The following is a 71,259-nucleotide window of genomic DNA, read 5'->3' on the forward strand; positions in this document are numbered from 1 at the left end:
TTATACCCAACACATACTTCACTCCTTGCAGTGACAGAATGTGCTTAAAATTGTTCTTTCCATTTGTCTGTCCCTGCTTCCAGTAAAATGATTCAACCTTGCACACCATTCAGAGCTTGAACCTTGTAGGGGTTATTTAACATGCACATGTCTGCAGAGATGAGAAACTCTTCTAGCCATAAGGCCATATTTGATGTGTGAAAAAAAATCATATGGAAAATATATTGCAAAGAACCATATTGGGAATCTTAAAGCTTAAAAAATACAGTATTTAAAGCAGCTGACTTCTATTGAAGGACAGTGCAGAAAAAGTTGGTAAAGACTCGTATCCCAGACAAATCTCCAAACAGAAGACAACTCCCTTCATAATCCCAATTTGATGTTAACCAGCCTCCTCACACTACAAGCAATGTATACCCTGAGGTCAAAGCAACCAGCTTTACCAGGTCAACACATTCAAGCTGCCCTTGTGCTGAAGAAAAGAAGGCATTGAAAGCCTCCTGGGCTCACCACAAAGAGCAGGACTGTGCCAATCCACACCATCAAGAGCGAGAGCAGAGTTTTTGCTGGCACCACTCTGTGTAACTCCCTGCTCAGTGCCTGCTGCTCCAGAGCACGGCACAGCCTCTGTGGGCAGGCTGTGGTGCTGAGGGACGGTGCTTCTTGCACAGATCCATCCCTACCCTGGGCACCTGCAGGTGTGACAGCTGCCGTGGCCTCCCCCAGGCTGCAGCTCTGGAGCAGTGGGGGCAGAAAGCAGTGGGGGCTGAGCCCTGTCCCTGCCCTGGACACAGGGAGAGGGGAGCAGAGCTCCCCCAGAGCCTGGGAGTCCCTTTCCCACAGCCTGGGTTTCCGGGAGCACTGCGGTCCCCATCCAGTGGCTCCTGCCAGCACTGCTGTTTTCTCTCTGGGCTCCTCTTGGCTTCATCCTGTGCAGCTGTGCTCTCCACATCAGAAGGGACTTTTCATAGAAAAGTGAAATTAGCAAAAATAAAGATAGTTGAATGCATTTTGTCTCACCAGAAAGACTGCTTGTGGTTAGCAAATAGACATGAAATGTTATAACATAATTTCTAACAGTACCCTATAGAGATGACTTGTCTGTTAAAATGAAATAAAACTGGCAGAAAACCACCATATTGACTTAATAAAGCATAACATTAACTGACACCAAAAAGCAACTTAGTTAAGAAGTAGAAAACTTTACAACCTCAGTTATTTGAAAAATACAGAGGTAGCCCAGCAATTAAATTGAAAGTGATCATTAGGGTAATTTGCACTATTTTGTTCACTGCGATTAAACATGATGCCATGAATGCATTGGGTTGGAATTTCTTTGACTCCGTTATTCTCCTGACTAGTCCTGATCAAAAACATATTAAAATACTAACTGCCAGTTGAAAACCATACACTGTTTGGCAATATTCACTTAGAGATATTTCTAGCTGAAGCAATTAAGGCATCAGAGTTTATAGAGCACACATCTTCCCAGCCCACAATGGTACATACATTCTTGACATATTCTGTGGCTCAGGCTGGATAACTAGAGGAACTGCCTGGGTCTAAGTGAGGCCTAGGTATTGTTAATCCCTTCTGTATTTTAACTGGGATTTTGCAAGAACATCTGTGCCCAAAAAAAGAAGAAAAACATAGTAAGATGGTAGAAGGTAGTTTCTAGTTCATACTTATGTTTATGTACTGTGTTCATGCTGGTCCTGACTGAACTCCTTGTGCCATGGGGCCCAGAAGAGCCTCACAGTCTCCACTGTTTTGCCTGTCATCAGTAGCTTTGTGGAAAATCACAGGATGCTCAAATGGCTGGTGAGGTGGGATCAGTGTGCAATCACAGAGGGGTCAACAACACTTGTTCATGCTGCGAGCAGGCCCCTGTGACAGTGCAGCTGTTACTATTTTAATTGCAGTACCACAGCCCCAATTCCTGATTGTTTGTGTAGGGAATCTAGGGTACCAGATCATCTCCTGATGACTGCCAGCAAAGGGCTGCTACAACTTCACCTTGAGGTGGTGCATGACATGGTCTCAAAGCATACCATGAGGGCCTATTGCATAACTGGATGGGCCCTGACACTATTCCTCTCTATTCTCCCCGCTGTCTGAGGTATCTCCTTTTTATGACAGCGTCTCTAATCGCACAGTTAGTCATTTGCTCACTTTTAGATGTACAGCTTCCCTAAGAGAATCAGCAACTAATCCTTTTTTTGCTTAAGACAAGCACAACCCATGTTGGGGTATCAGGGCTGCTTCCAGCTGCCTCTTTGCCAGGCTGGTGCAATACTTCAAACACCCCTGGTGTGCAACAAGAAATACAGCTACTGTAAACATTTTCTCAGTACTTAGCCACAGAAAGAGAGAAAAGTGGGAGTTTTCTGGAAATTTAAAGAGCGTCTAGTACCATGGATTACAGCAAGTATCTAAGTCTCCTAAGTGGTAAAATATAAGGAAAATAATTAGGAGAACAAAGTAATTATATGGAGTAAATATATAAGAGCAATTGATTCAGCCTTTCTCCTTGAACTCCAGAGTTGTGGTGCCATTTGTCTAAAGATAGAAGTCTTCAAATGCCAACACACAAAGTTTTAATATGCTTTTTCCCTAAGGCTAAACTAAAGAAAAATTGGCTGCACTTTCCTGGAGTTAACAGGTCACATTTATCATGCTGCCACTTATGTTCAAGAACCAGCAATTTAACTGTTCCTAACTGGCTTGGTTCAGTCCTCCTGAAACTGGAGATGGGCTGAGGTTTTTAAGCAATCTTATCTGCTGGAAGTGACTAATATTAGAATAACACAGGACTACAATCTTGGCATTCAGGAAAGCTGGTGAGATCCTATCCCCAAATTCTCCTTAAATGCTGCTGCTAAGTTCAGTAGTGTTTGTGTTATTACTATGATTTTTATATATAGATCCCAGATAAGTTAACCACAAAGGAAAAGATAATTGACAAATTCTCCACTAGTCTTCTGAGTTGTTTTTTCCCCTCCTGGGATCAAAATTTCTTTAGAAAAAGCACTATTATTCTCTCCCCGCAGCTATAAATTCCTCAGCCAGCTCCTCTGTTACCATGCAGTCTGCTGGGCATATTCCAGAATTATTTCTGAAGTTTTCTCAAACTTCCATATAAGTCAAAAAATTCCATAGTCCCGCTCCATTGCCAGCATGACAGTCGACCCTCACTGCTTGGTATAAATTCTTGAGACACTCAGTTCCGCTGATGAGGAGCAGCCAGTTAAATTAAGGACACAAAATCCACACAGTGCTTTGGGAAAGTGCTGCCACAATAATCACATCCATCTCTCCAGAAGCTGCAGTTCTGTGTTGCAAACCAACCTGCCCTGGAAACCATGGGGGCACAAAGCACCCAGCCATCACCACACAGGCTAACACTGATCACCGCCAGAGGAAGAGGTGTTGGGGGGCAGTTATAAAAAAAAAGTGGGGAAAAACTCCAATATCTGTGCAAAAATACATGAATGGTACAAAGCAAAACAATGCTTCTCCATTGGAGGCAAATAAATCACTTCCAGGCTACAAGTCAAGCATGACTTGAAGCACTTCATGAAAATAGATGCAGCATTCCCAGCATGGTGGTGTCCACAGTGAGGGCTTCCTAGCAGAGCCTGGTGTCCCAGGCATGGTGTGGCTCCCACGCCTACCCCAGGCTGGATGTGCAAGGCCAGCGTCTGCTCATGGCCTGTGCATCCCTGTTGCCTGCTAGAAGAGCAAGTTAGCCAACAACAACAGTGTCTGTCTTGTTGCCATCTCAGTAGACGCTCTAATAGAGCTAATAGGAAAAAGAAACCTCACCAGAGAAGGGAAAGGTCAGCAGGCTAATAAAATAAATGCAGCTATTGTGCGATCCCTTGGCAATTCATGAGGGAGTGTAATTTTCTCTTTTTTTCTTCTTCAGCAGCATGAGAATCTTCTAATTAATCCAAAATGAAATTTCAGCTTTCATGCAAAGTTTATTACAGACAGTCACACCATTGCAGAAGTAGGAATACTAGAGATTGTTAGATTCCCCTCTCATTTCATCTCTCTAGATTTTTCTGAGTTTTTCTTCCAGTCAGCTCTGTCTATCAAAGAGAAGCAGTGTCATACATGTTGGCCAAAAAGGTAACTTACCCCAGGAGTCCTGTGTTGTTCTTGAAAGGCACAGCTGGCCAGCTGCTGCCCTTTTAATAGCACTGCCCATCTAGGTAAACCATGCTTGGTTGCTCTTTAATCTAGTGAGTGTTCCTCTGTTTATAATCAAATACCTGCTGAAGTGTTTGGCTGTTCTAGGGCTTTGAGTCAACAAAACACAGTTTGATAAATGGTTTTCTTCCAAGCACACTCCTCTCCAGCACTCTGCTGACACCACAGCGCTGCTGGATTCAGGGACTGCCATTCCTGAGTGTGTCTGTCCCTCTCCACTGTGTATGAGAAGAGCAAGGCAGCTGTTGTAAGGGATCTGAACTCAGGTCGTGGTATTCGAAATAGCACAGCACAGCACACGCTCAGGAAGCAAGTAGCCTGGAAGGCTGCAAAATAAGCTGCATGGCCTCACTTAAGGAGGTTTGTTCCCAGGATCCACAAGAGGAGGCCCCCTGCTCAATGGCACTGTCAGATCTGCAGAAGGATGCACTCAGGCCAGCCCTCCTCCCTCCTACAGAGCTGTCAGCGGAATCAGCAGCATCTGCACTTCCCTAATGCCCAAAGACATGGCCTAGCTGAAAAACCTATCAAACACAGGAGAAGGCTACATCCTGGCTTCTTGTATGGCAGGCTGATGGAAGAAAACACCCAGGCCCCATGCCCTGGGGTGGAAAGAGGGCAGTGTTTGGTGTAATACAATTCCCTTCCCAGCATATTAGAGGAGAAATTCACTGTACTAAAGAGGAAAACCCAACTGACATAGCTTTTTCCTAGGTAATGTTTGTTACTTTAAAGGGTCCACTTTGTGGCTTTTCACAGCCTGAGATTCTCCACAGAGTAAATGGGATGCTGTGATAAATTAACGGGATATTAAGCATCACTCAGAGGTGCTTTTACCCTCTGCACACAGCTCTTGTGAAGGCAGGACAAGGAGAGATGTAAGTACCAGGCTGACAAGCATTCATTCAAAGGGATGCTGAAAAAAAGCAGGTTCAGAGATCTGCTACAAGGCAAATCTCATTTTTGGTTGGAGACTGTATTCATACAATTGGTGACAAAGCATGAAAGAGAACTCAGTTAAACAAAGCAAAGCACAGGAACACAAAACTGGTTTGTGAACATCTTAAGCTTTTGTCCACATAAAAACCTACTGCTCATCACATATATCCTATCCTCTTGGCAACCCAGGTCTCCTGCCTATATTAGTAGTAAAGCTCCTTAGTTCTCCCTGAAAGTTTCCTATCCAAACTCTCCTCTACAGAAAAAAAATAAATTATATTACATCAGTGTGATTGAGAGGAAGATTAGTTATTGTTACCTCTAAAATAAGATGTCTTAATTTCTTTTTGAGGCTCTCTTGTATCACACAGAATTGGTTGGCCTTGGAAAACCTGGTTATTCCATGCACTTCAGTGCAGAGGCTCAGACTAGCCACAGACATCCTTCTTTACTGGATTATACACAATAGAAAGAGGAAGGCAAGGATTTGATCAAAGTTTTCAGCTTCTGCAAGGAGAGAGAACTCAACTTCTCATCAAGGAGAAAGACAGAAAGAGTAAACAAATGATGTAGGAAACAAGAAAGGAAAGAAAAAGATTAAATTTACAGGCTTTAAAACACAGACACTGTGATCATCCATTTTGCATAAATTCCTGCATAAGCCAGGCCATAACACGATTGATTACCTCCAAATAAATAGGTGGTTAGTTCCTCTACAGCTGTAATTACAGGTGTTTTCTGAAAAAAACCCTTACTTTTATGCTACTATAGCAGTATTTTACCAGCATCACCCATGCATATTTTGGGACTATATTCCTATATCCTGTTCCAAATATGAACTTGTGCAAAAATACCTCAGATATGGTTAATACATTCACTAGGGAATCTCAGAAGAATACGGGATTTCCCAAACCTCTTTGTTAGAGAACATATATTGCTATTCAAACTACATCTAGGTCAGCATCCCTCTGAGGAAGAACTGTCTCAGATTCTCCTGGCAGCTCTCATTATCCCAGCAGTATTTATGGCTGTGCCTCGGGGGAGCAAGCAGACAGCTTCACCCATCCCACACACAGCCAGCAGTTCCTGGACCCTGCTTACACAGAGGGTTCTTTTAATACTAATTTTATCTCAGGCCAAGGGTTCAGGCAATGACCTTCTAGACACCACCACAGCCCCAGCAATAATTGCTTGGACTGTTATACACATTAAATATCATAGCCTTAATCTGCCAAGTGGTACTGAAAGAAGAGTGAGAAGCCATAAGGTCATAGCTGTTCTAATCCAGCCTTAGCAATCAGACATTCACAGACCATTGTCACGCTGCTGGGGCTCCTAAGGACTCTAGCAGTTCCCAACAAAAATATACAAAACACTTCTCAAGATACTCAAGCCCTCTCCAAATACATACAAATCTGATGTGTTTTCAGAAAGCAGCAGCATTTTTTCTGGTCTCTGCTGCTTCTGTTCTTCTGAAATGTATTGATGTCCTGTTGTAGTGTGTTCTGTTAGTTTATTTAATTACTCCCCTATTTTCTGTATCACTCCCCCATTTTCTGTAATGGTTCTGCCCTCACCAGTTCTTCCCGCCATGGTATTGTCTGTCATTTGGTTACCTTGGTTACTCCCGCTACAGTTTATGTCAATCCTCTCTGTTATATGATTCCCCCTCCCCTGTGTTTCCTTATATGTGAATTTGTTCTCCTCCCTGGGCCCAGTCAATCACTCCCCACTCCTCCTAGTTTGCCGGAATCTTCTGTGCTTAGGGAGACTTGATTGGCTGTGGCTCCGGGGCCCCTCCTTTGCATTGTTTCTATTGGGTTTTCTCTCATGCCCGTTATCCTAAGTCCACGCCCTTGCCTTCCCCTATCGGTTCCCTGTAAACCCCTCCCATTAATTCCTCCCCCCTTTATAGTCTTGTTGCATCCTTTGTTCGAGGTCACCTGCTGGCTGACACATGTTAGTTACCAGCCAGGTTGTCACTCCCTGCTTGGCACGTTGGGTTCTACAATAAATCTGACAAGTCCCCAGTGAGTGTCTGGACTGTTTACTCTCGTTGGCCAGCAGCAATTCCGTCCACTGTGAGCGCAGCCCGAAGCCTTCTGACGCCGAGGGGTGCTCACACATTTGCAGTTGGGTGTTGGCCGCCCTTCTGCCAGCCAGACACCTTACTTTAAGGCCACACCTCGCTGCAATGTCCTATGTCTTAAGGAAATTGCAAGTGAAGTTTCCTGTAGGACTTGTTAAGAATGAAAGTTTTACATGCTGAGGATGCAGGACAGGACCAGCGGGCACCCTCAGGGACCTCAAGGACTTCAGCAGATCTAGAGATGTGTTGAGACTTGCCTGATAGAGAGGTCTCTAAAACGCAGCAGGCTTTTTATTCCATTACAATCTTAGCTGTGAACACCACATGTGAACAATTTAGCATAAATCAGAGACAAATAGATTTGTTCAGAATTTAGACCTCTACATACTGACATATGAGAGAGCACAAGAAGCAGATGGGGTTACCATTGTCTGTTCTCTTCTCTCTTTTGCCACACGGCAAAGAGAGTGACATAAAATGGATTATTTTGTTTCTATGGAAATAAATACCATCTCGTGCTGGAAGTGCTCCTCTCTGCCTGTGTAGATTGTGGCTGAACATGCAGCTGGTCTGATGGATTCATCCAGCTGCCTGCTCTGCTTGAGTCATGGGGATCTGGGCTGTGCAACTGCTGTCACTCAAGAAAGGTTGATGTTGGAAGCTGGAATGCCGACACATTAGACAATAAACCCCACAAGCAGCTACAGGCTCTTCTGGGAGCTTTCCCTTTGGTGGTAAGGAGCAGCTCCCTCTGAAGAGAGCAGAGGGTCCCTACATACATTAATGCTGCCTATTTTCATGTTACTTCAATTTGAGAGTGAAAATAATGTGGCAGTAGGATATAGTCTGGTCTAAGTGGGGCCTCTCTGTTATTTGACATATTTTTCTTAAAGATTACTGCTAACAAGGCTGGGGCATGCTTGATAATCCTTGACTGCAACCTGAGAATTTGACAAATGATGGCAATGGAGGTGGTGGGTTGTTTTGAGTGGATGGTGACTGACTTCTATGGGCAGCTTTAAATCTCCACCAAAAATATCCTCCAACAGAGGATAACCAACATACTGGCTTCCTACAAGTACCTTTTCTGTTTTGTTTTCCAGTTATATTCTTTTTCTGATTCCTTCATTAGGGCTTTTTTTCTCAGAAAAGTTTTACAAATTTTTCACCATTGTCAAGAGCTTTGCAAATTAGTATGAAAGACAAAAACAGAGCCTTTTTCCTCTCCCTGTCTCTTCTACTGCATTTATTTTTCTGGTCAAGGTGAAGGATAAAACCTGATTGTTCCTCCAACAGAAGGTGAGGTTATGTGGCTTCAAAAAAGAAAAGTAGTATTGCAGTTTTCAGGCTATTGTATTTTTTTTTTCCCTTAAAAAATCCAAACTATTGGAACTTTCCAATAACTTTCTCCCTTTGATCTGCAGTCTGGCAGGTAGTTCTTTCTTCTTTTTCACTTATTTTTCATGTTACTAGTTCCTACTTTGTGCTAAATTTAGTTTTGCACTATATTTAATTTTGCTTTTATTAATAACCCAAATGTCACTGCCAACTGCCACCAAGACAGTCATTCTGACTTGAGATGAACAAATTCATTGTGAATTCCTTTGGAAAAGAAACATTCCACAGCCTGAATATCTGTGGAAGACAGAGTCTAAATTTGATCATGACAAAAATCAGAAAATCAAAGTTATTGTTTAGCTGCTGTTACATGTTCTCTGACTCAGACAACAAATTTATTTCATTCCTCTTCCCCTTTCAAGCCAATAGAAAATAGTTTCATGCAACTGAAAAATGCTTTGGGCAAGACTGGGAGAAGCAAATAACTTATTTACTGAATATGGGATGTTGACTGATTCAGAATGTCTCGCCAATTCATCCAAAGTCACCAAATGTTTGGAGCTGGAAAGAGGATGTGGGGCTCAGTTAGTGGAACGAGATCATGCTTGAGGGCAGATGGTTTCCCTTAAGCAGTCAGGGTTCTGCCCACAGTATTTTTTTGAAATCCAGGTTGTCCTTGTTAGGGGAGTATCTTGGGCACTGGTCTGGAGGTCGTCACTTTTGCCTGACCACCTCAGCTAACCAGCAGTTCAGTCATTTTGGCTGCAGGAACTCAAAACACACCACCTCCAAAATGCTCCTGCCATGGCAGATAGGGCACACCAGTGGGAGATACATGTTCAGGCCCAAGTCAGTAGAGGAAGAGTTCCATGCTGCTCTCCTGAATTTTGGAGTGTCCAGAGTGCCTACCCAGACAGCAGAGGCTCCAGCATCCACGTCCTCCTTCCTTGCATGAACTGCACTGTCATCCCACCCTTTTCATTCATCCACAAATAAATCAAAGAGGCAATACACAAGGTCTAATTTCCTTGCATGTGTGTGTGTGGTGTGTAAGGAAAGCAAAGCACATTTTTCCTGAATTTCAGTTCAGAGGCTAACTGGAAGCATTCACTTTTATTGCATTCACAGTGCAGGACTGACATTTCACCTCTACAATATATCTGGGTAACTGCAAGCACAGTGCCAGCCCAAGCAAGAGCTTTTAAGGCCAAGGCTTTAGTGATGAAGCACTAGGAGAACCACGCACAAATACTGCCACTTGCATTACCCTGGAAACACGTCCATGTAAACAAAGTCTAGTGGTGGACACCTTCTGTCCTTCCAGCACACTGTCAGATCACACTCTGCCACGAGGGGCGAGTTCCTCTGCAGCACTCAGTCGTAGCGGGGAATCAAAGCATGGAAACCACATGAGCAGAGATTACACAGCCTCTCAAGTCTGGCAGCCAGATGTTGGCTTGCAAGAGTGAGTGCAACCAGATGGTTTTTCTGCCATTTTTTTCTCCAGACATTCAGAAGAGGTTAACAGAATGACACATAGAGATAAGTTTGTTATCCTATTTGTATATTTAGACACACAGACATATTAGCCCCCTTAAAACTGTAATCCCTAAGGATAACGGGCAGGACTAGGATTTTCAGATGTCAGGTCCAGCTCAGATTCTGCAAGAAGCTTCAAGTGAGTAACAGCCAGACTAGGACTTCTCCATATTACTCTTCTGATGTCAGGATCAGCCTAAGGATGCAATCCACAGAATCCCTTTGCAACCACTAAAAAACATGCCCCTGGATGCAGTATCAGGGGACAACGCATCAGCTGGACATGGGCAGCTTTGCTTTTTTTCTACCCATGCAAAACTGCCTTACAGTGAGGTAACTGCTTGGGATTTGGAATGAAAAACACAGCAGGAAGATCACTGCATTGTTGTGACATAGTGGCTGCTGATACAAAATGCTCAGCCAGAGGAAAGAAGGCTTTGATGGGATTGTCCTGCATCCCAACATGATCTAGCTGTTGGATATTTCTCTGAGGCAACAGAAACATGCTACTTTCTAATGAAGCTGACATCAGAGCCTAGTGGAGAGAAATTTGGGCAGGTTAGCTCCGGATCAGTAGATGCAGATGTTAATTTCAAGCATCAAGTTTCAAGGCTGAACCCTCATCACTAGCCCACACCTCTATCCATTTCACAGTGTCTATGCCAGACAGCCACATCTGGAACAAAAACATTTTGTTCCACTCAATATCCTGTGCTTTTCCCTGTACAAGACATGGGTTTGCCACTCACATACTCCATGTGCACTGCACAGTCTCACACCAGCTGGAGAGAACGCCTTTGGGACAGCAAGGAATATCAGTAGATGGACAACAACCAACACTTAACTGCTATGACTTACATTCTAATGAAACAAAATCCAGGGACAACTTTAATTCCCAGCTAGATAATACAGAAAAGCAGCAATTCTGGCCCTGAGCTGCTTTTAACTGACCTGGATGTCATGAAGGCAAGTAAAAACTCCCATTGGAGCATTTGACCCTCAGACAGGCTAATTCCAGTTGATTATTCCCATTTTATTTAGTTATGCAAACAAGCATCAAGTCCTACATGTGAGCTTTTATTAATCATATCCCTTCATTCCCAAAAAGCCCAGGTGAGAGCTTTGGTTTTGTGTCTCCTATTCTTTCATAAGAAAAATCAATAAGCAGAAACTAATGAATACATTTCCTTGAAAATACCAGTAGAACCTATTGCAATTAAACCCAGGAAGAGGTGGGGGAGCCCAGATGGGAGTCCTTCTGACACAAGTTTCTCTCAGTGACTTGTGAAGCAAACTCAAACACTCAAGGGACCCAAGAGCCAAGCTCTTCTCCTGGCAAGCTGGCCAGGTTTGTGTGCATCTTTTTCAGGAGGAAGAAATCAAAGACAGGTTGATGATGCTTCCTTTGAAAGACTGCATTTCCTTTCCTCCCTACAGCCCCTTAACACATTTCTGCTAGAGGATAAGAGTGGCTGGAAATGTCCCAGTGAAGCATTTAGCCAGAAGACAGAGACATAGAGAGACAGAGAGATTTCTCAAACAATACCTTGATGAGCCTAAAATGTTTTGTTTGAAACAGCTCTATGCAAATGACCTTTGGAGAAGCCTGAGGCTTGATGCCCATAACAGCTGCCCTGACAGACAAGACACCAGACTTCCCTGACAGCTGTAGGGCCTGGGGAGCTTCTGGATTCCTGGAAACACTGACAAGTTTTCAATTCTATCCAGTTTTTACCACAGCCAAATTTCAAAATTCCTGAAAACTGGGAGCCCTTGCTTTTAGCTACCTCAGGTCTGAATTTCTAGAGGCAAAACAAGGATTGCAACATCACCATTTCCTGTTGAGTTCAAATATTGAAACAGTACAAATTAGTCCTTCTCAGAATTGTGAGATTACCTTCAAATCATGACACTTAAATGAACAGATGTTCTCTTGCCTTCTGATTTGCAGACATCTAATGTGTCAGTGATACTTTTGTAGTAACTGCACAAAGACTTTTAACTTTCTCTTACAAAAACAAAGCAAAACTGGAATTCCTGCGCAGTAATCTTCTGAGTGTTGCAAAGGTTATGGATAAAAGTAGCTGCATCACCATGCTACTTGCTTCTAGATCTGACCTTTTAGAGCTACAGTCCTAGTGCCAGTAGCATAAAGGACAAGCCCTTAAGATGCAGCACTGTGGAGCAGCTGGTGAGAAGGAACACAGCTGCAAGGAACACAACTGCAGAGCACACTCCAAAGGAAGTGGAGCTCAATAAGGGACCTCAGGAGAGGTAGGGAGAAGCCAGGGAAGTACAGACTTTGTTTCTGCTCAGAAAAAAGGTGATGAAAACAAGAAAGGACTAAGGAATTGTAGTCTAACTGTAGACAGACCTAGACTTTTCAAAGTTTTTCCAACTGGGACAAAACTCCCTCACAGGAAGTCAGATTCTCAAAGCCTCCAAACTGTCCGCATATACCACGTGCAATAACCAGCAACTTTTGTATGTTTCTGCACAGTTCCACAGAAATCAATAGTTTCAGAAAACTGACATTTCTTCTTCAAATTTCTATGCAACAGAAGCCCATAACTATGGGGACTGCCAGTCACTTCACACAGCCCTAATGTCAAGACTTCCCAAGTACTGTGCTATAGGGAGTTCTCTGAGCTCCAGGGATTTCCCATCAATCCAGACATGCTTTAAAACACTGCTGTAGGACACATGTTAAAGCTGCTTCTGTGGTGTCACAAGGCTGTGTGGGTCCACCTCCAGCTCTGGCAGGTCCAGGCAGTAGGTTTATTTCTGGGCTAATTTGTGCAATTTGTGCAAATTGGTCTATCAATCCTCTTAGGTGAGAAGATCCAGTGAAAAGCTGCTGCAGCAGCATTATAAAGGAGCACAGTTGTAACTACAAAGCTCCATCCTCAGGTTGTGTGCTCCCTGCAGACTTGGCTTAATTACAGCAATGTGACGGGCCTCATCCCCTGCAGTTAAATCTGTGGTCTCTGGACTTGAAAGACCATTCAGGATGTCATGTACCACAAACACACTTAGAAGCATCTTCATTTTAATTAAGAGTACCTCCCTCTAGCCTCTGCCTGCCTGGCTCTAGTTACAGTAAATTCTGTATTTGACTGTATGCATTACCACAGACTGCCTTCTGCACAGCAGCATTGTCTCCTCCCCAAATACTGTTCACTGAAGAGGGTCACCTCGATTATTTACAAAATGGAAATCCAAACAGTTCCCCTCCTGAGTAGTGAGAACACCCAGCCAGGTTCCTAACCTGATTCTTGGAAATTCAATTCAGAAGCCCAAGTCAGCAGAGTAAGACAGACAGACACTCCCACCTAGTGGGGAAGGCACAGCTCTGGGCCTCTGGGACTGGAGCTGCTTCAGCTCTGCAGGTTCACACACTCCTCCCACAGGAACCTTTGCTTTTTGAATCAACAACAGTAAAAGCTATGACGCAACCTGAGAGAATTACTTTTAATTATTAAGCAGAAGAAAAGCAGATTAAGCCTACCAAGTTACCAGTGCTTTTTATCTCTTCAGTTATTAGACATGACTGCAAACACAACTCTTTAATTTTATAGTAGCGTAATAATTAACTTCTGCAAGGTCAATGCAACAGGCATGTAAAATAGCTGAATGGCACAGTGGCATTTTAAACCAACTTTACTACCTAGAGAGAACTAAATTCTTGAATGCAAAATACAGACAAGTAAGTCTTCAGTATGTAAAGAGCCCTTAATATCTAGGAGAGCATTTCAGCTCACAAGCTGTGTCACTGTGTTTTCTGGAGACAGTTTAGGGGTTTACTGCTTTGGGGGATTTTTAATACATGCTGTAGATAAAGGTAAAATAAAAAAATTGTAAGGTGGCAATTAGAAGCTAGAGGGGAAAAGCCTCTTTGATCTATTTCCATTTCTGCATGCTCAGTAAGACACCCACAGACCTGCCCTGTTTTCCAGGAGGATGAAGGTGCCATCCTGAGGGCTCACTGGGACTGGACATGGCATTACCCCATGGCCTGCCACAAGGGGTGGCAGAAAGGATGTTTGAAATTCAGTTTGGCTGGCCTGAATTACTTTCATCTGTTCTGGTACAGAATGAGATACACACACTTTGTGATTCCTATTGGCCTTCAAATGCTTTTTTATAGTCAGCAAAAGTCACAAACACGTACTTGCATTTCCCAGCTGGGTATTGACCTTTTGGACCCAACTGCATGTTTCTGAAAAACATTCAGCCACCAAAATCTGCAATGTGCAAACCAAAGTCTCTGTGTGCACCTGCAAGTATTTATTATGGGTTCACCCTGATGCACACTGTTCTTTCAGCCCATGACACACTATAATTTCCCAGGTTTTGGGTTAGGTACTGCACTTTTGCCCTCTTGAAAATTATTCCAAGTTTTTATTTTAACATAATGTGGCCTACACACAAATTAACTGTGTCTACAAACACGGCAGCAACATGCCTAAGCCCTGGGGTCTGTCAGGATGCAATTTTGCACCAAACTCTTCTGTTTGGTCCAGGTCAAAGACTAATCCAGCACTGAAATTTGCAAACTCATTGCTCCTTTCATGTAGATCAAGTCTGCAAATAATTCCATGCTCATTGATGATACTGTGCACAGTTCAGGTTGGAGATGACTTAACACACAGAGCTATTTTTACTACTGGGGTTAGGAAGGTCTAGATAGAACTAACTGGTAATTTCATGTTTGACTAATGGGTCTCAGACTTGTCCACACAAGGCATTTGAGATCAGCTGTGAGGCTTTCCCTTCCTGTTTCTCAGTTCATGTAGGGAGAGACAGACCTGCCCACCTCCACAGCAACCACAGTAACACTAAGTGCTAGTTCTCAGCAGCAATTCTGAGCTTACTGCCTAACACAGATTAGTAAGAGGTTTATGCACTTTCACTGCCCAGTCAACAGCTTTGCTAGCACACTTGCTAAATTACAGGCACATACTCCACCTCATAGTGCTGCAAGAACCACTTTTTCCAGATTTCACAGCAGTATGGAATTAAGACAGTTTAAGCAAGTTGTTACTTCAAATGAACCACATAAGAAATCTTTGTTCTTTCTGGTGGACCACTTGTCCACCAAAACACACATTAAATGCTTTCCACTGCTTCACTGTCCCTACCATTTGCCTTCAACAGTTACGAAGTTCCCATCTTCCTATTCCACAGACTTTGCTTCTGTATAGAGCTGAGGACTGGGCACATTCAGACCTAGACAGGACACAAGGTAGCAGGACTGACTCACCAGCTGACTGGAAGCAGGAGATGAGTGGAGCTTCTTCTTAACCTGGTGCACAGCAGAAACTGAGCCTTACAGCATGTGCTGGATCTCACACTACTACCTTTAGAGCTGCAGCAAATGTTGGCTGTGCTTGAGGAGCACTCAGTGGTTTGAAGCCTCACCACCAGGAGCTAACTCAAGCTTCCTCCTAGCTTAAGGACTCCTTTCCAGAGCACCAGTCTACATGCACATTTACCTCCTGTTCCTTTGGAGTGTGCAGAACCAGGATGTGTGGCACACAGGTTACAGCACTCACACCAAAGCCCTGCCTCAGCAGTCACTCACGCTGAGGAGCATTCTACCACTTTGTTTTTCATCTCTGCTATGTGGTACTTCACCGTATGTAGTAAGAAACAGAAAAATCTCCAGTTTCCTTCACCTTCAAGTAGACACCATGGTAAGCACAACATACCAACTATTTCAAGGCCATGGGCATGCTCTTTTACAACAAAGAGGTTACTTCATGCCTGCCTTCAAGCATAAAGTTTAATTTGTTACTACTGCTTCAGCAACACAGTTGTGCAGAGACAGTCTGTCCTTGATATATGTATGCAATCAGCCCCTTTAGCTAAAGGATGGTCTGAGACATACCTGAACAGTTAGTCTGAAATGAGTGCCACATGCTGTCATTGAGGCCCTATGCCTGAGCCAGTACTGTAATCTCTGCCCAAGGTAATGCTTCCAGGGCTCGTGCACCAGTGTGACATAAAAACCTCACATAAGAAATGCAGGAAGGGGTAGGGATGACTGAAGACAGTCAATTGAGGCAGGCACAGGAACATCTATTTCCATTTATCTTTTCTACCTTTATAGAAAGCTCTGCAGCCGGTAATATAACAAATCACAAAAGGCATTTTTCTCTTCCAACTGTTTTAAAATCAAGTAACTAGACCAGATATTACTAAAAATGAGAGTCTCTTGTAGACAGTTATAGAAGATTCTTCTTTTGAGTTTTATTTGTTTATAGTAACAGTAGCACATATTTCCACTTAGGTATTTCAGTGCAACAAGGAAATCCATTAGGCTTCAGCAAGGTGACCTATGTTTCTATATGCAATGGAACAGATTAAAGTGCCTCCCTTTGTTGCACAACAGTTTAAAGCTTCAGAACTCTAAGTAAATACCTTTCACAGAATTAAACAAGCAGACACTTTGCTTGATTATGAAATGCTTTTGTTGGATGAGTGAAGTGCTTTCTGCAGTAGAACAATTCATTTGTAAGCCACAGGCACTACTACAAGAGTGGTATCAGAGTAGAACTTTTGACATTTTAGTAGTCTGTGCAAGAATTCCACTCTACTTTTTGCAAGTTGCATATCTTGAAGATACATTCTCCCAGTTGATCACATTCCAGATGGCTTTCAAATAATCAGGTCGAACATTTTTATATTGAAGATAATAAGCATGTTCCCATACGTCAATGCCTAGCAAAGGAATGAGACCTGTGAAAAAAAGAGGGTAAATATATGAAAACACACTTTACATGTAAAGTTTCATATTGCATCTTCAAGTTGTACCCAGTTTCTGAGTCTTAAGCTGCAGGAAGACAAAGAGCTCTGCAGAACACTGGTCTTTATTGCAGTATTTTACAAAACTGTGCTCACACACACACACACACACAGCTTAAACTCAAAGAGCTGATTTGGGTAAACACACATATAAATATTCTTGAACTGCCTTGAAGACATAACTGAAACCAGATTAAGTAATTTTTGAAAGGTTTCTATCTTTTGCACGCTTATGCAAGCACTTTCATAAAAAATTACGTTAAGAAGGTTTCTTGTGATGCCAGCTTGCTTCCAATACTTTAATTACAGGCTATTTGTTAAGTACCTAATTACCTCCTTGCTTTTGTGCTAAAATACCCTTGTCACTGAATTTTTTATGATAAATTTTCACAGGAGGGAGGGTGAAATTCACCCCCAGTATAATCTATGTCCCTATACTAAATCTGTAATTTCTTTTTACCCTACTGATAGGCAATACACAGACTGCTGGCAATACATGAAATTCCTTGCCATTCTCTATGAATTCTGCAGAAAGTATCTGCAAAATGATTTGGACAAACTGTTACTGCAAGCAGATTCTCACTGATCATGACCTCTTCCCTCTGTGAAGGCTGTCCAGCCTGCCATTACCACTTCCATGTCTCTCTAAAGAAGTAAGAATATATTGGAAAGAGATCACTGCCAGTCCTATGCTGCTTTTCCAGCTGTAACACTTAACCATATCACAGACTAATTTGGTTGACACTCATTACTCTTATAACTATAAAGGAAGCAAATTATAAGGCTCCATTTTAAACCCAGTCTAGATAGGAACAAGAGTTATGATATTTATCTTCCCCTCTCATGCTGTCGGGCTTCCACAGACAGTGCTGTGAATAGGTCCTCTGCCAGAGAAAAAAAATCTGAAGGCAAAAGGCTTATATTGCTTGATATGCGCAAGTTACTCCAGTTACTCAAAAATTCAAGGAAGCTGAAGCTAAAATATTCACCAAGCAAAAAGCACGTTCACAACATGGCCCATCTATTTTTCCTTGGACTAGAAGGACACTTAATCATTCTGCTGTTCAAAGTTTTTAAGTTCTGCTTTACAAATGCTGCTCTAAAAAATGAGTTTTCACTTCTGCTAGAAGAGACATTTGGTTTTTCACATCTATTTATCAGCAATTTCTTCTCAACATTTTCCCAAATCACTTTTCAGATGGCATACACTTGCCTACCAAATCTACAGAAGCAGAGGGGAAGGAAAGAAACCTGACCTGTTGTGCCTTGCAAAGGGTCTTGATTTGCACAAGCTGCTATCTGTAGGCGCCCCTGCTCCTTGTTATAGCCAAGCCACCCCCAGCCTGATCCTTGGACACCAACTGATACAGCTGTCAGCTTCTCCTTGAAGTTTGCAAAAGAACCAAAGTCACGCTTGATGGCTTCCATCAATTCTCCTTTAACAGAAAAAAAAGCACAGAAAGATCACAAGCATATCAACCTCAATCCAAACCTCCCAGGTTTATCACAGCAGCTTTTGTGAGATTTGTACTAAAGGGCCTTTATCTTTAATTGCAGGTCACTTTAGGGAATCAGTACTCTATCCTCCCCAGGGGGATTCATTCCTTAGGCTTTAACTGCTGAACTATCCCTACCCAAACTGGAGCATAACTCCAGCCACTAGGCTGGGTGGGCCTGCAGCACATTTCTTCCCTTTCTGTGAATTGAGTACATAGAGTGGAAAGGGTATATGCAGCAGAGACCAGGTATTTTGCAGTGTATTCATAATCAGCTCTAGAAATTAAAAAAGATTTTGAACATTACTAATTTTTTAAATTTTTGGCTTACATCCAAAACCTCCCCTGAATACCTCAGAATTTTGGTAATTGTCACATAGAAAGGTGAATTAACTCTGAAAAATAAAGATCCTTTAGACTCCTTCAAAGAGAGAAAACATCATCAATTCTACCTGTAATTAAAACTGTTCAATAAACCACTGTAACATGCACTAACCTTTAGGTTCTCCTCCTCCATTAGGAGAAAGGTTTGTCCAGAAGATGCTGTGATTGATATGACCCCCACCATTGAACTTCAGGGCAGGCTGAAGTGACACCTGAGTTGTAACATCACCTAAGGATACAGAAAATAAAAAATATAAATAAAAACATTATCATCACCACAACAGGCAGTAAGTTTCTACTAGGCCTCCACTGATAGCTAAAATCTTTCTACAAGCATGTAACTTATCAATGGAAAACAAAGTTTGTACTGTTATGCATATTTTAGACAGTCACAGACAAACTTTATTGAAGACTTACTATCTTTGACCATTTTTATGCTGTAATAAGTGATCTGCAATATTGCAACTATCAGGTAGCCCACACTACACATCTAAGACTTACTGCCACTCTACATTAGAATAAAGCAACAAGCACAGCCAGAACTCTTTGAGGACCCAGAACTTGTAAATTTGTCAGTATCATCACTACAATGCAAAAATATTACTCAACCATTAGCTCAATGATTTGGAAACTAAGCATTTTTAAACTTCTTAAAACAATTTACAGGGCAAACAGCCTGTGCTTGAGAAAAGTCAGTAACTACAGTGAGCACATACACAAAATATTCTTCTCCTTCCTATCTTTTGTTTCATTTGGAGGGAGAAATGAATACTCACAGAAAAGTGATTGAAATAATTTTGCTACATGTGACAGAATCCTGCATCTGAAACCAAGATCAAACAGCTCTGTATTTCCAGAGAAGAATTCTTGAAGAATTCACTGGTGCCTTGTGTCTCTGAACAGTCTTGTACCACTTCAATACAAGTCTTTTCATTACTATTTTGGCTTTTAAAAACACTGAAGCATTTCAAAGGTTCTAAAGCTTTTTCCACCACTCCAATGCATTCTTTAGTTAGGAATCAGTAGGGGACCTCTTTTCTCCACTCTCAGGACTGAGTTGTAGAAATTTTCTGAGTCACCTCAACAACACAGACATGAAGACAATCCTCAAAGAAGTAGTGCACCTCAAAGCAATCTGTTACCAAGGTGATGCCTCAGGTTTTAACTTTTGTATTTTTGAGATCTTGTGCTGCTTTAGTGTGTGGGTCTGGGCTTCACATTAGGGGATAGTAAGCTCTCTTCACAGAGTAGGTAGACAAAACAATTCCTTCTCTAGCTGGGGACCAAGGACAACTGATCCAGATCTGAGGCCCAAAAACATAAACAATGGTGGACCAAAGAGAGAAAAACAAGCAGGATGGGAATGCATGGGCTAATGCTGTAATTGGACAATTAACTCCAATGTGCTAATGGACCAAAACTTATAGAAGTGTGACACCCTGCGACTGGCTGTCCATTTTTTTGGTGACCATTTTGGGTTCTCCTGGGTTGTAGCCCTGGCTGGGCTCCTGTGCTGCTCAAGGTGGATCTGTTGAGGCTTTCTAATAAATTCCTACTTTAGCTCTGTCTAGTCTCTGTTCTAGGACAGCCTTCACAAGGCGTCAAAGGTTTTAATTCAGGATTTCATGTTCTCAGCATTTCCTCACAACTTCAGAGAGGGGTGCAGCGCTGAAACAAAGCATCCAATGCTTTGTTTGTAAAACCATTATTTGCTGGATTTAGGTATCAGGTTAAGGATAAGAAGTCTCTCATGGCCATTCACATGGCATCTTAGGGACATTTTCCCTGAATTTCTCATGCCTTAATGACACTTTCAAGTTCATCCAGGGCATACAACATATAGCAAGCCAGAAATCAAAAGGTAACTTAGAAAGCCTTTAATGCATCCATAACTCTTTTTTCCACCATTCCTTAGAAGAACCCACTCCTCAGGACCCCTAGAAACCAGAGACAGCATTTCACCACTGTCCTTAAACAGTACTTGTGCTGCTGAACTCTGCATTGGGGAAAAGAAAAAAAACAGTTGAAAAGGGGTAACTTGCCCTTAAGTTACAGCAAAAGTATACTGGAATTTATTTGTACAGAATCCATGGACAATTCAGTAAACCAAGACAAGAAGCTCAAAGGTGCTCAAGAGAGTAGGCAGCTCAGGTTCTCAGCTTAAATAATTTGTTTCCTTGTAACAGTCCAATCACAGGTTGCATGGTGGTCAAAGAAGAGCAGGGAAAACTATGGTAGGAACAAGTTTTCAATGAAAATGAGATTCAAGTTAATATCCTTCAATTAGCAAATCTGACACATTTTGATGGGCCAATAGTCAGGACCAGTTTATGTTGAAACAAAGTCCTGCGCTGCCACAGAAGTGTAAATTCATTTTCAAATGAACTGACAATGTCAGCCAACAGGATGGCTTTGAGTTTTCTATGCAAATATAGATAAATGAAAACATGTTAAAGATAATCTGAAGAAAATACTTTGCTTTCTATTGCTGAACAAGAGACATTGACAAGGTTCTGCTGTCCAGAAAAGTTATTAGATAGTGATCAGATGCACTATGTAACCCAACACTGATACACAGCCCAGCAAGATTTTTGGCAGTGCTCAGTTTTATTATGAAAAAACAACAATATTGACAAAATGAGGTGGCAGTTCAGACTTTGTCCCGGTCTTAGAACTTCTTCTGATGAGGGTCAAAATACTGCACATGGTATATTGACATACCAATCAGGAAAAAACAAACTAACAAACCACCCAATCACCAATATCCCAAGTAATTATTTGTCTGCTTTGGTGTGCATGACCACACCAGTCAGTCACCCATTTGGAAAATAATCTCTGCAGAATCCTTAAGGAAAAATTAATCTCTAAGTAATAAACATTTCAACACAAGTGATAAGATGCTATCAAAAGCTGTAATTCCTAAAAAACAACTCAAAGGATCCACAACAGTGCAGATGCATCTGATAACCAGAAGTTCTGCCTCCACTAGCGGCTGAAGCTTTTGTAATTTAACCGCATCAGTAACAGCAGCAGCGCACACAGTGTCTTCTGACACTGCAGGTTCCCTCCCCAGTTGTGTTTGCCCTAATTACATCTCCAGAATCCACCTTCCCTGGATCTGCTACTGGCAGGGCAAGGCAGCAGTCAGCCCTGATAACCTGCTTCTTAAAAGAATCTCATTAGTTCATTAATTCAGACTGCACAAGGTATTTTTAGGCTCACTTAGGTACTTGAAAAGCCCCATTTTCTATTCAAATACACTGGCAATTAACTATCAAGGGACACATGGTTCAGGTTTACTCAGACATCAGCAATTCCAACTTTCACCCAAGTCCATGCATTAAATTCCACTGTGAAGCCACCTGGCAAGCAGACAGAAGTGAGTCTGTACAGTAATCATTTCTCTGAGATAAACTGATACCTTTTAAGATCATCACAACAGAAAAAAAAAAAACAGAAAATATTCCACCTTCTTAAAAAGACATACATGTTATTTCACACACTTTTACCAGTCCAACTGAAAGACTCAGAGTTTGGAAAAAACACATCTCATGTTTCAGCATAGCTCTGCTACACCTGCAAAGCTTTTGCAAAAAGCAGTGTATCTCGAATTTTGGGATCCTAACAAAAAATTCCATGATGGTTTCCTGCATATTTTCCTGTCTCACATGGGCTTGTCACCTACACAACCATTTAATTTGACCCAGTGATATAACTTACACCCAAATTCAGGTCTCTGCACTTTGTGTTGTATACATTAACAACATGTTTGTCTTACCTCAATTGCAGGCAAGTGAGATTATTTACAAAGACTGAGCAGAGCATCTGATGTGAAAACTATCAAGGCACGCATTTTTCACTTTATCTAACTTTGCCACTAACTTTTTATTGCATAGTACTTGTTCAGCAAAATGACTGCAATTTCCTACTGACTCAGTCTTTGTTCAGGTTAAGTTACTAATGGAGTATGGACTAAACCCACAACAATCGACAAATCTTCTAGTTTTACAGCACTACAGAGAACAGAATTCATGCTTTTTACTTACATTCGATTTCCAATTATCCAATTATTTGGACATAATCCAAAGCTTTTCAAAGAATTTATCTTGCTTCTTTTTTTATTTTGTTCTTCTGTATCATCTATGCCAATTAGCTTCCACCTCACCTGTTGACTGTGGAGATACAAACCTTTTGCCACTGCCTCTTTGTACTTCTCCTCGACCACGTTCAGGTTATTCACGTAGGTGGCATGATGCTTGCTGTGGTGCAGCTGCATGATCTCTGCATTAATATGAGGTTCCAGAGCAGCATAGTCATATGGCAAGTCAGGAAGAGTGTGCTTTTGCCTAGAAACCAAGCACCCCAAGGGTGCTACCAACTTGGCACTGCTTCTAGAAGAGAAAAAAAAACAACAGAAAGAAGCAGTTTTATTCAGTAAAACTTGGGGTTCACCAGTGAAATAGACTGCATACACTGCTGTTCTGATCAGCTCCTTTAAATACCTGGGATAATATCTCAGCCAAGGAAATAATATTTCCACTTCTCAAGAGTTTAAAGCAGGCATACTATGCAGCTTAACTGCAAAGATGAATTCACACCAAGGTCACATAACCAGGGCTTTGCACTGTGAAGCTGCTGCTTCTCAATCCGAGCCTCCAGGCCCTGCAGAGACTCATGTATCCTCCCAAGCATGCACGTGGAGGAAAAGCAGGGACAGCAATGAAAAGCCAGTAGTAACCTGATGACATTCAAAGCTTCACCTAATCTTTATTCATTAAAAATAGAAGCAAAGATGTCACCTAAGCGTCCTTCCCTCGCTATCCACAAGGTCTGTGCACTGGGAAGTGCTAAAAAACCTGCGCAGTCACGGGTTTCCAGGACTGAATCTCTCCAGCACTTACACAGACGTGTTTCCCTGTCCCCACACGGCGTACCGGGAAGCCACAGGGGGCGTCACAGCCGCGATGCCCGGCACAGACACCGCGCAGGTTGTGTTACCCTTCCCCATTTTAACACCTCGCACTTGTCATGCGACACAAGGGCCAGGACGAGAGGAGACTCGCCGGGCCGGCGGGACGGTCAGCTCTGAGGGCCGCCGCCGCATCGCTGGTGACCTTGACATAGGCCAGGGACACACCGCGAGCGAAGCCCTCGGGACCCTGAAGAGCAGCCGAGAACGGCGACCCCGGCCAGCAGAAACAAGAGTGTCTGCCAGCACCGTGTCAGGCCGCCAGAGCTCCTCGGCGGACGGCGGGGGCAGAACCTGAGAGCCCTCAAGGACACCGGCAGCAGTCCCCGCCCGGGCCAGCGCCGACCCGGCGGGGCAGCCGGCGGTAGCGCGACCTCCCTGCGCGCGAAATGGCGGGGGGCAGACACCGAGGGGCGACAACACGACCCTCCCGCCGCCTCCTCCCCCGCTCCCGCCGTCCCGTCCCCGGCTCGGCTGCAGAGGGCAAGGACGGTGCAGCCGCCGCCTCCTGGCGCGGGGCTCTGCCCGGCCCCGCGCTTTCCCCGGCGCGGCGCGGCTCTCACCTGCTCGCGGCGGCGAAACGGCACAACATGGCGGCGTCTGCAGCCGGGCGCGACTGTCAGGGCGCAGCCGCGGCCCGCCCCAGCCGCGGGGGCTGAGCTGGGCCGCGCCGCAGGTGACACACCCCGCGGCCACCCCCGGCCTTCCATGCGGGCAAATACCATTGCTTAGCGATGGGAGCAGCTTGTCCTTATGAACATAGCCGCTCTAGATTCGTTATCGTAAAACTCAGGCCCGCCGTAGTTCCAGGCGAGGCGAGGCTGCCTTAGCCCCTAGGAAACAGATAAAATGCCGCCTGTGCCCCGGCAGGATTCAGCAGCACGGCAGAGCCCGGCTTTGAAACCCTGCCGCGCAATGACGTGGGTCTGGCAGCACAGCGACGGCACCGGCAGCACTAACGCTACCGTTTCAGCTCTTTTGTCTACGACTCGCTTTTGTTGGCTCATTTGTGCTCTTTTACCCATTTTGTGGGCATCTTGTTTTCCCCAACACGTGCTTTCCTGCATGTAGCAATTCGGCGGCCTCTGGTGCTCATGAAAATCCTTTACCCAGTTTAATGCAAATGAGTCCAAAGACCCATTACAAACTGGCTCTCCAGCGAGGTCAGGGAGGAGAAACTCATTCCTCAGAGCTAGGAGGCACTCTGCAGGCAAGACAAACATCAGGTAAAATTTTAATTCCATACAATTTATGTCTGCTACCACAAAACCTTTATCATCATATTTTGTCATTCTAAATAAATACACATAGCCTTAAGATCGTCTAGCACGACATTTACCAGACTGTAAAAATTCAAATTACGAAAATTTAGTGGGGCTAAGCCTGAACAATTTTGTTGAGAATAAATAACCTCATCTTGCCAGTTGTGAAGAAATCTACCTGGAAAGACCCACAAAGGGAATCCCAGCCCCTGGAAGACACGTTGCTTCCACCCCTCACTTCTCGAGGCATCCTAGAAAAGGACAGTAATTGAGTTCCTCTGATGAAGAGGAACCAGCGGTACTCTTCTGGGAATGTGAGCAATGAAAATAGCTGCTTTAGCAGCAGCTAAGATAGAAGGCAAATTGTCCAAAATCAGTGAGTTGTTTCTTCATCCCTGACTACTGAAAATACATTCAGCGAGATATATAAGTTATATCTAATTTTAAAGAGGAATATATTGTATTTATTGGATCAATGTCATTTTTTGTTAAAATGAACCAACTACATTCAGGATTATTAAGTGTCATAATACAGGCACCAACAGCCAGGCAAAACCATGAATATTACAGGCTTTTAGTAATGAGCATTTGCATATGCAGTATTACACTGCAGTTCACTAATGTTTGTAGCAAGTGTTCCATGAAAGCAAGTCAATTATGTAATTATATTTCTAATTTTATTATTAACTGGCACAGTTGCTAGGTTGCTTTCATTTTGGAAGAAAAAAAAAAATCACACAAAGCACCCCAGCCTGCTTATTTAGGAGACACCTTCTAAGCAGAGGCGTCTGCTTAGGGGAATGGCTTTACACCATTTTTTTTCCAAAAAGTTAACTTGAAGGCTGATGGTATAATTTGTATTTCTGATTATTCTTTTACTGTTTAAAAACTTGAGAAAAACCTCACATAAAGATAATTTTGAAGTAATGAATGTCCTGTAATACCGGACTAAGTAAAAAGTCATCACCACCTAAGTGCTCTACCATTTTTTTAATGACCACAGATTTCCTCAGTAGGCTTTTTACCATCTGATCACATAAAGCCTGATTATTTTATTGTGTTATCAGCATCTGAAGCTTCTTAAAAAATATTATATTTTACCATGTACAGGATCCAGGATGTACAATATATACATGTTACATAAGCAAGCAATATGATGTTATGATCAAATAACATTCATTATCAGGGACTTCTGTGATCTAAAAATTCCTTTGGGTGCCAGATGCCAGTACCATTTTTGTATAGGTATTTGTCACTTCCCTTTCATGCATTCAACCATTCAACTGCTATTTTTCAAGCAAAAAGGCCTGAAGCAACATTCAAAAAGCAACAAGGAATCACCAATGGAATTTGTGTGGAATACTTCCAGTGAGCACTACCAAGTGGTTTGAGAACACTGATATGAACCCTATGAAATTAAAATAGAAGTGGTGCTAGCTATGGACTAGCATGATTTTAATACAGACAAGCATAGCTAGTAGCATTTTAATTACATCCATTTGTCTTGGACAATATTACTGCAGATACTGCAGTAATACAAGATAATTTGTGCCACTTAAAAATGCTACCACAGAAGCCCTTCTATAAGAATTTACTGTAACTGTAAATTTAAACCAAGGCAAGTGTGTTCCAGAACTTTCGAGAGACTCCTTTCAAAAAAGTTTCCACAGTGAATTGCACAGCAGTTAAGCTACTTATAATTTTAATAGCTACATATGCATTAATTTTATTAGTCACCTGGTAATTACAAGACTCACAGGTAGAAAAATGTTGAAACTGGAAACTCTTTAGTCCACCCTCAAATACACTACTAAGTACTTTTGTCTTACCTTGAACAGTGCTCTTTCATCTTCTTGCTCATGTGCTACCAACACTAAACTAGTAGATCAAAAATAAACACCAGAAACCCAGGTTCTGAAAGTCACAGCTCATTGCTACTGAGCAATAAAAGTATATTTAATTAAAGGGAATTCTTTCACTCTCTGCACCTGTTAAGAAATCAGTTTCCTCAGGCAGGCATTTAAAAACGAAGTTAACCAATTCAAAAGGCTGAATTGCTAATTCCTTATGTTTTTTAGTTTAATTTGTCCATTTACCTGTTACGTACTTCAAGCTTTTGAGTCTGGCTTGTTTTTTTGGTTTTTCTTTACTCGTTAATAAAACTGGGTTCAAACTCTAAAGCTTACTTTATTAATTTCTCCTTCCCACCTCCCCCCCATCCCCACCCTTTTTCTGCCAGTCAGGACAAAACCTTTGGAACAAGCACTATCAGGCTGTCTTGAAATTAGTACTAGCACACACCTACACCTTCATGTACTGGGCATACGCTGTACCAGACAGGATTGACACAGATACAAATTCAACTCAAAAGCAAGGACTATCAATACACCACATACAAATAAGCCACATAAGCCAATGCAGAACAATGAAGAAATTACATTATTAAAAGTTTTTATTTAGGTTTGGTCAGTACAGGTAAGATAATATTGGAGTCACAGAGCAATATGCATCAACAGGATACAACAGTTCTTAAAAACTGAGTAACTATGCACACAATTCATAAACATTCGGTCACCTAAGGAGAAAATGCACAGATGTATGGTGGGAAAAACTGTAATTAACACTGAAACTACTACAGGACTCCTTCAGTAAGTCCATCTTTTTAGTGATAAAACTACTGTACTGGGCAAACTTGGCAGTCAAACCCACAGCTATTATGACAAATCTTGAAGGTGGTGTTAAGTATAACAGTATGAGTAAGAATGCCCTTACACAGCACAGGTTCTAGATATACACAGATTTGTACAGACATCATTTATGTTATACTTTATGGAAATAATTTCCATTTCAACTTCACATTAACTCATATAAAAATAACTTGAGCTACACAAACATCCTTTTAGCAACATTCAACGTAATTAACTGTTAAAATTTCCAAAGTGGCAGAGGTATTGAAGCAAAAAGAAACCCACAAAAAGGCAAAATTGTGACAAGTATGCACTAATTTAAACGGCTTCTGGACAGTATCCTCTCCCAATTTCAATGACACTGTATAAAAATTTTGCAGAAAAATGTTACAAAACTGAACCCTGCACATTTACACTGGAGTCCAAACCATTCTGGACATGACGAGAACCCACAGTTCTGTTACCTTTCATGCTCACTGTTTTCTCCTCTTGAGGATCATGATTGGAGTCTGTGTCATTTGAGTGGTGAGTGAGAGAGTTTTCACTGCCAGTGGGAGAGTCTACACTTTCATACCCAGTACTGAGCTGGTTTATGTAGCTACCACTTCCTCTACCAGTTCTATCTTCAGAGTGGTTGGATAGCTTATTACCATTCCCTGGAGAAGCCGGGAAGTCATCTTCCGTGCCGCTACCCTCCCTATAAAATGCAGGCGCAGACGTCCGCTGGTGGGAGGAGCTGCCATTGCTTGGTCCGTTTGCCAGGCGGCTGCAGTCTTTGCCCGCCACCTCTGCCTGCTCCGCGGGCTCGGAGGATGGAGTCCTGCTGGTACCTGGGTTGGGGGCCTGCGCCTGCTGCTGCTGGTACTGAGCCAACTGCTGCCGCGTCTCCTTCAACTGCTGCTGAAGAACTAGAATGGTACTCTGCATACCTTCTACCTCCTCATCAAGCTGGATGATGAAGTCATTCAATTCTATGTAAAGAAAACACATTGGTTGCAAACACTTAATAGCCCATATATAGTTTAAATCTCAGACAAGAAATTAAAATCCCGTAACTCAACATTTTATGCTGAATTTTTTCAATGAACTATTGTCTCAGCCATCAGGTATGCACTGGTTTTGATACTCTGCCTCTGAAGGAGAAAATGTGGTATCTACCTATTTTCTAAACTGCTATTGAAAATATATGAGAAAAATTTAACTTCTGAGCAAGAAAGGAAGATATTCGGGAAAAAGCTCAATTGCAGTAATTAATATTGTGCAAGTAGATCCTATTGTGTCTACTTTTACTCAAGTATCAATCCCTGGCAGAAATACTGTAAAAGTGACCATGAACCATATCCATACGTAGCAAATCTGAGTTACTGCAAAACCCTATTCAATAGCCAAAAGCAGTAGTTTTTCATCCTGTTTCAAGGAAGTTTCAGTTCTTACTGTGTTTAATCCTTGAAATTGTTCAAGAGAGAACACAAAAATACCTTCTTACCAACAGAGGGTTAACTAATTTCATAGTGTTTTAATATTTATGTATCAGAAAAAGGTTTTTACAATTAGTATTGCATTCTGGAACAAAACAAATTTGACCACAAAACAGTATAAGAAACACTGATTCAGTCTTCAGTTCCAACTGCACCATCAGTATGCCAGAGAAAAAAAAATGCAAACTGCTTAATATTGTAATTTTTTTTTTAAATGTTCTTGCTGCTACAGAAAACAATCATTAGGAGAACTCTTATTGCAGGAGTAACATCATCTTCATTCATATATGGGGAAGAAGCAACTCCATGCTGGAAATTACTACATTCAAAAGCAGCAGTCTTTAAAGAACATCTACACTTGCTTCAATTATGTACTTGGTAAATTTTGTTGAAGTGCATTATCAAAACAGTAGTTACTATTCCCACAAAATGACACTATACAATCATTTCCTTAAGAGTTCTAGTTATTTTATACTGCTGCTTTCTCAAAGAGATGAAAATATGATTGGGGAATATGATCTACTCCTAAAAATGCATCTCAGATGGGATGTCATACCAACGTTCTGGTATCTTACAATCTTCAGATGCAAAACAAACAAAAAGATATTCAGATCTATGTGATGTCTATATAGGTTATAACCCCAGGACTACCCATATCGGTTATATTCAGAACACCTAATCTAACATTCTATGAAGAGCCACTGACACTACAAAGAATTTGAGACTGAAGAAAGACTTTTAAACCTGCATTTTCCCCTCCATTTAAATTGTGCAAGAGGTCAGAGTTTTTAGATCATTTCAATTTAGGCTTATGGTGTTGCAAAATTTAGATTATAAACACAATGAGACATTTTCATTCACTTAAGTTACCAAAGGGGAAAAAAAAATCAGTTTTTCATATTCTTAAGCATTGTTGAAAAGTTGAATTTTTAAAAAAATTCCAAATGAGTCAGAGTTTTAACAAGAAGCTTTCTGCTCTCAGTGCATGCCTAGGCTATATGTTAACAGCTCTCATCTTGCCAATTCACCAGTAATGTGTGCAATCTAAACATTCCCTATTAAATAGCAAGACTTACAGTATAAAAATCTCTATTGCAAGCACTGCATTACTGGAGCTGTGAATCCCATGAGTTCCCCCAAATTTAAGTATTTTGTTTAACTAAGACTACCAATTAATACTTACTATTACATATTTTACTCAATATTGCGCTTTCATTCTGGCAAAGGTGATTTTGTATTATCTATATCATCACAGAATTAAACTTGCAGAAGTGCAAGGCAACTTTTCTATTTTTGTTAAAAAAATCCCTTACCATCCTGACTGCTTTTAAGTTCCTCACTATATTTCTTCTGTAAAGCCAATTCTGCCTCAAGCTGTGCAATACGTCCTTGGGACAGCTGCCTTCCAAGCTCTTGATTCTCCTGGATAAGCATTCGACACTTCGCCATTAACTTTTTCCCTGTTTGGCTGCAAAGGAAAGAGCCATCTATCACAAAATGAATATAAAACCTTAAGTTATCTTCCTCAATCACGAATAAAGACAAAAAGGAGATGCAATTTCTGCATGTCACAATTCAAGGAACATTGTGCCTCAACATAATTGTCATAGCAGAAAGTCTCCCTATAGTTACCACGTGCTGTTCCAACGCCAGGTGATCTTCTGTCGCTGTCCCACAAAGTGGAAGGCAAATTTTATTACTGAAAATATGAATAAGCATATTGCACTTTTTAAATACCAACATCTGGATTATCAGTATGCACAATCTTGCATGTGCCAATTCTTAATGTAGTTAAATACTTGATTAAAGATGTGTTTTTCAATTCAAAAAAATCAAGGACTGCATACAAACAAGCAAATTATAAGCAAAATCACTGCCCATTTGTTGTAGTAATGAAATTTAATAACTGAATTTGGGTGAAGAGAAGTTGCTTGGGGGAAATAATCAATCTCATGTTCATTTTTCATACTGACAACCGTTTTTCTTTAATAGGTTTAAACATTCATTTAAATGCTGTCCAGGTACTCTTGTTTAAAAAATGAGATGTCCATTTTGCAACTCAACTTGTGTTTGACAGTCATGCAGAGTCTGCTTCATGATTTCTATGGTCATAAGTACATCTTGTATGGTGAAGAAGAATGAAAATGTATCTGGACATTGTAAGGACATCGAGGAAGGGGGATATTATCTATCTATCTACTTTCTTTAAATTGACAGATTTCAGAACATAAGTAATGATCATTAGGACACAGTTTCTGAAAGAAACGTGAAATGGGTAGAAACTGACAAGATTTTCTTTACTAAATTGGTAATGTTACACATCTTTAATCTTCATGATAAAAATCTCATTGTAAAGCATTATAGGAAGTAGTATGCAAATTAATATATAGGCAATACAGCTGACTCCATGAAAGAAAGAAATTAAAGTCCTTTAGGACTCTCAGTCTGCCAAGTCAGGATAGCATCCCCAAACAATTCTCCTTTTAATAGGCTCAGCACCATAATGAAGCTGTCTTCTTTTCTACAGAGGTGTAAGCTCTGGCAAAACTCCAAACTTGAACAGTTTTATTGTGAATTCAATAGCAAGACTTGTATTACTCTTCAAGACCAAGAAGGTCATTTAATTTTTGTAGGCTTTTAAACAAGTGACAAATACTGAAAAAACCTGAGGATTAAAAAAGTAGAAGAGCAAATTTCTGCTACAATCACAGCCACAGTTCTCTCCTGCAACCAAAGTACAATAATTTAAAACAGCAATTCCTTATCAGCTACCTTCTGAGCACTCAAGCCTTAAACAACTTTTAATTTCTCTGCCAACTCTGCCCCATTTAACATTTTTCAACTGACTTTCCCAAATCTTTCAGATGGGCTGCTCCAGAAGGAATCTGGCTGTGTAAAGTCCTGGAGGCCTGAAAATCTGCTAAAGGCAGCAGCCTGTTTTCTTTCTTGATGTGATGTCCAATGCCAGGTCCTTGAAGTTTAAATTGTGCCGACCTAATACAGTCCAAGTCGCACATTTAAGATGCAAGTTTCCTTAGAGATGTTCATTCTGTGCAAAGCAGGACCACTTTGGAGATAACCAATGTGACAGATCCCAAAAGTTATTAGGCAGACATGATTTTTAGCCATTTGCAAATTCCTGTTAATGTATTCACCATCACTACAAATAGAAAAAGTTTACAATGCTTGTCATTGAATGCTTTTCTCTTCACAAACCAACATCAACGGCAGAATCAGCAAGTACCAGTTACCTTGGAATTGGGACAATTTTAGAATCCCATTAATATCTTCAGGTTAACTCCTGCCAAAATGTTAAATATTTATTACCTGTATAGAAATTTGCATAGTTACCTATAATGCTATTTCTTCTCATCAAAATTTTTCCAGATGTTCTGAGCTAGTAGAGAATACCCCTTGCAATTTACAAAAAAGACAGCACATTCAAGAAAATTAAATACAGTAACTATTAAAATAATTCATATGAACTGTAAAACTAAGTTCAGCATTGTTTTCACAAATCCTCTTGAACATACATGCAACAAAACCTGTAAGAATATAAATGGTTAAATTTCAGAAGACTAAAGTTTTGTTGTACTACACTTACTGCAAAATGGCATTTCAACTAATTTTTATTCCAAGCTTATACTCTGCTTAATGATGGTTAAAATGGCTTAGCATAGCCATTCCTTTGATTACATGTCTTTTATTTCCCCCTCCAGACATCAGCAATGTTTATGCTGCACAGCTTTACCTACATTAAGGTCCAGAGCTAGCTCTGCTTAGGGCTGCAGTTAATGTGTTAACCACCTGGAGAACACCAGTTTAAGATCTGAATAGGGCCATTGCTTCTTTCAAAAACTAGGCCAGATGCCATGAAATGAGTAGTCGTGTACAAGGATGGACAATTAAAACAATTGGGGGAGGAGGCCCAAGATGCAAAGAGAATGAAAAAACCCCTACAAATATTTTACATCAGCCAATTTCTTCACCTTTCAAGAAATAAAACCAGTAAAATCTTAACCCAGTTAACAAAGCCTCAAATATTTACCAGGAAATAACTAACTTTCTATATTCCTGCCACTGCATGTATGAGTTATCCACATTCACACCACTGACTTAAAATTATATTATGCAAATTAGGGGATGTTGTAGCTAAAGAAACAGCATTTTCTTTTGACACTTGGGTTTGAAAGGCAAGTTACTTGTCTCTCCTCGGTGGTACTCACGCATTCAGAGCCTGAAGACTTTGGAAAACAACCAACCTGTACCTACATGTATTAAATAAATTTCTGAATTCCAAGTTAGAAACAAACAATCTGCATGGCATGCCTCCTTCAACACACCGCAGTGAGCTTTACAAGTGTCTTGGTAACACATTAACATTTTATTAATGTAAGTCTTACCTCTGTTTTGATGCTAGATCAATAAAATTATGCATAGATACTGCTATAGCAAAATCATTCCAGATATATCACTTTTTAAAAGGTAAAGTTTTTCTGTGGATTTTTCTTTTGGTGTTAAGTCATTACTCATGCAAAAAAAAAAAAAAAACCTGCATAAGTATACTAGTCTTTTATCCCATATTAATCATCTGAAGCACAAACAGTTAAAGATACTTCCAAGTCAAAATTATGTAATGGAATCTTAATAAAAGTCAGCAAAACTGTTAGAATACATCACCTTCTGTGACAGCTGAATGGCTCTTTAATTTAAAAACTAATTTTTAAACTGAGTCATAAAACGCTGCCCAACTGTTTTGAAAAATCAACACCTCAGATTACTAAATAGAACTCTCTTTGCTATGGGAAGAAACAAACACAAATGCTACACCAGATCTACATTTTGCTTTACAGACCTTAGACATGCACTCCCAACTGTCCCAGATTGCTACTCTTACAAGTAACTTGGGAGGACAGAACAGAGGCATCAGTAGAGTAGCAAAAACTCCTTCACTGAAACCACCAAAGAAAATGCATGCATTTAAGGTTTTTTGGTTTGTTAAAATACTGACTTTGTTTTCAGCGAACGAGACAATGCAGAAATAACAACCTGTTCAATTCTCGTTCATCCCAGGAGTTTCACGATACAACAGTAAAACCAGAAGTGTTCCTTGAACTATGTATTACAACTATTTCAAGGCACATTTTATAGAGAAGCACAATACAAAAAACCCCAGGTGTACAACGGAATAAAAGCACCCCACCAACACTGAAGACAGTTGCCATCGTGTGCCTTCTGTATTAAGCATTTGATATCAGTTCTTAGAATGAAGATCAAAAAAGTCTCATTTCTGCATGAAAACATGCAGTGAAATTCTTATCACAACCAGTTTTTCTTATACATGCTAGTTGTGATCAAATATATATTGCTTCAAACAATTTTAAAGCTGCATTTAGATGGAACGTACAGTTTTGTACAGTCCTAATTTTGAGGCGTCCACAGTATTACCAACCATCCAGAAAACAGTTCATTATTTAGCAACAGTGACTTAAGGCTGCATCAAGTGCTAGAGTGCCCAAAGGCTAAACAGTCAAATGTGTACACTACCACTGTAGTGATATCAAATAGCACTCTTGTGGCTATTCAAAACTGGTTAGCAAATAAACTCTTTAATGCAAAATTCACCTCATCGAGTTTTGACCCAGCAGTTCAGTGAACAAGCAGGAAGTCCACAGTCTTATTGGCAAAACTGACTTACAGTGTCTCTAAGTCACTAGGCTCAAGGTTATGAGCGAAGCATATTCCACTTCTACATTTTTTGGGAATTTTACATGTTCAATTCATGATTTATAATCTCTAGGTTCTCTCTCCTCCAAACTGTCTGTAGACACAGTGTGCCACAGACTTAAGACTTCTGTTTCTCCCTCTATTTTCTTCAAATAGAACAATTTTGCAAATGTCTACATGTTCTAGAAAAGATTTTTTCGAAGATGGCCATTTCTTCAGAATAGTCCGACGTTGTCAGGCCTCTGAAGCAAAGGGGAGAAAAAAGCTGAAACACAAGGTTCATCTGGTAAGTTTTACATTAAGCATTACAAGCTGGACAGTATAAGAATGTGGCTTTTGCCTCAAAACGTCTGAGTCTTGGTGTGGAAACGAGTACTTGGCTGTCCCACCATAGCATTCTCGTAGTGGGACTGTCAGGGAAGTCTTGACTGGGGAGTATTTGTTTTGTTTACCTATCAGGCGTAAATTTCCAGGCACTCAGTTCATTTTGGGCTTGTTCCAGTTTGTCTTTAGTCTGTTCCAGTTCACCTTTCATTTTTAGGAAAAACAAGTTGATGGCTGGGTCTACCATTGTTGATCGCAGTTGGGCAACACTAGGCTGCTGGACTTGCTTGAGGTACTGAATCTGATTCTGCATAAAATAAGAAAAAAAGACTGTTATTCATACAATATTAAATAAAAACTATGAGTCCTTTCAATACCAATAGTTACTCCAAAGTTCACACTAAGGTAGCTTGCCCTCTCCCACGCTGTAACCCGAAAACCGCAGGATAACAACCACTTGTGCACACCTTGCACCCTTGTCCATGGGCCTGCTCACCCACGGCCCCACCCTAAGCACCTGCCATGCTTTACCTTTCATGGCAGACTCCCCTCCAGGTCCCAAGATTATTTTCTACATGTCAATTTACATTTGTCAGAGCAATATCTGGAACATTAGAATGCTCCCTTTCTTTTCTATCTCCCTGCACTCCTGGGGAACAAAGAGCATATGGAAAGAATTACCTGCTTAAAGCAGATAGTCAATTCCCACTTAAGATCAGTGGAAGTTACTAAGGAACATTACAGCAGAAATCGACAAGAAATATTTACAAGCAAATAAAAATGCTTTTTAGAACCTAAGGGATTTTGCAACTGCAGTAGTCACTTATGATGCAAGAGTGAGTATCTCTAAAACAAAAATTTAGAAATATTAACAGCAATTAAAACAGATTTTGGTTGGATTTTATTCTCTTTGAAAAAAACTAAGCCAAAGGAGTTGCAATTTTATATGTTTGAAACACTAGCAATAGTCAAAATTTCAGAAGTAGTAACTGAGAGGTTTCCTTTTAAATATAGTATTTATTGTTCAAAACAAATGTAAATAAATAGGATTAACTTTAAAAGTTTCTTCAATTTTAATCCCATCACAACAGACATATCTAAAATTGTATGAAATGTACACATTTGGAACCCTGGTAATCACCAATACTGCGTAAGCCTGCACAGAATGTGTTGATTCCTAAATTCAATTTATGATGCCCCCTGTATCACACACATTTCTTCATCAGCAAGAGGTGAACAGAACCACACACTGTTAAAAGGCATACATTGAAAGCCAGATGGTTTGCTTCCCATGCAGGCAGTCCTGCAGACTTGAGAGCAAGAGAGTTTAACTGACAGACCCTAAAGGGGAAGAGTCTCCCTGCACTCTCTCCTTCCCTTGGGACACACAGCACAGCCAGCAGCACTGACAGCTCAACCATGTTCCTGTACAGGCAGCTACTCTCATGGGGTCTTCACACAGCAGTGGTGAAGAGGAAGTACACAAGTCCTACATACATTCAATGTGCAGTAGCAACCTCAGTCACTTCTAAATTGAGTGTAACATGTTTTAATTTATGTATTGTTAAATAGTAAAATTTCCTAGATTTTACTTCAAGTGGTTTCAAAGGTGGAATAACAGAAGTCTTTCCTTGGACACATTAATTTGTTATTATAAAAATAAAAATACTTAGCTACTTAAAATTGAAATCATCACACTTTAAATAGACAAAGTTCTATATATGCAGAAAGAAATATAAAGGGAATAAAGCACTGCATATAAATATTTTAAGGAAATAAAGAATCTACATACAATGTGGGTAATGCACCTAGAAAAAGGAAAATCAGATTAAGTTATGCTAACATTTCTTGGATGGCATTTTACCTCTCGGGCCTTTGCCTTACTGAATGCAAATATACTGCTCACTGAATAAAGGTAAATTTTATTCATTGTTATTGATTTATATTTCCTATCCACTCAATTATTTGATTCTTCTGCTACTGAAGTATTTCAACAACCTGTCAATTCTTTGTGATGGCTAGAGCTAGTAGACAGTAAAATGGACAACTTCACTGGCAACATATTTCAGATATATAATCATGATACAGCAACATTGTTCCCAATCCATTTTTACAGAGACATCACTACCTGGGGGGGAGAAAGGCCACGCTCCTGGTCTTACCAAGGCCCAGAATCCTCCCTCTTACACCGTAAATCTAAAAACTGTAACAGATTGCCTGGATCACTAGCACACAGAATTGGCTGCTGCTCCTCAGTCACACCAGAAATGCACTTAAACACTCCAGAGGACCCGGCCAATGCTGTGCAATGCCAGTTATTTAACAATCTCATTGGGGTCTCTCCAGCTCACACTCCTGAGCCCAGCAGATGGCACCTGCACAGGACTTCAGCTCAACCATCATTTCTAAAGCAGTCATGTAAAACAAACTTACTTAAGCTTAACAATCCTTGCTCATTCCCTCCCCAAACCTCAAAGACCATTCTTTCCCTCCACTTTTTCCAACTTAAATTTTCTCAATTCCTCCACAAGTGTTTTCTCCAGTTGTTAACTCCAGAGTTCTCATCTGTCAGGCTCTTCATCCATGAAGACCTAACAACCTCCTCCTCCCAAGTATGACCTGCTCCCAACGTTTGTCTTCCTGCTTAGCCGGTCCAAACCTCACATTCTTGCTCCCTCTAATCACTTTCTGGTATGAGTCACCTCCCACTGATATTCCAGGTAGCAAGGGTTAGGGAGCAGGAGAGTTTGCCTACAGTCAGGCCCAACCTCAAGCTATAGCCGTACATACAGGAATAGCCACATTCAATGCTAGACCCCAGGGAATGCCCACTTTAACACCTGAAATGCCTACAGACTCTTCACGTTCCCAAACATGAAAGCACACACCAGCTGGTATTTTTCAAAAGCCTATCAGATGGACAAGTAGAGGTAATTTTCACAAAGATAATAAAAAATCTTGCTTTACATTAAGCATTACAGCTTTCTCTCCGTTCCAACCCAAGGCAGGAGAGCACTGAAAGCAGTCTATTTATAGGGCTGTGTGAGGTTTTGTTCATGTGGATTTTTATTATTTTGTTAAAGACAGACAATAACATTTTCAATCCCCCTAGTTCTCACATTCTTGGAAACAGTTGCATGCTTTCAGCTGAAATCATCCAAAGATAGCTAAAAAAAAAACAGACACTCTAAACATAACAAATTTACAAAACAGATCACAGGTGCCTGAGAGAAAGCATAAGCAACCAAAGTCAGATCAACTGTATATCCTTCTTATAAGGAAGGAATAAAGCACACAACTAAGAAGAGAAAAAACAGAGCTGTAACGTAAACCACAGGGGTGATGACTACCTAGTGCTACAGTCCAACTGCACCCACAGAGAGTTCCACTCATCGTTATCTGTTCCATGAAAAGTATATCTGAGCAGCAAGTATTTCCAAATGTCTACCCACTGACTCTCAGTGACTGTGCAGTAGCCTGGAAAGAGGTTAAGGCCTTTCCCTGAAGTGGCATTAACCTGACCACCACTTGTGCCAGAAATAAAGCTTTATGTAGAAACCACAGCCAATACTGCTCCCCAAGAGCAGCAACCTCTTCTAGAGGGCAGTTCCTGCTGGGGGAAGGTCGCTCGAGGCTGCTGCTGACAACAGGGCACACAGGATGTGAAACACCTGTACTTCAAAGTAGCCCTTAGTGACTCTAAAACCACAGAGTAACTTTGCAGCACCTGCCACAGACTTTTACTAAGCTGCTGGCTCTGAAGAAATCCATATATTCTCCTGCCAGACTCAGCACAGAGCATTAGAGAGAATGGAGCTATGCAACCCCCTCCCATTTTCTTTCTTCAGAAACAGCACTGACACAGAATAAGGGCATTGATTCTGCTACTCTGACATGCACACCTACACTTTAAGATGACAACTGGTGACTTTCATAAGCTGAAAACACACTAAAAAGCTACTATTTTTAAAAAGGGTGAAAATTATAACACCAAAATAGAGCTCATCACACTCTGCTTTAAAACAGAGCTGGTGTACTTCAGTAAGCAAGGTGTTCTACACAAGTGATCAGAAAACTCAGTCTTTGCCAACTACTAGCAGTTGAACATGGTATGGTATTAAGTTTTTAGCCATTAAAATTTGAATGTGGTAAGTCTGTAAAAATAAAATGTCCCAAAAACACATCTGCAGATTTTCAAGAAACTAGACACCATAAAAGCTCAGTCTAATTACAATGTGACAGGAAACACTGAAGACTTACATATAAATATTAGTGGTATATTTTACCACTAACATTAAATGTTAATATAAATGTTAATGGTGCATTTTTAGATTATAAAACAATTGTTAACTATAATAAAAATATGGAAAATTTATTTTATGGATTAAAATCAGACATGTCAAGTAACATCACATGATTAATAGCTTATTAAATGATTTAGCAACCTGTGGCTTCACTTTGCATCTTATCCAACATGACATTTTTCTGCTGCTACTGTAGTGGAAAAAATACTCTCTAGTAATACGAAGGAAAGCAGTCCTTCAGACCTTCCTGAAACTATGTGCATTTTTAAACTTGAAAATACCTAAACGTGACCATGTCTCCATTATACACCTCCAGGGTACCCATTTTACACCTCTTCTTCAAGGATGCATCTTCCCACCACCATGTGCTGTGGAGATTATATCCTCAGTGTTATTCTTGAGTCAAGAGCAGGAGAAATATAAACCACCCGAGTGTGTGGGCATGCGTCTGTTTTTTGTTTCTTTTTGGTAGGTTGTTAGCAAACTTTTTTTTTAAGTACACTGATAATAAAAGCTCTTCAGGAGTTCTTCTAAACAGATGTTCTGGAACAATTATGCAGCTATAAACATCTAACAAAGTGCAGCCAAAACCCCTATAGTCTTCATGATATTCAAATCATTCATGACAGTCAAATTCAAAGCATTAAATACTTGAAGTTTATAACTTCAAGGAAGGAACAAAGGCAAATATAGCACACACAAATTTAGTTTTGGTGAAAAACTTGCATTTCGTTTTATTTATTTTTAGTATTTACTGTTTTAGCTATATGCTAAGAAGTTCAAAAGAAAAAAACCTATTATTACTGCTGTTCCACATAGCAGAATTTATCAGTACAACTGCACAAGTGAAGCAGGACCAATACAGTAGCCTTACAGCTAGGGAAGCATTGCAGTCCTGTACCAGAACAGATCTTCACTGGCATCCTGGGCTGCATTAGCAGAGTGCTGCCAACAGGCTGAGGGGGGTGATCCTTCCTCTCACTTGACACTGGTGAGAGATCTGGGGTACTGGGTCCAGATCGGGGCACCCCAGTACAAGGGAGACACAGACATACCAGGGTGAGGCCAATGAAGGGCTGTGAGGCTGATTAAGGGGTTGGAGCATGTGACACACAAGCAGAGGCTGAGAGTGTTAGGGCTGCTCAGTCTGGAGATGCTAGCAATGCCCATAAATACCTGATGGGGAGTAAAGAAAGCAAAGCCAACAGTGCCCACTGAAAGCACAGAAGGTGATGGGCACAAGCTGAAACATGTGAAGTTCCACTTAAACATAAGAACACACATTCTGCTGCATCAGTGGTTCAACACTGGCACAGGTCAAAGACTTTTGCATTTCTCTCCATTTCAGGAGATGCTTAAAATAGTGTGCAGTCCTGAGTAACCTGGCCTGACTGACCTGGTGTGAACAGGCAGGCTGGACTAGAAACTGCCAGTCTCTTCCAACCTCAATGATTCTGGGCTTCATTTTTTGCCACTGCAAAGTAAGCTTAATCCCCTTTATTTCTTCCTTGTTTATAACACTGTGAACTAAAGTGATCTTATGGTCTTAACAACAGTGAAAATACTGTGTACAGAGTTCAGTCACACTACTATACCTGACTGCTCTGAAAAACTTCAGGCAAAAAAGGAAGGAAAACTTAAAAAGCAAAGGAAAACTACAACATTAGTTATTAGTTTTGCACAGAGCTTGTACTTTTCATAAGAGAAGATCTAAAGAGTATATTACTAAAACTAGCAATAAGCTTTTTACATTCCTCTCAGAAGCTGCCAGATTCAAGCAGAATGAAAATTATGTTAAGAAAGTAATCCAATATGAGATAGTTTCCAAGAAACCAAAACTAAACACAGATGTAAAAGACACAGAAAATGGCCAGAAATGAAGGAGCAAGAAACAAAGATCAACAAAATACATATTCAGAACAGTAGAAATTAAGCAGATCTGCCAAATTGCAAAAGAACTTTAAATAAGTCAGTAGCAACTTCATCTATCCAGCCAAGAAGACAGAGGCTTACAAACAGCCTTACACTGTTAGCCAAAGGCAATGTGTCAGCCTAAAACCTCCTAAATGAAACCAAACAAACACAATCATATCCTTATGTTTTCATTTGTTCCTGACTCTAATGATACTCAGAAGTAAGATTTTTGTAGATAGGCTCTGCAGATAAATGCTAGAAAAGAGTAAGCATGGCACATGCAAGAATTAGCTTTGTTTGAAGCAAACCAAGCTTCAATCACAACTGCTGTTGAAAATCAATAGCAATAACTAGTATTAAAAAAAAAAACCCAAACTTTTAAGAAGTGATCTTTACTCATTCAATTAAACTACCCTGCTGTGCCTTAAAACACAGAAAATGTGATGGTGTAGATACACAAAAAACATTGCACAGCTCGTAGGTACTGGCTCAACAGCTGATGTTGCTACAACAGTTTGAACACATTTATCCTTTCTGAATACTCACAGTACACTCTTGCATCTCCTGTTCCTTAGTTGCCAGCCTCATCACCAGAATATTTTCTCTTCGGGCAGACTCTTGCTGTTGCTGTTTCAACTTCTCTTCAGATTCTCTCAGCCCCGTCACATCATTAGCTAACACAAGCAACAACAGAGAAAGCAAGTTTTATAGTACCCTCTCATAGGAAGTTTTAAAAAGACAGCTAAAAGAATCTAAAAACCAATTTCATAAACAGTTACACTTTTTGCAGGCATGTTTATAACTAGCATAAACAAAAAACAAAATGTCATTAAGTATTGGGAAAGCTTAACAACAGCTGGCTTTAAAGCCATATTCCTGGTCCTCCTTTAAGACTTACTAAAACTTTCAAGATGTTTCCATGTCTGTATAGGAAATCACTTTGTGCTGCAAAAATCAATCTGCAGTCTGTAAAACACTGCTGTTTATGGGCAATCCTCAAACTGGCCTCAATACTCCAGCAGCAAACAGTAAGACATTCAAGAATATTCTATTCCAACTAGAATTCTGATCCACGGACATTTATGAAAAATTATATAAGAAATACAAGAGAATGCAGCACATTTCCAAATTACTCAAACAAAAACATGCAGGCAGCTCAATACCAACTGTGTACATTCACTCTACTTGCCATATGTAACACAATTAAAAACTTGAAAAATTTAAATTTTCATTTTTTCCTAATTTCTGGAGAATAATCAGTGGTAAATATAACCTGAGCATCAAATTGCCTCAGGACAATGATTTCTAAATAAATCCTTGCAGATAGTACAGGCCATAGTAGTCAGTGTTAATGAGTTGTTTTAAAATCAAGAAACCAGGAATGTTGAAACAACTTATTTATCTATGTTTAGACAGTTTGAGATGTGAATGGAACCACCAGTTTCCATGAGCTCTATTTTATTCTCTACAAAATATTATGAGACAGCAGTAGAAGAAGGAGGTAACAACAGCAAAAGAGAGGACATCCATTTGGACTGACAGAAAAATGCCCTTCAAACTCAGTGGTACTACAGCTCTAAGTATTTAGACTGAAAAGGTGAGTGGAAAACACGAAAGATACCATCCCTAACTGGCAATACAACTTTTAAAAGTGACTTAGGACTGGGTGTTCAGTCACTCCCAGAATGTATTCATATTTTATCATTTCAGAGTAGGATGTTTTCCCCACATTATCTTCCAAAAGACCAAGTTTTAACTACCATGTAAGAATGACAATCAAATTTGCCTAATCAGATCAAACAATCCTTGGGGACTCATTTTAGACATTTACCCCTAAACACTGTTTCTCCTCCCAGCCTTATAATCCTGTAAGACTACTAAAGGCACAGACATTGCTGGAGTATTTCAGTAGACAGAGTTTCTTTTTCTAATGGTCAAGTTCTGAAAGTACACCTATTTATGGGGTTATGCTTTGAAGCTTCCCCCTGCCCAGCAGTCTGTGTCCTACAGATGAAAAATAAAGACTTTTTACATGGTGGGAGAAATTTGCAACTGGAAAAGAAGTTGGTAAGAAAGCTGGGAGAGGCTGAAAACTTGCAGTAGAAAAAACAAGGGCTGTTTTCCTAACAAGTAACAGACATAACAGATTATTATATCTTACTTCTAGAAAGCACACATATTATTTTATACATTCTGATAACGTGCACCATTTTGAAACCCAGCTAACTTACAATTAAGGTCTGTGTACTTGCCCTCCAGAGCTTGCACGTATGCTTCATATTGTTTCCACCTGTCACAGATATAAAAAGAAAAAACATTTCTGAAGCTCTGTTTATTAAATGAAGGCATGTCATTCCTAAGCTTTCAGAGCACACACTGATACCATAATCAGAAAATGTTAAGAAGGAATTACACAATTGCACAAAAGACAATTCCAGTTTTAAAAAATGAGCTTTTAATTGTGGAAATAGTTAAATTTGCTTTGCATCTCAGAGGAACAAAATGGTAGTTGTGTATTACAACACTTAAAACATCTTAAAAATCAGTATTTTAGACAAACATTAGGATCAAACACTACGTATTTTTGTTATCTTTGTAAAGTACCCTATATGCATCTTACTCTCATAGCAGAGCAATTCAAACAAAATTCTGTAACAAAGTGCAATACAAATACAACATTAAATATGTTACCAAGTGAACAGGACAAGCAGAAGTGTATCATAACACTAGAAATGGCAGTCTAGGTTAAGCAGCTGTATCAGCTCATTCAGGGTAAGACCACTCTCTGATTACATCCACCATCAATAAGCCAAACAGCTTAACAACTCTCTGAAAACACGTTATTTAGGAAATTCATCCGCAGTCAAACAACATCACCTAAAAACAGCACTGCATTTTATACAAACCATCAAATCAGTAGCAAATCAAGTCTGCTGTGAAGTTTAGCATGAAATGCTTTATGAAAAAGTTCACAGCACAGTATTTTTGGGATTTTTAAGTAGTACTCTGCACCTAACTACGTGCGTTCCTCATGATGGTACAACTGCACATTACAAAGAAAATTCATCTGATAGCTTACCACTATAGGAGGTGTCTGCTCCCTCCTCCCCATTACCTTCTCTCCCTAACATGTATTTTAGGCTAGACTCATCACAACTGCTCCATTTTAACTCTCTAACCTATACCACTACTTGAATTGAAACTATGAAATCTACCTATAGGTAATTTGGACCATTTAGTGAATTCCAACAGTACTCTGAAGGGTCTAAAAAAGCATCAGAGAATCAGATCTGTAACAGCAAGCAAGACCACATCACTGGGAAAAGGAAATGAAATCACAAGATCTCTTCCTTCAAGCAACAACAAAATTTTACATCTCTTCAGCTGAGCATGGCAACAGCATGAACAAACTCTCAAAGCTCTATAGAAGAGAGCAGTAGTATTCATACTTAACCCTTAAACTGATTTCTCTGATCTAAGGAGTTCCACCATTTGACCATTAAAAATTCTATGTTAATTCAGGAGATTTCAATCTCCCAGAAGTAAAACTGAAACGGCCTACTAAACAGCAAGTCTAGAAAGAAAGAACCTAATTTTACATTAAAAAAACTGACATGAGTATATTGAACAGTTATATTCCTTAAATCCATCAAGTGCCCTTTTTGAGAGCATATTAGTTTTTCTACACACTAAGAAGATGATTCAATAGCAACATAGCTTTCATTAGCAAATTGCCTTCTGCCTCTTCATCAACACAGGTGAGCTGCTAACCTACATTACCTCCTTGCGGGCATTCCATTACATTCTCTCCTGAATATGTGCTGGAAACGCATCTCTTCTATGTAGCAACTAATGACTGCAAGTTACAAACTGACTACAACTGACAGCCTGCTCTTGTTTTCACACTACCAGTCAGAAAGCAAGTGGCACACAATCTACGCTTTGGTACTCTCACATTACTTTTATAGCACCAAGTTAAGGGCACAGCTTTGGAGACTTAGGAGTTTTCTATAAAAAGGATCACAGGGCCAAAACCATTTATGAAAGAAGCAATTTTTCTAACTGTTTAAATACATTTTTCTTTACAACCCAAAAGACTGGATACTCAGAAGCAGACAGAAACTAGTTTTAAACATATGGAGCCAGAACGTTTACTCCCTGGAAAAAAACTGTCACCCCAAAAGGAGCTGGCAGGACAGTTTACCCAGAAGGGAGAGCAGCTGATCACCATGTACACTAAGTGTTGCATATGTTAGCCCTTGTTTCCACACAATTTAGTCTTTGTTCTATAAAACAGCAAAATTTACCTTGAGACCCTAATAACACTAAGAAGCCAAGAACTAATGTTTACCACTATTCCAGCAGATAAACAGACACCTCACAGAAGGCTGGTTTGGATAGCTCCTGGCTTACAAATCAGGAAATTCAGGCATACAGAGACAAGTGGCCTGGGGTGGTTTCTTTAAACAGATGGTACGTGCAACAGAATTCCCCATAATTGTTCCTGTTGTGACACTTAAGCTTTCTAAAAAGTTAAAAAGACAGCCAGGTTCTTTCTTATCAAAGTTCTAGGCAATGAAAGCTTCATTTTAACATTTTTCTGTTAATATCTGAACATGCTGAGAAGACAAGTGCAAGGACTGAGAAAGCGTAAAAAAGTACTGGAGAAGTAAAGAGTTGACATTTTTCTGATGTTTAAAATAGCTTGCTATCTATCAAGGAATGCAAGCAATTATATCTTCTATCATTAGGAGTGAAGAAAAAAAAATACTCGTACTCATGTTCTACAAAATACTATTAAGGATTTTGCCTCTTGAGAAGAAGTGTTCCCTTCCAAACTACAAATATTTGAGGCAAAAGGAGAACTTTACAGAAGACATACATTATGAAACAAATAAAACTGTTTTTCAGAACAAGGATGCTGAAAGACAACGAAAGAGTAAATTCACACATCTTCCACAGAAAGTTCACAAAAATGTTGAGATGGAAAAAAAGACTTTTTACATTACCTTAGGATAAGCTCATCTCTAGGTAAAACCTTAAAATCTGCTTCACTAAGGCGAACCTATGAAGCAAAAAGAAAAGCATAACTTATCAAGCTGTCCTGATTACCTGGAAGGGTGAAGTCACAAGTAATTTTACACATACCTTCTTTGGGAGAGGTTCTTCATTCGTCATTGTGAACTCTGAAGGGAGAGGAAAAAGAGGAGTTTTATTTAGTGTAAACAGAACACTGAACAAGTCAGAAACTTATAGCCTTAATTATTCTAGTTTGCAGTGTTACACCACTGAAATATTGGTTCCGCACAAGGCAGCACCAGAGTACAAAATAACACTATGACATGTTTGCTCTGGTAATCTAGATATAGTCAGCTGCATTTTTTCTAAAAGTTCTCAAACTTTCTATTTCTATCTAAGAAGCCAATCAGTAATCAATCCTTCCAATTTAACTGATCAAAACCACCCAACTTGGTATCAAACTGACATTTAGTATGCATCTACATCTACAAAACATTGTATTTTACAAGGTACAGGATAATCAGGGTCTGAGGAAAGCAATTTATACTACTGCTCCTCCTCTTTGGAATAAAAGAGAATAATTTGTGAACATTACAACATGTTCTTACAAGTACTTATTCTCTTAAGATTCAAACAAATGGGAAGTACGGTTATTTTAAAACCCGTGTGAATACTCTCAAGAAAGGCAGGATGCAAACTAGCTTAGATAGGCCATCAAACTGAATTCCTCTGGTGCACACAGAGCACAAGGGCTGCATTTCGCTAGGTTAAATATTCGCAACGCTCTGAGTTACAAGACGTGCTTCCTTATCTCTAAAGAGTAATGCACAGTATTTTCTACAACTATGATTATGTAAGAAATACTGAGTTCCTAAATCTTACAGGCATTCAAGTAGCAATAAATGCAGGGTTTGCTGGTGGCATGCATCTTTGCAATATGCTTTCCAGTGGAAAAATTGCATATAATACTAAGAGTTGACAAGCTTGTAAAGCTACTGCACATGTACCAGGGAAAGGATGTGCCAACTCCTTAGCTGTGAACACTGAGCTTTAAAGAAACAATGCTCTCAAAGAGTAGATATTCTATTTTCTCAATGATTTTTATGGATTATCTTAGTATTTCCACAGTGATACTCAAAGAACCAATTTAACTCTTCCAAACCCTAAAACTGTTGGTCAGTAAGGCAAACACATTCCAATGAAGCAGAGTTTTCAACCCGCACTAAGTGAGACTGCTGACAACTACACAGCACCCTACCAAACAAGGGCCTGGTTAACAACAAACAAAACAACCAACACTCACTCTCCCTTCCTAGAATAAATACTGACATTAGAACCCACAGAAAGAAAACATTCAGTAGAAGCATCTCACTAATGAAGGGCAGCTTCCTGTTGCTAGGCTTAGTAACACACTAAGTGCTTCCCTAAACTAAGAAGTGCCCTTCACTCCCACCCCCTTCCCCCCTGCTAACACGAAGTTACTCAAGTATTTTGCTTCAACTTCTGCATGCAGCTCCTTATTTGAAACTGTTTTACCAAAAACATACCTCAAATAGAAAATACAAGCATAAGAGGCTGCTGATACAAATTGCCAGTGCCTAATTCAATCATTTAGAGTAACCTGAGATTACAGAGGGAATGCTTGTGACCGCTGTATTTAAGCTGCCTACCTTCCCTCTCTCTGTAATTTTTCCAAAGATTTTTAGAGCTTTTAACTCCTTTGGAGTTTGGAAGTAGTCTTGAAGATCTCAGCTAGTGTTAAGTTCCTGACAGAGAGAAACATGCTTTTCAGATGTCTCACACAACTACACCTAACACTGATTAAATGGTGCACACGTCATTATGTGTGTGTTCCCCAAAAAAGTACAGAAGCACACAAGTACCAAAAAACGTGAATTTCCCCCAAAGATCTGGCTTGTAACCCCTGCTGCAGCATATGGCAATTATAAACATACAATTGCTGTCACAATCAAGAGTACAAGAAATCAAAGGTTGATGCTCCAATGCAATGGCAGTCAAACTGCATCTCCAGCCCTCACACAGAATTCCAGCACCAGACCAGGCTACTCTAACTCTACACCCAGCACATCACTGTTTACAAAACCACCTCTTGCTTTCAGATAAGAGCACAAATGACTGAAGTTATGGGCCCCTGCATTACAGAAGTTAGTCCTTACTGCCACCTATTATTACTTGCTATGATAAAAAACACACTAGCTAAAAATATTCCATAGGTTATTCTGGAAAAGTTAGGTTGATAATATCTACAGATAAACACTTAATGCTCTTTCCACACATATAAATTTCACCTTGCTACTGCCCTGCAACAGCTTTTTGGGAAGCTGCAGTAACTCAGCAGAAGCTTGAGCATTTATTACTGCTGAATACTGCTGTCGTTGTGCTCCGTGTTTCTCAGAAACAGCAGCAGCGCCAGGACGGCTGCAGCAACAGTCACGGTGATTTTCCTCAGTTTTCTGTCAACAAACAGGTGAATCTGGGTGCTACAGACACAACTGTCACTGAAATGTTCATTATTTTAACATATTTTAACATAATACAGTAACTTCTCAAGCACTGCACATCAAGAGATGCTTCTTCTCACTCGGCTCGCCTCTAGAAGAAATTATCTCTCTCCTACCCATATCAGAAATATCTTGCAAGAACATGATGAAGAGTCACTTTCTACAATAAAGAGTCAATGTAAACAACATTCCTACATAACTGACTGGAATTAACACAATTGTACTTGTGATTTATATTATGAACAGCTTAACTGTACTATCCTAACTAAGCACTTGCATGATTTTGCAGAAACAGTGACTGCCACACACCACTCCTGCATGTCTGCTCCTGGCAACAAGCAACACAAAACCATACTCCATACTTAGAATAACAGGCAGTTAAAGAATTTTCAGAAAAACTCAATGTTTTAGGCTTCTATGGCAGTTTCAATTAGAAAAAATGTGAAACAAGGAAAGTACATTTTAATTTTAATAACTCTGATAGAAGCCCACACAGCTTTTCCTACAACGTTTATAAAACACAGGATTTAAAAACTTTTTTAAAAACCTCAACGAACAAAAAGTAATTGAATCAGGTATGAGGTTTTACTTGTTATACACAAACTGAGAGTTATTTTAATGATACCTAGAAAGAGTTCCACAGGGAAACCCCAGTATGGGCTCCCAGCTCCCAAAGCACGTACGTGTGTACATATATACAAACATATAATTTACAGAATCGCTAGGGCTGGAAGGCCCTGTCCCTAACAAGGCAGGGTCACCTAGAGCAGATGACACAGGAACGTGTCCAGGTGGTTCCGGATGTCTCCAGAGAAGGAGATTCCGTGACCTGCCTGGGCAGCTGTCCCGAATGAGCGTGCTTGAGATTACTCAAAAATTTCTCAGCTCACACTGCAGCCTGGAAGGGAGTTCAGGGGGAATGCACCACCACGGCAGCCTGTTCTTCCGCCCTCAATGCAAAGAAGTTCTTCCTCATAAAGAGGTGAAACTTCCCGTGCCTTAGTTTATGGCCACTGACCCTCGTCCTGCCGCTGGGCACCGCTGAAAAGAGTCTGGCACCCTTCACTTTAAGACAGCACCCGCCTTTAGGATATTTGTATGTATTGATGAGAGCCCCTCTTAGTCTTCTCTTCCATAGAGTAAACAGGCCCAGCTCACGCAGTCTCTCCTCGCAACAGAAACATTGCAGACCCCAAATGGTATCTGTAGCCCTCCCCTGGACCCCCTCCAGTATCTCCTTGTCTCCCTCGTACTAAGGAGCCCTCTGACGTTTAGAAAGAAAATCTTCACAGTAGCCCCGTAACTGCTCAGCCCTCACACTCGCCTCAGCAACAACCGCGGGAGTCCCACCCCCCTCCGAGGGCCGCAGCCGCAGGTGTTTGACAGACCCAGCTGCTGCGGCCGCCCCCCGGCCCAGGCAGTGCCCGCCCCGCCGCCCTCGCTCCTCTCCCACAGGGAAGCACCGAACGCGGCTCCCGGGGGCGCGGCGGCAGCCCAAGGCCGGGGGAGGATCCCAGCCGCGCTGCCAGGCCAGGCTCCGGGGCCTCGTACAAAATGGCTCTAAGTGCTTCCGCTCTTCCCCCCCGCGCCCGAGCTGAGGGATGGAGGCGCCGCAGGGGTCGGGCACCCCGGGCTGCCCGGTCCGTCCGTCCCGCTGGGGCGGAGCGCTCGCACGGTCACTCACCTCCCGCCTGCGGCGCGGAGGCCCCGCGCCCCTCGCACGCCGCTTGCCTGGGCCGCGCTCCGCCTCACATCGAGCAGGGGCGAAACCCGCCACCTCCACGCCTGCCGCTACCAGCTACGCGGGCGCCTCCGCCGCCACCAGCTCCGCAGCCAGGACGGCCGCGCCTCCCCCTGCCCGAGCTCCCCCGCACGCCGCTCCCGCCCGCTCTTTATTTGCGGGTTCTCTGCGCTACAAAATGGCGCCCAGGGAGGAAATGAGCGCCCGCCCCGCCCCGCGACCGGCGGCTGCGCGCGCACCCGGCGTGGGGGGGCGGCAGCGGCTCCGCAGCGGTGCAGGGCCGCGGCCCGGGTACCTCGGCCCGGGTACCTCGGCCCGCCTGCGGGGCGGCTGCTGCGGGGGATCGCCGCTCCCGGGAAGAAGCGGCTCCCGCGGGTTATTAGAGCGCCGATTTAAACCGTGTCAGCCGAACGGGCCGCGCAGCGCTCGTGTCCGTGGGGTGCCGCGCGGCCTCCTGCCGGCGGGGGGCGCCGCTGTCCGGCGGGACGGGGCGAGCGGCGCCCGTCTCCCGCCAAAGCGGCTGAGGGGAGCGGGAGCCGGCGCCTCCTGGGGGAGCCCTGGGCGCCTTCCCGGAAGGCTGCCGGAGAAGATGGGAGCTCTGGGAAGGAAAACTACGCGCAGCAGTAAATAAAACGCAAGATGGGTGCCGGGCTGCTCGGCGTAGCTGCCTGGGCTGCCTGCCCGCCGGCTGTGCGAGTCAGTGTGCTCGGCCACTGATGAAAGATACAGGACTTTAATTTCAGCTGCTTCCAAAGAAGTGAAACATCAGTTCTCGCGTTGGGGAATAAAAACCGATAAAGTTTGCCCTTCGTTGAGGTCTAGCAGTGAGCTGGTGCTTTAAAATAAAGTTTATCCTTCTTACTGTCGTGATTTCGCAGGCTGTGCTGTTGGGTAAATACTTGTGCCTTTTGTCGGCAAAGTCGAACAGCTGCTGCAGGCTAAATTAGTCTGTCACCTGGGTTGCACAGATGAAATTGATTGTCACTCACTGTGACAGTGCTGAAGGTGCTCCAGAAATCTCTCCTGACTCTTCATGGTAGCAGAAACAATATAATCACTACAGAATAGAACCCAATGCACGTGGTCCCACATCCACATGTATGTGTATATATGAATACACAGAATTTTCAGTGAGAACTTAAAATGTTTAAAAACCGCCCTGCAAATGAATTGATGTAGCTACCCGAGGTAGGGTGGTAAGGTGACCACAAAGAGAAAGGACCTGAATAGATGTCTTTGAAATCTTACCTCATTTAAAAGTGAAAAAAGATGCACTGTGATTACTGTACGGTTACCTGCTCCTGCTTTTCTTGCAGATATTTGTTTTAAGCATTCAAGATACCAATTAACAGATGAAGCTATCCCAGGATATGGCAGCATGAGAGATGAACATTAGAGTTGGCCTTAACAAAAACATTAATGTAGCAAATTGACTTGATTTCCTTGAGCAAATGTAACCATTACAATACTAAAAATGCATATAAACCAAGCAGGAGAAGAAGCTGAAACATAAAATAGGTGCAGACGTATGCTCAGGGCTTCTTTTATTCTGTGTATAACATACCTAACGTGTTCTGTGTATCAGTGGTGATTTAAACTCAAGATCTCCCAGTACTTTGTCTAGAGTTTGGCTACTTTTTGTTATGTTCAGAAACCAAAACTCCTTTGTGTCTTCCCGGTAGTACAGATAAAGGGTCTAGCTCAGATACCCTTTAAGGTGTGGGATGGTAAACCTTCCACAATTGTTTGTGTTCATGAGCATGTAGAAAGTAATCCTGCGTTTTTTACCGCTTGTCAGCACCTAGTTATTTTAAATTTATCTTTACAAGTGTAGATTACATTTGTGGGAAATGTGCTAGCTGAACAAGAGGCAGGCAGCCAGGGACATGTAGAGATAAGTGGAATCATCCTCCAGAGCTTAATATTCCGGGCTGCCTTCCTTCTGTACTTTCAAGTTGGTAAGTGTATTATCCGGCTACACCTACAATTTTTGTTTAGGGGAATAAGGGCAACAATTTGGTAACCTGTCCTCTGATACTTTTGGGAAGAGAACATCTAACTGAAATACTCTTTTGTTCTGTTTGCGCATCTCTTACACAGGGAGAACTTACCTGGGACTTTTTAGTGCTGCTGGAACAAACGTGTCAACACCCGCCTTGGGTTGTGTCTACAGTGTGGTAACTGGAGTAAATTAGCTTTCCAGGTAATAGGTGCTGTCATAACCCCCAGTGGCAGCATTGGTGTTTGGATGAGAGGGCATGTCCTGATCTGTCCAAGCATCAACACAGAAGTCAAATTCATATGTTGATTCACCTGTAATGATAAAATGGAATAGGAACCAGATTATGAATGAGTGGGCAGCAGAGTTCAGTGGGTTTTAGGTTCCTTGAATGATGGTGTGTTCCTCATTAACTTAATTGTCCATTAACTGGATGGCTCCTCCTTGGTTTTACTGGCTCAGTTCTGGGTTTCTGTTCCACCCCTTGGTTTCACACGGAAGCCGTGTGGACCAACACAATAATACAATGTTTCCCAGCTCTGAGGGATGCTATTTGTCCCTGGGGAAGGCAGGCTCTGAGGGAAAAGCTTCCTACTGTAAAACACTTGTAAAAAAAATTAGTCTGTAGGTCAGGAAAATGAGGAATTAGGGGGAAAATGACATAAAGCCTTTTTCAAAAGTTAAAAAAAAAGTTGGGAGTACTGTACATACTCTTGGCGTTTTAAAGGACCTTGAAATACCAGGAACAGAAGAAAGGCCAGTGGGCTATAGCAAAGGCTGTCCTTGACTTGCAAGGACAGGAGATGGAGCAAGGCAAACCCCTGGTACATCTGCAGCAGAGAATGAGCTCTCAGGAGCACTGGAAAAGGCTGCTGCAGCCTACAGGTGTGGGAGAAAGATAAAATCTGTGGATTGCACTGAGAGGAAAGGGATACAGAGAGGTCCTTCAGGTAACTACTAGGTAAAGATCTAGGCTGCAGAAAGGCCAAATTTGACATCAGAGAACTCTCTCTTTTAGAGAAGTTTCCTGAATGTGAGGCTGCAGGCTTAATGCTGTCTTTATATCCCCTGCTAACATGCTTTTATGGGTCTTAGTGGAATTATCACCTATTTTGCTTACATCTTTATAGCAAGAAGTAAATAAACTTCTTCAGAAAGCTCTTGCAATAATTACTTTTTATTTAACAGCAATTTATATAGAGAGAGAGTGAGTGAACTCCAGAGCCTCTCCTGAAGACATCCCCTGACTGATAATCCATCCAGATACAATTACAACCAAATTATGACTCAAGTTAAATTCATTTTTGGGGGTGCTTGATGAATACTGCCAGCTTGCATTTGGAGTACAGGTGTGCATATAGTTGCTAAGGATATAAGCCCAGGTGTTTACTATACTTTTTTTTTTTAACCATAGAAAGGTCAAGATAGTTTTAGTAGTGCAAATGTTTTCCTGACTGAGGGGAAGACTACATTTTTTAATTAAGCACCAATTAGATTACAAACATTCCCTTACAAAAATGGATTCAAGGAAAACACAGATTGGTTTTAACACAGCCAAGGACATTTCGTTCCCTTGATTTCCAATGACCCTGTCAGTCAGGTGGGAGATTGAGAAATTTTAGAAAATGTAGCTCTTTACCTCACTGGGAAACAGTGTGTCTGTCTGTTTTTAAAACAGGCCTTCTGTGCTGAATCTGCTCGTAAACAACTGAATGTCAGTCCCCTGCTAAGAAGACCTGGAAAAAGAATGAATTGTCTTTATATCAATGAAGAAAGGTCTTGAAGTACTAAAGGCATCCAGGAAGCCCGAGTTCCTATAGCAGATATTAGTACCAATATTTGTGTATAAGACTTAATAGACTAGAGAATTTGCTATTACAGGAAAGTTTTGAAATCTATTTTAAAAAATAGAATTATCTCATATTGAGATTTATTAAAGTAATTGGATTTTGTTTGGGTTTTTTTCCCTTTAAGAGGTGCAGCTTAGTTTTTATTAAAATCACATTCCCAACAAACCTGTTTTTGTGAATATTCATTGACCAAATGTCAGATTAAAGGAAAAAAAATTGAAGGCTTCAGATTTTGGTAACAATACTGATTTTTTAAAAGGTCAGATTTAGAAAAAAGTCATTTAGCAGGAGAGTAAATCAGTGAACACTGAAATCCTCTAACTTTTTGTCTATTTCTAATAAAACGGAGCCACCACTAGCAAATGAAAATGCAAAAATCCTTGAGTATTAACCAAAGGCACTTGTCCATTTGATTGTGTTCATAGCAAAGTAGTAAATAAACTTTGTGCAACTGGTACAGGTAAGATTTCTGTTCTGAATCGATTACTTCATTTCTCAGAGTTTAGTTTTCTGAGAAACGACAAAATGTACCAGCATAAGGCAGTAGTTTGTTATTGAGTATTATGCTGCTCATTAACTACATTGAATTTAAAAGCACAGCTGCCTACTCCCATTCAGAAGTGGTTTTTCTGCATTTAAATAACTTAACTTTGATCTGTACCATGCGTGTTTCATAATTATTTGCCTTTGTGTGGTTGCTACATTATTTCGCTATGTTACATGCCCCTTTTGTCCATTTGGATATCAACCCTGGACACCACCCAAGCAGAGTTAATAGAATACTGCAAACCTGATAGACATACCAGGATAAAATTCATCTCTGTTGTTTTGGGGTGCTCCAGCCTCACAGCCTGGTTTGTCACTAATGCTGAGCTGCAAAACTCTTCTGCTGTTTGGGGCTGAGAGCAAAGGTGCAGCAGGTCAGCTCGCTGGGGTGTGCTGGCCTCAAGGCCCTAAGGCTGCTTCATATTTGAACTTTTTCTGTCTGCTAGTGAACTGTGGAGAGGGAAGGGGATGAAGCCTCACTTTATGTTCCATTCAATATTTGTAAAGTTTTAAAATCAACAGAATCTTGTTCATGAGGGTTACTTCATGTGTAGTGTCAGTTGTGGACTGTGAACACCTGCTGACATTTAATCTGAGCTCATCTCACATTATTGACTTTGTATTTCCATTGATGGCCTTAAGTTGTAATCAGTCAAATGTTGCATTAAGAATGACATTTTGGTATATGGTACAGTTGATAAACGTTACTTGGTGCTGCCCTCATATGTCTGTGTTACTCACTCTCTACTGAATTTTGAAAATGTGCAGGGACTATATTCAGTCATGCAGGTTTGCTCAGGAATTGTACAATATTTTTCTAAAACAATCACTGTATTTCTTAATATCCTAGAGTCCTAACTTTTGCTTTTATGTTAGTTCTACTACTTGCTTAGTGATAGCCTTTTGAAAAGACACAAAACATGTTTTTCCCCTCCAGATTTAATCTCACATTTTTGTCAGTGTTATCGGCTGCTCTGAGTGCACAGCACCATTAAAGAACAGCAGTGCTGCATGCATGTTGCCAATTAACACATCCTTTAATGCATCATCTTAGGAGTCTGGTACATCAGTCTGCCTAAGCATTTAGCTGCCTAGATTTTCCAGCAATTTCCTTTCCTGAAGACACCTGAGGGGGATTAATCTCTTGCTGAAAGCTGGAAACCCCAAAGTAACTGAAGAACACATGGTTTTCTGCTTTGGCCTTATCCTTCACAAAGACCAAAATACCTAAAAGGAGGAATGCATTTTGAGTGTTGGAGTCCTGCAGCATGATTTAGCAGAGTTATTGGTGAAATCTAGGCCAATCTTGCTTTCCATAGCTGAAGTAGGATTTTTTCCCTGTCTCGTAATGCTATAGTTTTTTACATTTTAAAGCAAGAATAGAGGCTGATAGGAGTCAGAAGACTCCAACTCAGGGATTGTAGTGCTCCTTTTGCTCGTTGTACCCTCACAGAAAGTACAGATGCATTTTGTGGATGCAGATTTAATCTGCCAAATTCAGATTAGCCAACATGCAGGATGTGAGCACAGGTGTACTGGTGCATTCACTGCATATATAACCACATTTATGTTTGTCAGTGTTTGTCATCACATGCTGTGTGCTTTTTTTAGGACTTAATTTGTACTTTTGTTCTCTCTGTGAAAACCTACAGAATTTTACTACCTGGATAGAAAAAAAGTCTTCCAACTTCATAGCTAAGGTAGGAGCAACAGCACATTTTCTAACCATCTTCTTGGACTTCAGATGCAAATTCAATGCAGTGCTTTGGCTGGCATGTGTCTTAGGCTGGGTACCCATGAATGAGGATAGAAGGAGTAAGGACTGAAGTTCAAGGCTGTGCAATAGACCAGTTATTTCAGCCCGTGTAAATTTTTTTTAACTGTTGTTAGTTGTTACTGTTGTTAGTTGTCACTGTTGTTACTTTAACTTACTTTCTTGCTTCCTCCCTTTATTCTATCCTTTCTTCCTACAGATATCTTAATATCATTGCTTCCCACCTCGCATCTCTAGGCTTCCCACCTACATTCCCCGCAGAGAAACATTCCTGCCTGCCAGAGAAACATCCCTGCCTGCCCGTCTGGCTGTGGGTTGCGGCCACTGCTGCGGCCGCCTCCTCTCCTTCCAGCTCCTGCGTCGTTCCAGACTACCTCGCCTTTCCCCTTGCAGCATCGCTTCCCACGGAACGGCCTGGGAACAGCCCCCTGCTTGCCTCTTTCGTCAGGTCAGGCAGGAACAGCTTCTGGGCCAGCAGCGGAGCAATATAAATATAAATATAAATATAAATATAAATATAAATATAAATATAAATATAAATATAAATATAAATATAAATATAAATATAAATATAAATATAAATATAAATATATGTCAGGCTTCTGCTGAAATTAGGAAAAATATTAAAATATTTAACATATTTAAAATATTCTAATATTTTAATATTAATGTGTTAAATCATGAATTTAAATATTAAAATATTAAAAATATTAAAAGGGTGTTGGCAATCTCTGCACATCAGTTGCTGAGCAGATCAAACCAGCGATCGGCAGTTTTGTATAGTGTTACTCAGATTATTATTCTTTTCTCCCTGCTCACTCAGATCCCAAGAAAGGCCGCCATGAAATAAACAAACTGTCCTTAAAGCCACAATATGACAAGGTAGCACTTGACCCGCGCGCTTTATTTTGTAAATAAATAATCCAGCGGGAGCTGGCAGCCGGCGCTGCGCAGGCACCGGGTGTGCGAGCGGGGGGCTCGGGGAAGCGCCGGAGCCCGGCAGCCCCGGTATACCGGGCAGAGCCGCTCCTCTGTCCCGGGAAGGGAGGGGAAGGGGAAGGAAGGGAAGGGGCTGGCAAGGAATCGGCCGAGGCCGCCCCATCGATCGCCCGTGGGCGCGGCCCGACCACGCCACCGCCCGCCCGGCCCCCGCGCTGCGCTCCGGTGTCCGGCGGCGAATCCCGTGCCCGGGCTCCGTGCTGCCGCCCCGCCCCGGCGGCGAGGGGCGGGACCGCCGCCGACTCCGCTTTCGCTCCGGCCCGGCCGCCGCTCCGCTCGGGCTCCCGCTGCTCCGTTCCGCTCCGTGCCCACCGCTGCCGCTGCCGCCGCCGCCGCCGCCATGAGCGCGGATCCCGTCGTGTTCGTGTCGGCCGCCAGGACCGCCGTGGGTGAGAGGCGGCGGCGGGCGGCGGAGGGTCGCGGCGGGGCCGGGCGGGTGTCCCGGGGCTGAGCTCTCCCCCTGTGTCCCCATCCAGGCTCCTTCAACGGCGGGCTGTCGTCGCTGCCCGCGCACGAGCTGGGCGCCGCCGCCATCCGGGAGGTGCTGCGCCGCGCCGAGCTGGCCCCCGAGGAGGTGTCCGAGGTGATCCTGGGGCAGGTCCTCACCGCAGGTACAGGACAGCGTCCCTTCGGGGCTGTCCCATGGGAACGGCTCCGGCTTCACCTTCCAGGGCCGTATGCCTTGCCATTGGGAGCACGGTTCCTTAACAAAGGACTTGGCTGCTTCTCCCCACACTCTGGGTGATCGAAAGGATGGGTTTTTGGAAGGGAGGTGTTGTGGGGAATAGTTCGGGTTTTTTTAAATCTCTGAAGTAGCCAACAGTGTGCGTGTGAATGTCAGTGTCTTTTCTTTGTTACAGCATCCTTCTCACCTTGCTCATCTCAGCTGCTAAATTTATAATCCTAAGTAATGATAACTGAGGTTTTAAGAGCTAGGCCTGCATTTGTGTTAGTCTGCAGGACTGACCTGCAAGATCTTGTGATGCAACTTGTTTGGAGACAAATATTTTGATTTAATGAAAATGTAACTGGCAGGGAATTGTTTGTTTTGAACTTGTTCCTGCTCTTTCCAGGGTAATGTTTAATCATTAGGCAGCTTTGTATTTTAAATGTGGAGAAAGGAAATATATGTTTTTGTCTCAGATGATTCAGATTCCTCTGTATTTTCAGTTTGCTGAATGATGTGCTCTCCTTGTCCTTTTCTTTGTGTACAAAGAGCTTTGGCCTGGGGAGATGCAGATCAAGACTCTTTTCTTTGAATATAGTGCTCCTATTATCTCCATCAAGATCACAACAAAGACTGGAAGCTTTCAGGTCCATCTGTGCATAGTTATGCTTTTGGTTTCCACATGAACTTTCAGGAAAAGTTAACTGCTGGTGATGTACAGAAGATGTCGAAAAGAAACTCTTCAGAAAGTAGCAATTTAAATGATTTCTCATCCTACACATGCAACAGGCTAGGGCTGATCTGAAGTAGTGTTTCCTCTGACCTGGCATCAAAAGCAGAGCTATAGATATAGAACTATCAGTAGCAGGTATTTATTGATCAATATAAATGAGAGAGGTTATCTGTTTATGGATTACTGCTGGACACTTCTCTACCCACCAGCTAAAAGTAGGAGCTTTTAATTTTTGTGGAGTCGGGGTATTGTGACCAGTGACAAGGTGGATTTGTGTTTTAAGAGCAGCCAAAAGCACAATGCTCCTGTTCCCACAGGTGCTGGCCAGAACCCCGTGCGGCAGGCCAGCGTGGCTGCGGGAATCCCGTACTCCGTGCCCGCCTGGAGCTGCCAGATGATCTGTGGGTCGGGCCTGAAGGCTGTGTGTCTGGCTGCTCAGTCCATACTGATGGGAGACTCCAGCATCGTGGTGGCAGGGGGCATGGAGAGCATGAGCAAGGTAAAGCAGAGGGTTAGACTGGCATTGTGCTCTCGTGCTGGGAGCAGAGAGCCCCGTGGTGAGACCCTGGGTCTCCAGGCTGGCACCTGGAGCCAGATCAGAAGGGTCGCTGTGCTTGTGAATGAACTTACACATGCAACAGTAGCACACTTCTTTTGAAAAAAGACTTCATATTGTAGCTACTGAAAAGGTGCCCTACAAACACACACTGCATTTAAAATTCCATTTTTATTTCCATCTAGCCCTGTTGTGGTGAATGATTTTTGTTGTCATCTCACTATAGGGGTTCCATGCTGTTGTCTCCTTACCACAGAAGTTTCACGCCTTCTTGGTGTTTCTCGTGGACAGCTCCTCAGAGCACTGACTCTTTCTTCTTCACAAAGCAGCCAACTGACTCCAGCTCCCTTCTCAACCAGCCACCCCACTCTTATAGCACTCTGCTTCTCATTGGTTACAGCTGTGGCCTGTTAAAGTCAGGCCTGTTCCTAATCTTTTCTAATTGGCCCAGCTGCAACTCCTTAGGGGTATGATTACTCTCTACACTATCTTTATTTCCTTATATTCTATCCCTCTATAGATTTTCCTGTGACATATCACAATAAACAGGATTTTTGTATTGTTAGAAGCCCAGAGAAGGAATAACTGAAAATGTTATTGCTTGTCAAGAAATTAGAGCTTGGAAAGAAGTTTTATTTCAAGGTGTTCATCCCAAGGCTGTGTTCAGGAATGGGTCTGAGCTGGTGATCTGATTCCCAAGAAACAGATGACCTCTTCTGCCAGGGCTCAGCTGCCTGTGCTGAAAGTGATGTTAACATTCCCTGGCAGCAGAGTGCAATTGGGAACTATCTGGAGGAGGCTAGTAGGATGGGAGAGCTACAGCCATGTGGCCCAGGAATGACAGATTTGGTCTGTGGAGAGGCAGCAGCACTTGCAGTGTGGTGGTCTGCTACCAGGGGAATGCACAGGCCAAATGGCACGCCAGCTGGCAGCCTCTGGAGGGACAGGGAGAGCAGGCAGCTGGAGAGACTGCCAGGGTTTGGGATGGGTACCTCCAGCCAGCCGGCAGGAGTCTGTCTCTGCAATGGTCTGTCTGAATTGTGTACTGGAGATGTGAACATCTCACTCCTTTCAAAATATGCTTTTGCAGGCTCCTCACGTCATTCACATGCGAGCTGGGGTCAGAATGGGAGAGGCTTCCTTGCAGGACACCATAATCTTTGATGGCCTTACAGATGCTTTTTACCAGTATCATATGGGCATAACAGGTAAGTGATGACAGTCCATAAAATGAAATAGTCAACTGGAAGAATTCACTGACGAAATTTCAGAAACCTGAAGTTACAAATAACATGTTTCAAGCTGTCCTTATGTTGTAGTCATGAAAAAGAAAGAAAGAAATACATAATATTGAAAGGCGTTGAAGGCATTTTTCATTTTGTTTGTAAAGCTGCTGCTTTGGGTTTTTCTTCTGTCTGAGCTAATCTCTCTGCATCTTTTCTACATCTGAGAAATTTAATGTCAGAAAAAATATAAATAAAATAATCCCTGTATGTGACTGGAGCATTCAGCAGCACAGGTTTACAGTGGGGGGCAGTTACGTAAAGTGCCCTGTGGATATGCTTGGTTCTGCAGCTTCAGGTTATTGCACCCTGGCTGGGATGGTCAGCCAACTGCATTTCCAGACCCTGCTTGTGAAACAGAGTGACTGCAGAAGGGTTCCCTTTCCTGAAGTGGCTGTAGAGAGATCTGAGCATAGTACTTCAGAGAAGCAATAAACTACAAAAGCTTGTTTGCATTTGTTTTTAATTTAATAATATCATCTGGGAGGTGATTCCACACGGAACTTTTTACCCTCAAGTGAAAATACAGTAGAAAGTAATGAATAAACAAAACGAGGAAATTGGAATGAAAAGGGTTCAACAAACTCAGCTGCTTGCTACAGCAAACATTAATGACTACCTTTGTGCTTACAATTTTGCAACTTAAAATTTTGGCATTTCCTGATGGCAGTTTGCATTTTATTCCTGTTTCAGCTGAAAATGTGGCCAAGAAGTGGCAAGTCAGCAGAGGGGAGCAAGACCAACTTGCTGTACAGTCACAAAACAGGGCAGAGGCAGCACAGAAAGCTGGCTATTTTACAAAAGAAATTGTTCCTGTTCTTGTACCTTCTAAAAAAGGTAGGTGTGAATGGATAACGAGAGCTGATTTTAAGGAAAAAATCTGTTTTCTGCTATGGCTCCTGTAATCAGTAGATGCTTTCCCACTTACACAGCCTTTTTGTAAGCAAGTGGCCTGTTGCTCTCTTTTTCAGCTTTCAGTGGTTATATTTTAAATAAGAGAGAAGCAATGCAAATTTGGAATATCTCAGTGTAGCTTTCTGCAAATAGTAATAGTGTGTTTATTGGAGATAGAATAACAACCTAGACAAAGCACTGACTTAACATAGGCTTAGATATGGTACCAAAATCAGTGGTTTTCATTTTCTTAAGATTCCTGCTGCACCAAACTTAAAACAGTCATATTGATCTGGCAAACCTTGCCCACCTAGTAAAATACAGATTGACAATAATTAGGGTTACTAGTTAATTATGTAGTCAGGTTGCATATAATGGGTATGCTTCTCTTTAAATTTGTGAGGGATAGACCTATTACAATGCCTGAACTAAGGTCTTTCTTGAGCAGGGGAATTGCCCAGCTCCTTGTGAGGTAGATGCAAAAACTGAATTTTCCAAAAAGAAATCAAGAATCAGTTCTTCAACAATTCCATTGAACAGACCTTGCAGAAAAAGTCCTGGCTTTAGGCTGTCTACAAACTATTTCATGATAACAGTTTAGATTATCATATTCATTGACATTTGACTATTCTTTGTACCAAGATTACCAGAAGTATCATTTGAAATATAGCCTTCTGCTGAAAGAGAAGGCAATAGGTTAGGAACAGCAAGAACAATACTGACTTTTGCATAACTAGACAGCTTTTTAGCTGCTAGTGTTTGTCTTAGGAACCCTGAGCTGTCTGCCCTGCTAGAAGGAGCTGGAGGGTTACAGCTGCTTGTTAAACTGCCCTGAGTCAGCAGCTGTCTCCAGTGTAAGAATGCCTTGTTGGTTGAAAGGAATATGGTGTATATTCCCACTCAGCATGTTGTTTTTGCTGTCTTTCTGTTTGAGATGTGTTTGTGTGATTAGACACTCTTGTGAGCATAATGCTCTGTTTTGCAGGTCCTATAGAAGTTAAAATAGATGAACACCCTCGACATGGGAGCAGCCTGGAAACAATGTCAAAGTTAAAGCCCTGTTTCCTGACAGATGGAACTGGGACAGTAACAGCAGCTAATGCTTCAGGTTGGTCCACCTGGCTTAAATGACATGGAGAAGAGCTGTAGCTGTTTGTGGCTGAAGGCAGGGTCTCTGTGAGGGGTGTGGCTGCTGTGTGTTCCCTGCTTTGCAGGAAATGGCAATGTGTTTGCCAACATGGGTAGAACTCCATTTTAGATGTAGTGGGGGATTTCTTTAGAGAGTTGTATTTTGTTTCCTTGTTTTCTATGAAACAATACAAGAGTTTGGACAGTAACAGCAATATTTGATAGGCTGGAAGGACTATTTCCTTTTAAAACTGTGTAGGGGTTTCTGACACTGCAGGTTTGGACAGTGGAAAACTTAAAGATTCATGTTTGAAAATGTTACTCCTGTGGGACTGCCACAAGCAGCTTTTAAACATCTTCCTGTGTCTTTATGCTGCTCCTTCCAAAGCCTGCCAAACAAGTCTGATGTACTTATTTTTCAGATTTTGCTTTGATTCTTCCACCTGCTGTTTTCCAAATAGAATCACAAACATGTCACATTTACAGCGATATAGTTTCAAGTGTTTGTGGCAGAGAACAGACTTAGCTGGTATGAGCAGTACTGACCTAAACCAGTAAATTATTTGTGATTTTTGTTTTGTCTAGATTGTGATTTTATGCAAGCAGGAGAAAGTGGTACAGTAAAAGCCATAAAGTCCAACAAATAGATACAAGCTGTTTGTTATTCCACAGGTTTAAATGATGGAGCTGCAGCTGTTCTTCTAATGAAGAAATCAGAAGCTGCTAAGAGAGGTCTTATGCCTTTGGCTCGGATTGTATCTTGGGCTCAGACAGGTATAGATCCATCTATTATGGGAGTAGGGCCCATTTCAGCAATAAGGAAAGCTGTAAGTAATCATTTATCTATGTATCCATGATGCTAAAACTCTTGGTTTTAATTGCTTTTTGTTTTCTGACCATGTTTTGGTTTTGACCTGTTCTAAAGAAAATTTAGTAGGAAAAAAGTAAACTATGTGAAAAGCAGACTGAAAATAGTGTAGTATATAAGATTAGGAATCCTAGTGCTACTAGGCTAGCACCTGCATGTTGGATAAAGAAAACCCAAATGCATATGTGTATAAATGGACTTCAGAACATAAACTAGTCAGGTTTGTGGAAAGGTACCTAGATAACCAAGGAGGCTAAAGATCAAATGTCAGGGATGCTGTAACTAACCTAATTCAGTGATATGGTTCTCATGCTGTGTGTGGCCAGGTTAATTTTCAGATCATTGCCTGAATGTATTTGCAATAGTACAACACTGAGGGAAGGGCCACTGAGTGCCATCTGCATTAGCAAATGGGACAGTGCCCTTTGTGTTTCAGTTTGGTCTGCAAAATGCTTGCAGCTTACAAACTGGATTCCTTTCAGGTGTAACTAAACAGGAAGGTGTATTCCAAAACCACATCTAACGTGCTCAGAGCATTACTGAGCCACTGATGTGCTCAGTGCTCAGTCCACAGGACAAGGTTCTCAGTGCCTGAGGGAGCAGCCCTGCTGGTACCACACTGCTTGCTAATGCATCCATAACCCATAGCAGCCTCACATGATTATTTGTTAAAGCTTAGCTATGAAAGTGAGCATGGAAAGAGCTAAGAACAGATTTGCTTCAATGTTCCTTATTTTTTTCATACTGTGTAAAGGTCTTATTTTGTTCACCTCTGTAATGTCCTGGTGATGTGGAGGTATGACCTGAACTCACCCAAGCTCTGTGGCTTTTGACAAGAAAATCAGAACTATAATGCTAAAGCTTCTTTGTACCAGATCTCAAAGCATTCTTTCAAATGAAGGATGCAGTGGCTGCATATACAATACAGTTTTAGTATAAACTGTGGGACAGACAAGCAGTACCTATAACTGTACACATACTATGAGAAAGGGCACACTGCTTCATAGAGCACGGTCCTAATAACACCAAGGCTGTGGCTTAAATCCCTTCATAGGCCATTTATTTAAGAGTTGGACTTGATGATCCTCATGGGTCCCTTCCAACACAGAATATCCTGTGATTCGGCAACTAAACTTTGTAGTGTGTGTTACCAAATGTTCAGACCCCCCATGTATTATCACTTCAGAATTTTAGAGTAGCACTTTATAGTAAGAGAATGACTATGTTATACATTAAGTGTTACAATAACAATTGTGTATCTTAAGTTTTCACAGAAGAATGGGATACTCCATACTGTCTATTTTATCTATAGAAAAAGGCTCTCCTCCTTGACTACAGTCTCAGAGGTGCACCAGTCTGGCCAGCCTAGGTTGTGAAACATCAGTAGTGATGATTATGCTGATAAAGTATTGCTGTTAGAAACAAAGCGAGTGGAAGTAAAAATGTACACAAGTGAAACATGCCTACGCCTGTACCAGAGTAGGCAATTGCATCACAGGTTTCTCAAGTGAAAACATGAGCCAAACCATCTTCAAAAATAGTCACCTGTGAAAAGCTTAAAGTGCCAGCTTTCAATGTAAAGGCAGGAGAGACTGGACAAATCAGATGTGGCACTGATCACTAATGGTTGACACCGTACTATGTCCTGTTTATTACAAAGTCTCCCTAATGGAGTCAGACTATGTCCTAAAAAGTTGCTTTTGATCTCTTAAAGCCTGCTTCTGAATGCAGTGTTTGTTGTAGGAAGGGCACCAGATACAGTTTGATTCTCACAATTGCACCACCACTGCTACTACGTATAAAATCAGTCAAGATTTTTATGAGCAGCCCGCATTATTGTACTGACTTGTACTGACTTGTCTGACACTGTGGTCTTCAAGAATTCTGTCATCAACACTGTCTATAAAAAATTGTTTTCCTTCAACTTTACAAAGCTTCAAACCACACAATTTACATCTTATGAAAAGCTTCCTCTGGTGCTGAGGAAGAGCTAAAAGATAATAAGGTCTTATTTGCACTGTTTTCTCAGATTGACAAAGCTGGCTGGACTCTGGAACAAGTTGACCTGTTTGAAATTAATGAAGCCTTTGCGTCACTATCTGTTGCAATTTCAAAAGAACTGAAAGTAAACCCAGAAAAGGTAATGATTTGTAGGCTGGCATTAGCTTACCTCCTGTAATTCAAACTTGTCACATTCTGTGCATGTGGATTGTAAAGAGGAGTACAGCTCTCTTGCAATCCCTTTGGTATAAGCAAATAGGTGGGAGCCCTAGCAGGCATTTCCTCACACTGCTCAGTCCACTGGCTTTGCTAGCAGTGTCCCAGCTGAACAACTTCCAGGGTTGCTGCAGTGGATTTTTATGCAAATATAGGCAACTGCTCAAACATAATTCAGAATTTGAAACTGCTGCCTCAGGTATTATTTCAGTGATGGCAAAAAGCATGGGTATTATTCTCCCCTCCCTAAATTCACCTCTTTTCTTCAGAGCGAAGACTGCACCCTTGCAGAAGAAATACTGATTATTACCAGCTGTTGCACTCATATGCACTTTCTTGCATGAAGTGAGGTTTGGGATTTCAAGCTCACAAATAATTAAGGGCTAGATCCCAGTGAAGTAATATATGTTGAAAATCAGCTAAGCCAGTTAAATGTTCTTGACTGTCTATGTTGGCTTTTTTTTCCTTTTAGATCAACATACAAGGTGGAGCTATTGCTCTTGGCCACCCTCTGGGCGCCTCCGGCTGTCGCATCCTTGTAACTCTCCTCTATGCATTGGAACGAACTGGTGGAAAACGTGGCGTTGCTGCTCTCTGCATAGGAGGAGGAATGGGAATAGCCATGTGTGTTGAGAGATAAATGCGAGGGAATGAATGAACAGCTAGTATGAACTAGCTTTGAAGCATTTTACTAATAAACTTCTAATAACATTTTAACAGCTCACATTTTGTTTGTTTTGCCTAAATGTAAGTAAGCTTACACCATTACTTTTTGACACTCAAGCACTGATTTGACAAAGAGGTCAGTGGTTACTGCAGGCACACTAGTTGTTAACACACTCTAGAGCCTAAATTCTCACTGCAAGGACCAAGCTTGCTTTCAGAAATTAAGTTTGTTCACAAGAAAATAGCAGCAACATTCAACCACTTGTTTTATTAACATTTTAGTTATAAGAGTGGGAAGTGTAAGTGAAACAAACATAAATAAAGCCTAAGTTATTCTTCAAGTGCTCCAGACTGAACTGCATCCTCATAGCACCCTCCTTTCTCTTCTTTAGTTTCAGGGTGCAGTTTAATAAGATCATCAATTCGAAGAATAGTAATTGCAGCTTCTGTTGCAAACTTGAGGCTCTTAGTTTTGACCATGGTTGGTTCAAAGACACCAGCTTGCTTATTATCACGAGGTTTTCCATTGATCAAGTCAAGACCAATCCTGGAAAGAAGGAATGCTGTCAGATGGAGAGGGAGAAACAGCAGAAATACAGCTGGGAGTATGCTGGGTAGCTACTGCTTCATTACAGCAATACATACACACAACTGAAGGGCAGGGGAAAAGGAGTTCACTGATAACATACATACATTTATTTTTTTTACTATGCAAATCATGGTTCAGTAAACTGGGACAACAATTTTCCATGTAGGTCACCAACCCACATCACTTGTACCAGCCCTCTACCAGACAGATACTTGCCATTTCAGATTTTTGCGATCTGGGTTAACTTGAGCCTCATTGTGGAATGCTCTCAACTTTGCAACAAGATCTGTGGCATCCTGAGCAGCATTTACTGCCAATGTATTTGGAATTACTAAGAGGGATCTTGCAAATTCTGCTATTGCAAGTTGTTCACGTGATCCCTAGAAAGAGGAAAAAAGTTTTTAAACCGATACTACAACAAGAGAGGAAAAAATAGAGCCACGATCAAGAACAGCACTAACAGGTAGGGGTTTTCACATGCAAAACCTGTGTTTGGGTCAAAAAAACCATAGAATCTAATTGTGAGAGAAAGAATTAACTAATATCCTCCATTTTAAAGAACCATCTTAGATTCTGTAAGGTGATTATGTTTTCATGAACCACAGAAATGATTTCTAGTAGATGAAAATAAACGCCTGGAGATTCATGGTGCAAGTCTAACACATACACAACATTGCTGCTTTCTGCAAGACTTACCATGCTGGTTGCATAATTTTCAAGATATATTGAGAGTGCTGCCTCTACAGCACCACCACCTGGGACAACAGACTTGGATTCCAAAACCCTTTTGACAACACAGAGAGCATCATGTATAGATCGCTCCATTTCATCACACATGAAGTCATTGGCTCCTCTCAAGATAATTGATGCTGAAGTACGAGCCTTTGTACTAAAAAGAAAAGGAATCAGAAGTCAGCTGTGTTGGATGGAACCTAGATTAAAATTCTTCTTGGTAATTTTTTTCTTCTAAAGCCAAGTTCAGTTCAGCCTCATTATTTCAACATTTAAAATAAAATCTTAACATTGTTATGTCCCTTGCAGGATACATACATTGTAACTTAGTCACCATTTTAAAGTCTAACATGCATGGATCTAGTTTGAATTTTAATCTTTTAAAGAAAGACTCAAAGTGACATGACAAGATGTTTCCCCATCAAAGAGGGGAAAGCATACTTAGATAGTAAGAAAGATCCCTTTTGGACAGCCCTCAAGTAAATTAATGACTGCCAATGTTACAGAAAAGGCTGTCACATGTAGCTGACACACAAGTGCCATGGGGAGAGTGTCATTCATGCTCAAATGACACCACAGGAACATGAACACCCAGAAGGGATACTGAAGCAGCGGGAAAGTTATCATCCAAAGTATGTTCTTGTTAAATGAATTGATATTTAAGTCTTCAGGTACCTGACAGCAGTGACAGCAGCAGAAGTGAACACTGTCTTTCACAACAAATGGAAAGATTTAGCTCACACTTCCTTATTCAAATGAAATTACTCAGATGGCACCTATTTCCCTTTACCATCTCTAAAGGGAAGCCAGTTTAGAAATATTTGTTTATTAACAAAAATTTAAGTAAAAACTGCCTAGCAATCTGATTGTCTCATTTACTGTAGTTCACAAAACTTATCCAGCTCCAGCAAAAGATATTAAATACTGATACTTTCACCTCTAATTTGCACTGGATTTCTGTATAACTATTTTCCTATGTGTATAACTACTCCAACCACTCAGACAGCATCAAGTAAATAAATGCAATTATATCTCAAACTTAGCAGAGAACAAAACTGAGTATTTTTAAAAGGATCCTTACTTCTTGATTAAAATCAGCTCATCATCACAGATTCTCTCTTGAATCACTTCCTCAGCCTGTCCCAGCATTAATGCCTCAAAACTCTCCTCACCTTCAAGGTTTGCAAGGGTTGAACATATGGTTGCTTTAACAAACAAACAAACAAAAAAGTGAAGTTAACATTCAATTCCTGCACATCACCCTTTGCCCACTTCCCAGAATACGTGTACAGAAACAAAAGCAGAAATAAAAGCTGCGTTGAATAGATTTTTCTTAAACAACATTTCTAGTTCTCAGGCAGCAATTCAGTAGTTCTAACTGATAAACTGCTCCTTTTGTTCAACTTTTACAGCACTTCTTTTTTCACAGCCAGTACAAGTTCCCATGCTTTACCACAATGAAAAAGTTTTCTCCCAAATTTAAGAAGTGACAGATAAAAATATGTACAGGACCAGAATTTTTTTAAAGTATGATTTAGTGATTTAGGAGTTCTTTATTGATTTTGAACTATCTAAACAATGTACTTAACTGTCTAAACAGAGGCTTATGAATGCAAGCATAGTAAAGACTTCTAAACAAACACAGATTATGGCTCCTATTTCCACAAAAGGCCAGTCTTCACAGTGCCAGGCAGCTTCTTCTCCTCCCACAGTAACAATCAAGTTTTACAATACTACTACTTTGACAAAGGTCACTTAAAAGCAACAGTAAAGCTAAAAAGAAGTGGCTCAACTTTACTCATCCTGACCTTGAAGGTTAACAAGTTGTGTTTTAAAAATGAGTTAAGAAATACCTTAACAACAGCTACTACTTTGAAGAATAAATTTATAAACCAGTTATTCTTACACAGACATACCTCCTGATGCCTTAGCAATCCGCTTAAGGTCCTTTTTGACGACTCTTCGTACTGCCATAGCTCCAGCATCAACAAAGTATTTCAGACACATATCATCAATACCTCCAGTGGTGAGAATCACATTGGCACCAGTGGCCAGAATCTTCTGGATTCTTTCTTTGGTAATATCTGACTCTCTGCAAAGATTAGTGCCAAAGTTATAAAAAGGTATTAAAAATGTAACATCACATCTTGTCAGCCAACTTCCTGAAACCTTAATGCAGAGCTCTGCAAGAATGGACCAATGCACAAACATACTTGCATTTCTTGAAAACTGACTTAATACTAGTTCTGCCTCCACAAGTGAAGGCTTTTTACATTACTATTTGGTATTGGTGGGAAATGTTGGCATTCAAAACATTTTTTACCTCTTGCACTCAGCCAAAATTAGATTGAGCCACCTCAACTGGAGACCAAATCAAGCCTGTGAAACCCCACTGCCTCAGTTACTCAAGCTTCCACACACCTCTGCCTTATCTGGTCCAGCTTCTCAGGGTCTGAGATAACAACCTGAACACCAAGCTTCATTTTTGCTTTCTGCAGGCTGAAGTCAAGGCATGCAATCTTTGCATTAACTATTCTCTTGGTCATACCTGATGAGGAAAAATAAGCAAGAAGAATTTTGTCAAATTGATTTAACAGAACATCAAATCAGCATTAGAGATTAAAATTAGCATTATTTTCACATTTCAAATTCCTACTGTTTGCTTCTCCACCTTCAGTTCTGCCCTACTACAGAAAAATGCCAATTGGGACTTTCCTGTGTTACCTTTTTACATACCCTGTCCCCAAAATGTGCATGACCATGACAATCTGACCTATTGGTCTCACATCCTCTAAGTCACCTAATCACAGCACAGCTCTGCTAAATGAACAGCTCCCCACAAACCTGGCAGTGGCTCCCTATAAGGGAAGCATTTAAGTTCCACCAGACCACAATGCTACCTTGCTGACACTGATCCAGGGAAACTACACCAACACTTTGTGGATCACTGCTAGCTGGCACGCTCTAGTCTAAGAAACACTGGGGAAGTGCAGTATTTTGTATT

The 71,259-nt window shown here is 41.3% G+C and overlaps 4 protein-coding genes across 5 annotated transcripts in view; 1 reads left to right on the top strand and 3 right to left on the bottom strand.

The window, feature by feature from the left end:
- Window positions 1–16,350: 16,350 nt before the first annotated feature.
- Window positions 16,351–24,419, bottom strand: SOD2 (superoxide dismutase 2). Its single transcript, XM_058021331.1, has 5 exons — window positions 24,340–24,419; window positions 22,996–23,198; window positions 18,920–19,036; window positions 18,184–18,363; window positions 16,351–16,861 (listed from the first exon to the last, which is right to left on the bottom strand). Exons 1-5 carry the CDS (start codon window positions 24,366–24,368, stop codon window positions 16,716–16,718), a joined length of 675 nt encoding a protein of 224 aa, XP_057877314.1. The 5' UTR covers window positions 24,369–24,419; the 3' UTR covers window positions 16,351–16,715.
- Window positions 24,420–27,472: 3,053 nt separating this feature from the next.
- On the bottom strand, window positions 27,473–50,910 carry WTAP (WT1 associated protein). Of its 2 annotated transcripts, XM_058020753.1 has the most exons (8): window positions 50,698–50,908; window positions 46,621–46,658; window positions 46,482–46,537; window positions 43,704–43,762; window positions 42,019–42,146; window positions 35,383–35,561; window positions 30,517–30,671; window positions 27,473–28,696 (listed from the first exon to the last, which is right to left on the bottom strand). In XM_058020753.1, exons 2-8 carry the CDS (start codon window positions 46,648–46,650, stop codon window positions 28,113–28,115), a joined length of 1,191 nt encoding a protein of 396 aa, XP_057876736.1. In that variant the 5' UTR covers window positions 46,651–46,658; window positions 50,698–50,908; the 3' UTR covers window positions 27,473–28,112. The 2 variants fall into 2 exon arrangements, 1 of the variants encoding a protein (XP_057876736.1); XR_009114270.1 differs by lacking the exon at window positions 27,473–28,696 and having other exon boundaries at window positions 30,582–30,671; window positions 34,829–35,561; window positions 50,698–50,910.
- Window positions 50,911–58,171: 7,261 nt separating this feature from the next.
- ACAT2 (acetyl-CoA acetyltransferase 2) lies at window positions 58,172–66,990 on the top strand. The gene is made up of 9 exons (XM_058020052.1): window positions 58,172–58,311; window positions 58,399–58,533; window positions 59,640–59,821; window positions 60,969–61,086; window positions 61,855–61,998; window positions 63,041–63,163; window positions 63,856–64,010; window positions 66,081–66,191; window positions 66,741–66,990. Exons 1-9 carry the CDS (start codon window positions 58,263–58,265, stop codon window positions 66,906–66,908), a joined length of 1,185 nt encoding a protein of 394 aa, XP_057876035.1. The 5' UTR covers window positions 58,172–58,262; the 3' UTR covers window positions 66,909–66,990.
- A 186-nt stretch (window positions 66,991–67,176) lies between these two features.
- TCP1 (t-complex 1) overlaps window positions 67,177–71,259 on the bottom strand; it is an 8,426-nt gene continuing 4,343 nt past the window's right edge. The window contains exons 7-12 of the mRNA XM_058020051.1: window positions 70,677–70,803; window positions 70,172–70,347; window positions 69,337–69,460; window positions 68,220–68,412; window positions 67,740–67,903; window positions 67,177–67,481 (exon numbers count right to left, since the gene is read on the bottom strand). Coding sequence (XP_057876034.1) covers window positions 67,265–67,481; window positions 67,740–67,903; window positions 68,220–68,412; window positions 69,337–69,460; window positions 70,172–70,347; window positions 70,677–70,803 — 1,001 coding nt within the window. The 3' untranslated portion in view covers window positions 67,177–67,264. The remainder of the gene's footprint in view (window positions 67,482–67,739; window positions 67,904–68,219; window positions 68,413–69,336; window positions 69,461–70,171; window positions 70,348–70,676; window positions 70,804–71,259) is intronic.

This window comes from Melospiza georgiana, chromosome 3 (genome assembly GCF_028018845.1).
Source record: "Melospiza georgiana isolate bMelGeo1 chromosome 3, bMelGeo1.pri, whole genome shotgun sequence".
In the NCBI taxonomy this organism is placed as follows: domain Eukaryota; kingdom Metazoa; phylum Chordata; class Aves; order Passeriformes; family Passerellidae; genus Melospiza; species Melospiza georgiana.

Excerpts from the sequence above, each read along its gene's own strand:
- SOD2 (XM_058021331.1), bottom strand. The coding sequence starts at position 24,368 with ATGTTGTGCCGTTTCGCCGCCGCGAGCAG. Across the intron at positions 23,199-24,339 it reads CGTTTCGCCGCCGCGAGCAG|AAGCAGTGCCAAGTTGGTAG; the intron begins GTGAGAGCCGCG and ends TTTCTCTTCTAG. Across the intron at positions 19,037-22,995 it reads CAAAGAGGCAGTGGCAAAAG|GTGATGTTACAACTCAGGTG; the intron begins GTTTGTATCTCC and ends CTGTATCCTTAG.
- WTAP (XM_058020753.1), bottom strand. The coding sequence starts at position 46,650 with ATGACGAATGAAGAACCTCTCCCAAAGAAG. Across the intron at positions 43,763-46,481 it reads AGAGATGAGCTTATCCTAAG|GTGGAAACAATATGAAGCAT; the intron begins GTAATGTAAAAA and ends TATCTGTGACAG. Across the intron at positions 42,147-43,703 it reads CAAGTACACAGACCTTAATT|CTAATGATGTGACGGGGCTG; the intron begins GTAAGTTAGCTG and ends TGCTTGTGTTAG.
- ACAT2 (XM_058020052.1), top strand. The coding sequence starts at position 58,263 with ATGAGCGCGGATCCCGTCGTGTTCGTGTCGGCCGCCAGGACCGCCGTG. Across the intron at positions 58,312-58,398 it reads GGCCGCCAGGACCGCCGTGG|GCTCCTTCAACGGCGGGCTG; the intron begins GTGAGAGGCGGC and ends GTCCCCATCCAG. Across the intron at positions 61,999-63,040 it reads TCTTGTACCTTCTAAAAAAG|GTCCTATAGAAGTTAAAATA; the intron begins GTAGGTGTGAAT and ends TCTGTTTTGCAG.